Source organism: Cetorhinus maximus, chromosome 2 (assembly GCF_964194155.1).
Source record: "Cetorhinus maximus chromosome 2, sCetMax3.hap1.1, whole genome shotgun sequence".
Classification (NCBI taxonomy): Eukaryota; Metazoa; Chordata; class Chondrichthyes; order Lamniformes; family Cetorhinidae; genus Cetorhinus; species Cetorhinus maximus.
The window spans coordinates 17,795,795-17,867,883 of record NC_135880.1 but is presented as its reverse complement, the minus strand read 5'-3'; the positions used below and the strand labels follow the sequence as shown (position 1 = coordinate 17,867,883).

At 42.7% G+C, this 72,089-nt stretch overlaps 1 protein-coding gene and 2 long non-coding RNA genes across 3 annotated transcripts; all 3 read left to right on the top strand.

Moving 5' to 3' along the window:
- The first annotated feature begins 6,754 nt into the window (after nt 1–6,754).
- hand2 (heart and neural crest derivatives expressed 2) lies at nt 6,755–10,624 on the top strand. The gene is made up of 2 exons (XM_078561537.1): nt 6,755–8,259; nt 9,400–10,624. Exons 1-2 carry the CDS (start codon nt 7,720–7,722, stop codon nt 9,496–9,498), a joined length of 639 nt encoding a protein of 212 aa, XP_078417663.1. The 5' UTR covers nt 6,755–7,719; the 3' UTR covers nt 9,499–10,624.
- A 5,940-nt stretch (nt 10,625–16,564) lies between these two features.
- On the top strand, nt 16,565–57,288 carry LOC144692540 (uncharacterized). Its single transcript, XR_013579340.1, has 2 exons — nt 16,565–18,243; nt 55,107–57,288. It is a non-coding gene; the product is annotated as an uncharacterized LOC144692540 (long non-coding RNA).
- On the top strand, nt 18,359–24,342 carry LOC144692544 (uncharacterized). The gene is made up of 2 exons (XR_013579342.1): nt 18,359–23,164; nt 23,592–24,342. It is a non-coding gene; the product is annotated as an uncharacterized LOC144692544 (long non-coding RNA).
- Nucleotides 57,289–72,089: the final 14,801 nt, after the last annotated feature.

The window sequence follows — 72,089 nt, the reverse complement described above, 5'->3', positions numbered from 1 at the left end:
ACATTTGCCAAAAAGCTTTTTGATATGCACAAGGGCGCTGATCGTTTAAAGCATAAGTTACAAATTAATCATTTCCATTTAGCGTCTGCAATTCCTGATGACTTTCATCGGCTGAAGCAATACATTTCCACATGAACCGTCCCTCGGCCGTCTTCACATTGTGGCGGCTCTCCCCCCACTTTGAACCCAGTGATGTTTAATTTCAATCTCGTTATTAATTTGAATGCGTTAGGCCTATAATTCAACATGTTTTTCTTTCAAAAGTGCAACAGGAAATAGCTTTTGGGACTTAATATGTACATTTATCGTGGTACTTGTGATTTTTTTTAAAAGAGTCGCAGTCATTTTCTGCTTATTTAAACAATATTTAGATATTATTGCACTTGTTAAGGGCTGTAAGCACTTTATTGTTCATATCTATATATATATCATTGCAGCTTTGATAAAATCGTTGAAAACATTTTCAATGCTTATATATAGAAAGCATTAAAGAAATATATAGATACATAAATTACAATTATATAAAATTATAAAAATGTAAATTAGCTTCCAATGGCCTTTTCCGGAAATTTGTTTAGACCGCTCCCAGCACTAACCCCCTCCAGTCTCCAAACTTGAAGGCTTAATTGTTAACGTGCAATTTTGTCCTCGCATGCCACTGTTATGTTAATAGGGTTTTTTTTTTAACTTTAACCTATACAAGAAATTCTGCCGAGGCAAAATAAGAAGCTTGATCAAGTGGAAGTTGGGAGGGGGCATCGCATTAGACTAGTCTGTATCATGACTTACTGTCAATTTCACAGCATGGTAACACACACAACAGTTATAAAAGGAAATCTAAGGTATCAAAGGGTTGGGTGAAATTGCAAATCAGCGAAGGTGTAATATCGGTTTCAATTGGATATTTGGCTCCCCTTCCTATTTACGGCATCGTGCACATAAACAATACCGTGTTGCCCAATGCAAATTAATAAATACAAACATAGATAAAGTTAAGTGGTTGTTAGCAAAAAAAAACTTTCGTTTCTTCTTTCGGTGATTTATTCTTTGCTTGGCGCGTTTCGGTGCAAGGCTTTTTAATCAAGCTTCTAAATTAGCTAAGGATTGTGTTTCTCTGTCACATTTAAGCGTTAAGGTGGTTGTTTTTGTATTTGAGTTGAATAATAAAGTATACGGGGTTTTTTTTCTGCGTTTCGTTTAGAGATCGGTATTTGGACTTGATGTTAAAAATAGCAAATATTCACTTTTTTTTTTCTCCCAACTCGCTAGCCATATCTTGCCTTTCTCTATTTATTTGTGCAAAATAAAGTTTGAAAGCACATCAGAGAAAGCTAGAAGAGTATGTAATAAGAGAATGTCCAACTGACCCTTGGAGCTGATTACATGTAATTACCTGGAGCCTCAGCCTGTCCGGAGACTGCCAAGGGAGGGGGGGAGGGCGGGGGGCTGTGGGGTGGGGAGACCTCATTCATGGTAACTACAATGGCGGGAGGGGGTGGGGAGGGGTTAACAAGGAAGAACACTTAATACTGTAAAAGCAAAATGGTACAGAGTCTACAGTCCTGCATGAAAGTGAAAACAAGAGTTTGCAAAATCAGGGCCAGCGATCTATAGTTTGTTCACAGCTTAAAATGACTTTTTAGTTGCAAACTTCCTATTTCTTGAAGCCAGTCATTGCAAATTTAAACAGGAAAACTTCAAGCATTCGATGAGCAACAGTGAAGGTATAAGGTAGATTACATGTTATTGCATGCAAGCCTTGCAGCAATGTATTGGTGTAAAGGTGATCTTTTCCAACAACCTATTTCTCACTTGCAAAGCAAATTCGTCAGCTAAAATTATTTCACCGACGATCTTTTTGCTGGGTTGAGGAATGATGTGCGGGTGCAAAGAAACCTGAGTTCGATTAAACGAATGGCCAAAGTATATATAATTTTTAAAAGCTAACAATGCATTTGTTTTGTTCGCCGGCTGTAACTACCTATCCAATGGTCTAGGAGAGGTGGTATAATTTGGATGCTAGCTGGCATTTCGTCTTGTGTCGTTCTTGCATATTTTGTTAAAGACGTTGGTTTTGGTTCGGATGTGTGTTTGTGTATTTACCAATTTACTCGTTACGAACCACGATTTAGACAGAGATGCGGTTACACCGGCCATGTGTGTGTGTGCGTGTATGTATAAGTTGGCTTTGGTTCATGCAGTCCTCTAGAAAGCGCAAGGATTTCCATCTTGGCACAGAGAAATTATAGAAGTATAGCATTAACATTTTTTTTATGTATCCATTCACGTTTGACTCGCATTCAGCCGGGCTCCTTGTTCAGTTGTGTCGAATCGCCTGTAAAGCAACACACACGCCGTCAAAGTCAGATTGGCTACAAGTCAACCAAACTATATAAATATAGCTTCACTGAATAGCACCCATCTGCCAAGCAAAACAATTGAAGATACAAATATACTAAGATTTGCAATTCTCTCCGCCTTATGCACATGCATTTATAATGTTAACGGTGCTTTTTAAACAAGAGAAAAACCGAGGCGTCTGTAATGCATTTCAACAGACGGCGTGACACGGGATAACACAAATCCTAGAAGCTTGTTCCAAAAGCAACACTTGAGGATTGTGAATATGAATTTTGAACAAGCCGGCAACCTACAGTTCCTTCCTAACTGAAGAAGCAGGCACACTGGGTTCAGAATATGCATGCAAAGCGAAGCATCAGCGAGGGCAACCAGTGCTTGTGCAAGATTTACACTTCTCACTGCACAGCTTTCTGTATCCACGGTCGGACGGTTATCTCAGCAAAATAAAACTCCCGTTTATTTCTCGGGGATGTAACTGCAAACAACTCACGTCAGCAGCTGAACTACCTTGCACCAAAAGAGGAAGGTGGCTTATCCAGCAAATGAACATAAAACAGCCTCAAGTATAAATTAACCAAATTTCCACACGCGTTATTAAGCAGAGTTTAACTTTGAAATACTGTCGAGTTGTTAGGGACAAAGAGGAGGGGGAGGGAGGTGTGGGGTGGGGGTGCAAAATCTGACGGTAGGGCAGCCTGCAATTAAAATCGCCCCGTTTGCATTACGCTGCAAATCTCCTGGCATTGAACTGCGCCACCCCACGAGAAGAGGCGGCAGCGCATCTCAATAATTCATAGACTGGCACATACCTGTTATCTCTTAAAGGGACCGTTAATTTTATTGTGCGTGTTGGTGGGTTAAGAGAGACAGATCATCGCGTCTCATCTTTGCTCGTATTAAGTCAATGCTCGTGCTCCAGCCGTTCCTTTGTACGTTTGCTTCACAGATGCAAGGCAAACTCGTGCTCCCAACTATCACCTTTATAAGAAATACGTTTTCGCCAATAAGTAATGGGGTACAAAATAGAGTCAGAGCACAGAAGTAGGCCCGTGTTTCTCTCCCCCGCGCGAAGCTCACCCATTCGAGACAGATTTGGGGCATAGATCTCTCCGGGGCTGCATTCCACACCTAGATTTCTGGAAATGTGGGCCTGGAATCGACCCATCTCCGTATCCAAAACCTGTTCAGTATTGTTCAAAAAAAAACGTGAAGCAATCGGCCAAGTTTTTCAACTGAGCTGTAGTCAGAACACACTTTATCTCGCCCCGATTTTTTTTTTAACTTTGATTTTGAATGATACTGAAATCTATTTTATTTGCGACATTGACCCAATGAGTCCAGCTTTCCATTATCGCATTACCTAAATAACAATTAGAGAGGATGTATTTAACTGTGCTAAATAGCCTACATATGTGTGTGCGCAGACATACACTTATACATGTATATATATATACAAGATGGATACATTTTAATTGGATAGGCATATGTAGATCGAATTCTAGATGGAAAACAGTGCATGTAATCTCTAACGAGAAAGGGTGCCTGACATAATATTTATAATGGTGATATGTAAAATCTCACTGTATCCTACCAAATGTAGTGTTTCCTTTTTAAATGTCGTCTGGAGCTCTCTCCTGTATTTTTTTCTCACTGTCGAGGGCTTTATGTATTATTTCATACACATATGTATGTTATATATATATATATATATACACACACACATATATTGAATTGGGGATGGGGTTATCTTGGTAATAGAGCAAAGGCGGCACACGCAGAATTTCGCCAATGTATCTCTCTCATATTTGTAATGATTCCAATGTGGCCAATTCTGGGAAAATGTAACCTGAATTGGGAAATATTTTTCTTTTGACAGTTACATGTTTTCAATTTTTAAAAGTTGATCAATTGAAATTAAGTGACTGTGACTGTCGCCGTATATCCATTGTGTCATGGTTTAAAACAAACCTGCGCTTTTTCGTTGCATCTATTCACATGATCGAACCTGCAGCCGGCAAATACATACAGCCAGTAGGGATGTATCCACAGTCGTTCCGACCCTTTGACTTCTTTCTCAATTCACCATTTCTTTGTAGCCCAGTTTACTTTTGATTATTCTTTTGGTGAAATCTTTAGCTGACAAGTGCTGAGAGTTGCTTGTGAATTGTAGGTGCTGGGAAATAATATCACTTTTCTTCGCATATTGCTCACCGCAAGGACATGTTAACACACATGCAGAAACTGTGGGCACTGCAGTTCGTTCTTACACACGAAGATACTTGGAATGATTTTTCAACTGGGCTATGTTTGGAATATCAGCATTGCAACCGAAAGAAAATGTTCAGTTTTCAAAGCTTTGCCTCAGCTTGTTCAGTCCAGAGTATATTTTTGATTAAACATGAGATTTGCAGGAACGCCTGGCCCATTGCTTTGTGGCTGCAAAGAACCATAGCCCTGTGTGATTTGTAGACTGATGTTCTCGGCTCTATTTTCTGCACAGAACAATTGTTCTGTCGCATTCTGCACAGTCTACCACAGTCGTGCACAATGCAACAAAAATACTTAATTCAAAGCAGTGTACTTAACAGAAAACTAAACTTACCCATGCTTATTTCACATCCAAACATACCAGGTAATCTGTACAACGATCAGGGCTTGTGATCAGCAGATATTGCTTTTTTTTAAAAAATCCCTATTTAATCATACAATTGTTTTGCTTCTTTTTAAGTGTAATATTCCATTTCAATAGTCCCCTGCCACCCACACTGCGCAACACTGAAAGTAACCTTTTCACTTGTGTTCATTCTCGCTTCACTTAAATATATTTTATATCATTCACTCGTTTCCTGTTTGCTACTTTATATAGAAAAACAAAATGTAAAACAACAAGGAGGATTTGTACATGTCGTTACAGGTTGATGAAACTGCTTAATAAGTCTTCATATTTGGATAAATGCAGAAGCTACAGTGAAAAGCAAACTTCACTCTTTAGTAAGCGGTGGAATGGATTTTTTTTTTCTCCAAAGCTACTAAGAAAGCAATTTTCCAAGACAGGGCTTCAGGAGAGGGACACACTCAACTTGTTCAACTGGTCTTTTTTTGTGGGTTTGGACTGGTTTAGGAAAAGAAGCCAAGATAATAAAAGGAGACGGCAAGCAATCAGGGTTTTTGTGACAATTGAGTTAAAGGTTATAATAGAGGGACGATTAAAACAAGCAATTTACTTTGCTGCACGATACAATCCTTTGACATTCAGATATGAATATAATAGATCAGTGCGGGTCGGTAACACACACTGATGGTTCCTCGCAGCAGTCATGAGACATCTGCTAAAGGATAAGATTAAAATAGGCCCAGAGACATGGCAATATTCTGGAAAGCCAGGACCAATCTCACCGCAAGCTTCAGTATTCTATCAGTTATATTTTATTTCCAGAATGGTTACAGGAAATAACGACGAATACGAAATTAGCTTCTTCTCCCTCCTCGGAACCGAAACAAATTCAGACTTCTTTTGCCACCAGTGATGAGCGAATGGAGTGTCCACGTATATTCATACATCCAACCTGCATTATAGTAAATCGGCTATAAAACTAGGAACCACTAGTTCTCTCCCTAATCTATTGACCATCTTTCTGCCCACTTCTTTCTCCCTCGCCATGTCAATGAGCCTGTTCTTGTTTTGGACCGTTCGGGACTCTGCAAAAAAAAAGATATTATCAAAGATATTATCCTCTATTGGAGTTTTGTATTTATTCCACTGTATGGGTTTTCTATTCATAATCTAATCCATTTCAATGTCAAAATCTATTCATCCAATCAATATTCGCCTCTTGGCCCAACTCTGATTAGTTCTGGTTCTGTGAAAAGAAAGGATGGTTAGTTTCTGATTTGAAATCAACGAGTTCCACAGTAAAACGTTACTTCATTTCTTTTTTTTAAAAAAAAACGCATTTCTATCATGATATTTAGCGTTGACTTCCCACAGTGTAGGACATACGTTTTTGTCCTGAACGGTGATGAACTTTCGAGATGAAATGCTACCCGCTTTTTAACGATAGAGATCCCTTTCTATGCTCCCACTAGGTCACTCACTGGCCCAGCGTTGGATTTGATCGGGGCCCTAATCGTGCTAAATCAATTAGCAAAAATAAAAACCCCTCTCTATTTGCAACGCACAATGCACCAACCTCTTAAGGCACGAGTAAAGATGAAGGTCTTCAGGAACGCGTGGTCAACCGGTTGCATTTTATTTAAAAAAATTTTTAAAAAGAAATCTGGCGTGGAGGGAAGGAGAGAATGGGATGGAAAGTCAAACTGTTTACTCCACAGCTTACCACAACATGTTTTGCACTCATTACAGGTTTTGTCTGAATCGTCACATGTATTAGGTACACTGGTATCTTCAAGCTCTGATTTTTTTTTTTGCATAAAGAAATATAGTTTATCTTTTAACGACCGTTCCAGGAACAAATCTTTCAAGGCGTATGCGAGCGATACCTGTTTACGAGATTTTTTTTTTTACACATTGTTAATTTCATGATGCAAGAGAAATTGCAAGCCAATCCAAAAGTGAGCCTGGGCAATTAGAAAGGTAAACAGGCAAAAAGCAGTTTTCATGCTGGGACAGCGGACCCCTCCTCCACTGCAGCCCCATTGGCCGCCGGCCTCTCTGACGACATATATTAACCCAAGCTGCCTTAAAGATGTAGCTTTACATGGAGATTGGAAAATCTTGCTGCTGCTGAGCTTCGGCGTGACTGGATCAAGAAAATATTGGAGCACGATTACTAATCATTTTGTTGGGTTTTTTTTTTCCTTCCTCGCGTGTTTTGCATTTCTGTGTTTTGAGAGAAAAAGAGAGAGACAGACAGACAGAGACCGGTGCTGAACCCTTCCCAAATTCATCTGAAGAAGATTTTTTTTTTCTTTCTTTCTTGTGTGTGTGTGTGTGTGTGTGCGGCTGTGTATCTGGATGCTCCTTGGTACGGGAGCCCAACACACTTTTTTTTTCCAAAGAAGATTTCCCCCCCCCCACCCCCCACCCCCAAGTGACAGTTATTTAATGCAAGGGGAAACTATCCAGGGAGAAACTGCACAATGGAGGAAGTTGACTGTAAGTAAAGCACCGCGATATTTAAAAGCTTAAAATATCCTTCACTTTAGAGCTTGTTTGTTTTGGGGGCAACAACAAAGCCAAAAACAAAAAGGGGGGGAAAAAAGTGAAAAATCTAAAAGAGATACTTGCAAAAAAATATTGTACACTCCTTTTCGTTGCTTTCCCTTCATTCTTCAATAAATTGTGGAGAGGGAGAGAGAAGGAGAAAGGACTGGGGGAGATCGCCTTACAATCGGAAGATGAGTTTAGTTGGAGGATTCCCACATCACCCAGTGGTACACGATGGTTATCCTTTCGCCGCCGCGGCCGCCGCGGCCGCCGCCAGCCGCTGTCACGAAGAGAGCCCCTACTTCCACGGCTGGCTCATCAGCCACGCCGAGATGTCTCCCCCCGACTACACAATGGCGCCGTCCTACAGCCCCGAGTACGCCAACGGCGGCGCCGGGCTCGACCACTCGTCGTACGGGGGCGTTTCGGCGGCGGCGGCGGCGGCGGTGGTGGTGGGAGGCCGGCCGACCAAGCGCAGGGGCACGGCCAACCGCAAGGAGAGGCGCAGGACTCAGAGCATCAACAGCGCCTTTGCGGAGCTCCGCGAGTGCATCCCCAACGTGCCGGCCGACACCAAACTGTCCAAGATCAAGACCCTGCGCTTGGCCACCAGCTACATTGCCTACCTCATGGACCTCTTGGCCAAAGATGACCAGAATGGGGAGACGGAGGCCTTCAAAGCGGAAATCAAGAAGGTGGATGTAAAAGAGGAGAAAAGGAAACGGGAGCTGGTAAGCACGATTTCACATTGCGCTTCGGTTTTTAATAGAGAAACGCGTTTTCAAAAAGAAAAAGGCGCTTCCTCCCCCCCCCCAGATTACTTTTACTTTTAAGGACTTTTTTCTGCCCTGTTTAATTTTTTTTCCCTCTTAAGTCCAACGGAAGTTTTCAAGGGACATTATTTTGCCAGTTTCATTAAGTTAATTACAAAAAGGCGGGCTCGGGTTTAATTGTAAATAAAGTTAGCGGTGAGTAGGATTTTTTTTTGTGTAAACGACATTTTTTTTTGCCGAGAAGTAGACCGAGAGGAAACAATTACAGGTACTTCGACCCTGTTTGATTTTGTTCAAGGATTTCTGGAAAGGCTGGAGGGACAATCCTTTAACTTCCGTTTTCTCTTTTTTTAAAAAAAAAACAAAACTGGCAGCAAGCTACTTCTCCCTATTCCGAAGTAATTTCCAGAATTCCAATCGTATTTTGTGGAGTATTTTTTTTTCAAATCTCTCCCTCGCATGGAAAAGTGCAAAAAAAAAACATCATGAAAAGTAACGCTCTGTGTTTCGAACGTTAGCCCAGAGTTCTGCGTGTCCCAGTTTAACCCAAGCCCTCGACTGACAGAAGTTTTGAAGCTTTAACTAACTAACCCCCTTTTTCACTCACGGTAAACCCACCCATGCCAGAGGGTTTTTTTTTTCCTTCTCTGGGTTGGGCAAAGCTTATTATAAATGTGGTAAAATTACTAAGGTCATAGGCTAAATGTGGAAGTGTTTACTCAAAAAAACCACATATTATCTGAAAAATGGATATACGGCCCAATCGAGGCACCAGATCCCAGGCTAGGTTTTCTGCCAGAGGGTTATGAGCTGAGCCCGGAGATCCTGTTGCAAAAACCAAGACATGAATGTTAAATGTTAAAAATGTGCGAGTGTGTGTTTTGCGAGCGAGTAATGTTGGCAAGAGGGTCACTGCAATATGTGGGTGCGCTTGTTTATATATATATATATATAAAAATAGATATATATACACACATATATATATATACATAAATATATGTATATATACATGTATGTATATACATATATAATCTGCAATGGGATGATAATCGCATCATAAATAATCGTCTCCCGTTTCACTTTGCTGGGATTTAACAGAATGAGGTTCTGAAGAATACAGTCAGCAGTAGCGACAAGAAAACAAAAGGCAGGACAGGCTGGCCGCAGCACGTCTGGGCTTTGGAACTCAAACAGTGAAAGTTTGAACCTGAACTTAGAAGATGGGGGTGGAAAAGACTTCCACACTTGTTTCCACCCCCCACCCACCCCAACCCCCAAGTACTGTCACACCAACCTTCGCACGTCGACAGAAGCTCCAGATTGTTCAGAATCAACTTTATTTATGTGCAATTTACCCCAGCCCAGAGAGAGGGAGAGGATTGTTCGAAGAAAAAAAAGCATTTCACATTTGGAAGAGAAAAGCCAAGTGGGTAAGGGGTTGTATTGTTTCATAGTAGATGTGAATGTTTGTTTCTTTCTTTTTAAGTGTTAAAAATTAGAGTACGCACATGCACACACACATACACACATACACACACAAAGACAAATGTTGATAAAGAATTATGTATGTGAAGTGTATCTTTGGAAGTACCTTGTACATCTTTTTTTGGATATAAATATTCAAGGTTTTTTTTCCCCTAACGTTATATTGGAACGAAACGTAGGTGTGCCAAAGTGCAGTTTGGTCATGTTAGTGTGCAGTATATAGTATTATGTTGTTGTGTTGTGGTCATGCAGTATTTCATTCGATAACTTCCCAATAATTGTTTGACTTGTGCACTTCCGTCCAGCAAGTGGAGATTAATATTCGAGCTGTAAACGTTGTAATTATTGTCAATAAAAAAAAACACTTTTTTAACAAAAATACATAGATATACACATTTGCATCATTTCGACTCGATCTGCTAACTTGAATAGATTAAATTCAGATTGCGTTCAGTGCAATCTAATGAACAATTAAAGAAAAATGAAGAGGCAAATGGCTGTGGTATTAGCCCTCGACGAGAGCACGGCTTGCCCTGTTAGTAAAGAAAATTAAGCCCAAACATTTGCTTTTCGCCAGCGAGTGTCGCGTGGCTTCGAGCTGCAAGGTTTAAAGTTTTTTTTTGTAACTTCTCTAGAATTACAATTTCTTTCGGGTTACTTTAAATCGCAAATGGCAGGCGTCCAACACATTAATTACAACAGATTTGTAAAGGTTTCCAAACATTCCCCGGCGCTGAGTAAGCGTTCTTGTCTGAGCAACGTGAATTGATCCCAGTTGCATTTTTTAAACTACCTCCAAAAAAGTAATAATTTGTTTTCTAATTAATGGGCTTAATCCCTGTAGGATTTTAGTCCCATTTTTTTTTATTTCAAAATAAATTAATGTCGATAAAGCTTATGGCACTGGGATGAATAGAAAATTGGATAATTGAAATTGATCGAATGAGGACAAAGTATCGACAAATCAGCCAAGTCAGATTGGATTTAAAGATTGAGACCTTTCTGTGGGCCCGACAAAGACATGTAGAAAGTATTTTTACTTGAACTTTTATGGGGGAGCGGGGGATGCGGAATGCTTAACATTGCTCAGTCAAGTACACTTATTTTGTTACACAGCCTTCCATCTGCATTCAAAAGCCTGAGAAGGATTTTTCTCTCTCTCTCCACTCTTGCTGTTAAAATGGCACTGATTGTTTTTAAAAAGGAGAAAATTGTCTTCAAGTTACGTGCAGTCACCTTTGACTCCTGACAGGCCTCGCTGAAATGCAGCCGATGGGAGTGCGATAGTCAGGAATAGTAAAGAAACTTGCAGTTTTTTTTGACTCTGCATGCAATGATCTTTCTGGGGGAAAAGGATCGGTTATACTTGTTTGTGTTTGTGTGTGTTCAGTAATTAACAGGTTAGATACCACCAGTTGTGAGAAGCCAGTTTGAGCGTTACATGGTTGGCAATTGCTGGTCTTAACACTATTAAAAGAGAGAGAGAGAGAGAGAGGGAAAATGAATCGTGCAATTGACAATTTCAGAGATTTTTTTTTCATCTGTTCAGTGAGCTTCAGTGTACTCAGTCACTATGTAGTGAGGCGGAATGTCTCGGTACTTGCCCGTCGTGAGTGTATGGCTATCCGCCTCTCTATTTTTATGACACTCAACGCCAGTTCGGGTAGGTATATCTGCAATTGCCCATAAAAGATAAGAGAAGCTTTACACCCTGGTGCAAATAGGTTACAAAGGCAAAGGTTGCGGGGTTAACAAAACTAGTTGTGGGTGGGGAAAAGTGAGGTGCCCTAAAGGGTCATATTTTATGTTTGCTGTGTTTACATAAAAGTGCATTTGTTGCCAATGCGGCCGATGGTTGCAGCCTGTCTCGCACTTGCAAAGGGAAATTTAATGCACTTTTCCACTCTCTGCCTGGCTTTAAGTCATCCCTTTATTCGCTCACTGTGCCTACTTCACAAACCCCGCCTGAAATATTCGACCACCTCGGCTGTAAATAGATCTTCACCCATGGCCAGCAGGCCCCCACCATGGGCTATGGTCGTGATCTAATCCTTGATGGTTGGTTGTTAATTGCAGCTAACGGCGGCCCGCTGTCTCTTTCTGTAACCAGGTAGTTGACTCGGCGGTGCATCATTCTCGCTATCAACGCACATTTCACAGGCTGGGAATTTAAAATGCCCCCCCCCCCCCTCCCCACCCCGGTTCTGGGGGAGTAAATTACAGCGAGCACAAGGCGATTGCAATTGTAGTCGATGGTCAGCTTCGTCCCTGCCATTTTGTAAAACCTATACAATACGGTTAAAAATAAATCCCACCCCCATCTACTCTCCCAAGAAACCATGGTACCCGTGAGGAAATCTCCAATCGCGCTGTGCAATTCATGAAACAAAGGTGCCCATTTCCCCCATTTTCTTGGGGATTTGCAGCAGGAACAAAATGTCATGCTGTTTGGCTTCAAAACTAGATACTGTACGAAGCAGTGGAGGTGAGGGGTTGCACTGTACACCGCATGTTTATTTGATGAATCCCTCTTTAAACAGGATCCGGTGTTCCTGGGTGCCACTAGGGCCGACACATTATGATTAAACCTCAGAACAAATAAACAATAGTCATCCCCCTGATGGCCCGCGTAGCTACTATATTTTGGAAAAGGTACAAATATATATTCTTCAGGAGAGAGGGAGTAGGCTCCTGGGTCGAAAGCTAGGTAGAGGTTCATAGAGATTCATAAGGTCACACATCCAGCGAGGGCGGGAATATCTGTACTAATAATTACCAGCTCCTTGTTTAAAGGGGAGGCTGCCTTCTTTAGACCAGCGCCGGGCAGGGATTAAAGCATTTAGGGCCGAGACAAGCCGGAGCCGAAGCGAATGCCCGGTCTGACGTTAGGAGTGCAGGGCTGGGCTAACGGAAATGTCAGTGGCAAAGGACCCCGGGTTTGGCGTTGTCGATAACAACTCCTCGAGTGGATGTGGCTCTCTGCATTCTCCACCCCCTTCCCCATTTCACCCTGGGATTTCCCACCCCCCCCACCACCCGAAGAGTTAGTCGGCCGAACGACTTGCGGGGCTGTCAAGTTCACATCCAGATTGTTTTTATTATTATTATTATTGCAACTATTAATACAGCATCTCTGCCCCTCAACCAACTCGGCCATCTCCGCATCTCCCATCATCAGCTTAAACCCTCAACCCGCACAACTGGATGCAGTTGACAAGCCGCATGCCAAATCATTCCACGCAACCAGCATTAGCGGAGAGAATTGGTTGTTTGATTTGACCGAGAAAAGTGGAGATGGTTCAAAATAGTCCCGCTAGATCGCCCTTATCAAACATCAACAGCTTTGCTTTCCCAAGGCGTTATGGTTGAAGAATTTGATGTTGACTCTTGTTGTTGAATACTGCGTCTTAATGTTAAGCAGGAATTGTTCCCCTTCGAATTATTGTGAATGACTGAGTTGTCAGTTTAAAATATATTTAAAGTTTTTAAATATATATATATTTGGGGATCCGCGTCCTGCTTCTGGGAGTTTTTCGCCTTCCTCAAACCGCCCCTTTGCTGCTTCCCAGTTTCTGTAAATGTGTCCTCAAAGGTCGCTGTGATTGAAATGGGTTCATTCAGTCAATGCCTTATGAACTGCCGCATTTTAAGAAAGCTCGACTTGAAGTTTGCAATCGTTTTGTGCGGATTAACATATCAATCACAGGCCCACAAAATTGACGCAATGGCCCTGCCAAACCGATATATCGACGGCACATCGGGGCAGAGAGGAGGTGCGAGAACGAGACCTGCATGTTATAAAGAGAAAGAGGCGCACAATTGTGCATCTGAGGCGATTCACGCCTCAATTTGCGCCTGCCTGTTCGGCCAAAATCAGGTTGGGCGGAACATGCACCGCGGTAAATGAATGGTCTTTTGTGTAGAGAAGTTAATTGTTGTTTTAAATCATAATTGCGACAATCGGTGAGGCCATAATACGCGTTTTAAAAACACGGCCTAATATTTTAAAAAAGGTTCTTGTCACGCGGAGGAAGTCTGGATTAGCCAAACCTGTAAACAGTAACTGCTCCCCCCTGTATCAAAGAAAGCTGGATCTCGCCCGGGTACCGCAGTGTTTGACAATGTGCAAAATAGACATTACAAAAAAAAGAACCGCCCGAGTTGGTGTATATAAACAACCGTACTTGCTGCACGCTAAAATATCTTGCTGTTTAAAAAGATAAAAGGCAGATTCCACCTTCCAAATGGCTAGGGCTTTGAAAAGTAATTATAATTGACATTTATGCACGGAATGTTTGCATAGATAACCTACGTGATTGACTATATGGTAATGTATTCACAATTAATCACACGCGCCACGTTCAGCAGTGAATATTAACCCACCCCTCGGTAATAAATAAACCACTTTAATAATGAAATGCTCGGTTCCCTTTCCTGAATTGGCCCCAGTCCGCTGAAGTAGTTGGCGAGTTTAAAAATATAAAAGCCACTTGCAGCTTCCACCTGATAAAGATGCATCATCTTGAAGTCAATTCCAGTATCAATAGCCTCCTATCTCTGCCTCCTGTCTCTTGTTTTTTTCCTCTCTCTCTCTCTCCCGGACGTCCACAGACTCCCCCCCACCCCCTCCACCCCCGACACGCACATCCCTGAAGGCAAAGCGACTGATTAGCTTTTACATGATATTAGCAGATCCCAATGTCTCCAATAACCAGATAATTGCTGATAATTTGTTATCAGTGTCAAGATGGCGTCAAAGATAGACTCCTGGGCCATTCCCCTCCGATTGAAGGGGCAGATAATCCTTGACCTTGAGACGACCTTTGGGTTGATGCCAGTCGAAGAAGCAAAGAAATAAAGTTGACCTGACAAAACAGGTGGCTCTTTCTCCTGGTCTCCACGCAAAAACATTGCAAAATGCAAAAGCACGAATGTGATTTAAGAGGGTCGCGTTGCCTCTAAGCTTCTCAATGTGAAACGGAGCAGCAACCAAGCCTCTGCTTAACCCCGAATCGGTTCAACCCGATCTCTTGTGTGTTCGGAATGCGTTTACCTCCAATTATGCTTCAGCCTCGCTTCATAAACTAAGATTACAAAAATGTCAAAGTTCGACTCATGACAACGGTCAAGCAAGATTACCAGATATGACAGTCCTGCAACCTTTCTCTCTATACAGCCTCACTGAAAGCAATATGATTTGTTCCTCTCGGCATTTTTTTTTTTTTTTTGCGGCTTTGTTCGTCGTATTTTATATCCTTGGCTTAAAGTTTGATCTTGCGACACCATACAAGTCCTTATTTCTGGTATTACAGACATCTGGGAGTGATTACTGGGCTCAGGCCTCCCCCTCGGTTGCATTCTCTATCTTTCCAAACTCGCCTATAGACAGGTTGACGTCAGATCAGACGGTCAGGAGCCATCCTGTTCTCGAATTGGGTGTAATCATCCCAACTCCTTCCAGTTGGAGGCATTAGATTTCAAAATACGGAATGCGGATGCCAGTGAAAATGTGTGTGTGTATGTGTGTGTGTGTGTTTCCGAGATGTACGAATGCGCCATTCTGAGGGGGCTACATTTGTTTCCATGCCGTAACTAGGAGTGCAGAGGCTGCTAATGCCCTTTCTAAGCATCTTTAAATGCAACTGCGGAGAGTTTGTATGCGAGAAAGAATACGTGCATGAGTGAGAAAGCGAGTGTATGTGTGGGTGTGTACCCAGTGTGTACAAGGGCTACTGTATATATTTAGGCATATAGTTGAGTGTAACTTTGTGAGTGTAGTGTGAGTGCTTGTGAGGGGTATTGCCTGATTTAACAAACATGCGTGCATATTCATAATTTGGGGACTATATATATATGCAAAAAATGCATGTTTACGTATATTCTATATAGACTAGGCGCTACCAATTATTTTTTAAGCAACATTTTTCTGTGAAGCAGTTCTTGGGTGAGCTAAACAGCCTGGAATCCAGGGTAGCTGACACATAAAGTGTCCTGGAACATTCTGTTCTCCAGGGTAGGCCTGGGAAACACCGACGGTTTTTATAGGAGGCATTAATGAAAGGTGGACGGCCCGGTGTGCACGATCTGGTTCTTGTTGACCAAATTTCATTCGGTGCCTTGGTAAGGTGACCTCAGCTTCAGAAATAGTCCGTTCGAGCAACATACGCCCAGAGCTACCACTTTATATTAAAACAACAAGAACGAGTCGATCAGTGTCGGAGGAGTGACTATTGTGATATATTGTCACAGTGCGATAACAGGCGAACACTAGCTACACTGTATCTCGAAATTAAAAGTGTGTTTTTAACTTCACACAAAAGCAAAACAAAATGACACAATGAAGGGAGGTAGAAAACCCCTCTCCCCAGTCTCCACAGAAGAAGCAGCGTTCTGCATTTGGAGGTCCCTTTGTTAAGGTACCCAACTTCCAGTGCTGGTGGCCTCTTGGCCTTCCTTGCTTTTTGAATGACTTCCTAAAATTATGAGCAATAGGGACTGGTTAATTGTGACGAATGAGGTACTCTCCCTAAAATAGATTTCGCGAGCCTCCAGCAATTTGCATTCTAATTATAAAAGGGACTGCAATCCGGTTCTTATAGTAAATATTCATTTTTTTTTAAAAAATGAATGGATTTTTGCCGCTTTGCAGTTAGAATGGTTTTTATTATGACTCTTAGTCCGACAGATTATTCAAAATAACTTTCTTAAAGGTTTAAAAAAATCGAGGTAATGTTTATGGACGCTGATTTGTCTAACGACCTCCATAACGACTCTATAATAGGTTAAGAAAGCAACTAGATAACAATAGTATTCTGTGTTGAGACAGGATTCATTAATAATCTCATAGTAAAGGAGCCTTTGCGGAAGAGTATAATCATGATATAATAATAATACTGACCACCTAGTCTTCGTCTCATAGGTAAAACATTGAATGGTGGTAATGGTGATAATTTCAGATCATCCAAAAAATACAAAAGTCAGCGTTAATCACACTTCTCTCGACATTCACGTTGTTAATTACATCCTTGGATAATCTTCTCTAAACTCTGTGTAATTCGGTCAAAGCAGTTAGGGAAATGATGTGTAACAGGGAAAATGAAATTCTAACTGTACATTATCCAAAATTGCAGTTGGATTTCTTGTTTGTCTACACTGAGGTGGAGGCCTGCTGAAACAATTGCTCATCATAACCAGGCTCAGATATAAACAAAATTGACTGTGCCGGCACTAAGTATGCGAGGAGCAAACCTGGGGTCAGATAACGACTTCCATATATCAGGACATTGCCAGGAATGTGCCCACAGTGGGTCTGCACAATATATGGAGTGGAGTGTACATGTGAACAAAATGCCTGTGAGGGTGTTCTTATGAAGTGATTTGAAGTAATTTCTATTCTTAACTCATGCAATGTCTACACATCTACATTGTGCCTATATTTTTATTTTCTTTCTTTAACCACCTACACACATTTGAGACTCCATTTCCGTAGACATTTAATGAGTTAAAAATTGAAATTTAAGTGTTTTATATATAGAGCTATTTCTAAGAGAAAACTAGTGAGTCTGAAAAATCTATATACTATATATACTGTATATATATATATTATATATTGTGTATATATACACTATATACACTCAGTGCATATATACTGAGGCACCAGGTCAATACACACTTGATGAGTTAACAATGGGACTTTTTATATCTGGGGAGAGAGTAATTCGTAGGAACAAGGCCATTAGGAGTTAGAAAACACAAATTTGGCACTGCACAATCCACAATAACATTTGGGTGCCATTTAGATTAGTGTTGTATTGCCGAAGTTTGGTTACATTTTAACATTTAAAAAATACGCCCAATGCTTGTTTTCCATCAAGGTGTGTTCGATTTATGATAATTAAAACTGCTGTCAATGGCGTGGGCGAATGAAAAGCTAATCTGTGTCAGTATGGGGAGAGCCGAATGTTCGTCTCCTTGTTAACTTCTGATGGGCCGTTGAAGGTGAAGCTACAGGAGAGTGAGTGGTGTTGGGCGCTGCCAAAGTGGGTGCATGGTCTGATATTTCGGGAGATGCTGTGGTGTGTTTTTGCAGAGTCTCTCTCTCTCTCTCTCACTCTGACCTATGGCGCTGTCAGTGTGACAGATCCCAGATGGAGCTGAAGCCTTGGCGCTACTGTATGTGAGATTGGGTTTCCGCACTGTCCACAGGGCCCTCTCCCATCCGTTCCCATCTCGGCAGGACAGGCCAGTCTGAAACCACCAGAGATGGAACGTTATATCCAAACCCTGCGTGTGACCATACCAAGCTCTACGTTTATCCCGGGAGCGGTGAACGGCCCCTTCCTGGTATTTTGTTCCCAAGTGGTCAGTAAAAAACAATTCGATTCTTCCTTTCATGTTTCTGAAATGAGACTCTGATTAATCTGACCTAAAGATCATTCGTTAGTTGTTATTTCAGAGGTAAGTCGGCAGTTGGCAAAATTGCACAGTTGTGTTTCTGCGTGTCTATATGTACACGTGTGTGAGTATGCGTTGGTTGGGAAGGGGGGGTGGGGAGAGAGGGTGGTTAGTATTCTTTGCACTTTGAGATTCTGGCACCCTTTGTTGCCCTTGACGTTTTCTGATTTGTAAAGAGTCACCGGCTTGACCGGGAACCAGTTTGGGACGGATCTGACATTTTTGGGGTCGTATTTCCGTGTGTGCATATGAATCGTGAAACCTCCTCATATCAGAGCCAATATCAAACAATGGGATTCCTTGAAATCAACCTCTTTCCTATTGCACAGAACTTTTCAGGAATTTTAGCTAATATTTGTATAATTGCATTTGTGTACAATATACTGTATATAAATATGCAGTGTATGTGCCATATGTGTGTGTGTGTGTGTGTGTGTGCAAAATTAATACATGCATTTGCAAAACGGCAGCGATTAATTTAGGAAAACGTAATTTCATCTATATTGTTAAAAATCGTCTTTGGATGAATCGAAAACAATGGCCCGTTGAGACTGAAAGTAAAATGATTGCAACTGGAGCAATCGAAAAAGGAAGAGTCTCAGAGGGCGAGTTGTTCAAGATTCATCCGACACTCTTCACTTGCCTAAAATAGGGCACCTACACTTGGCAATGTCTCCCTTTTTTCTCTCTCTGTAACCCCCCGCCGCACCCTCCCCCTCCCCAAGCAAGGACTGCGAGTCGGTGTTGTGGGAAGCTGACACAAGGCAGGACTCAACTGCAGTTGGACCAGGTCACCCTTAACGAATCTCGATTAAAAAAATAACTTCCCAATTTGGCCAGTAACTTGCCTGGAACTTGAAACATTTTGCAGGGAGGTTTTTTTTTTTAAAAACTTGAAAATAATGATTTGTATCACTTTGTGGAGGAATTGGTAACATGCAGAGAGAGAAGAGTTTCCTTTCTCTTGGTGGGTCGAAATTTCGTTCGATTTTTCGTAGAGTCGAACGATCCGCGCGCCGATTTTTCATTGTATGGAGACGGGTGTGATGGTGAACATTGGAAAACAGAGTTCACGAAACCGCAAAACAAGGCACGAATTTTCCGAATGCGCCCCAAGAAACTGAACTGGAGGAAAAGAGCCCTCTTTTTTAAAAAAAAATCGAAATTTCAACTTCTTCCTACAGATAGTATTTTCAACATACACTGTAAAACAGATAGATTCGTTGTCGACTCCAGCACCAAATATAATCTTTTAGGACATCTTTTTCTCCCCTTTGTGTCCTCAGAGAGCACGATAAGGAACCAAGCCTGTGATATATATATATATAAGTATAAAGACCCTTTCAGTAGTGCGGTACCGCGAGGACCTCCCAAGTGGTCGAAGCCTGGGTGTCACTGCCAGTGATTCTGCAGTTTGTCTGTTTTTAGCTCACGGAGCCAGATTCAGTGTTTGTGGAATTTTTTTTGGCAATAATTAAATAGTAAACATTTTGACAAGAAAAGTGGAGCAGCGCATCGAACGCCACTTGAAACCCCTTGAAAAGAAGGAAGCACAGAAACATATTTCATGGCGAGAGAAAATATATAGGAGATTTGTTTTAAAACTGTGTCACCAACCTTTTCGACAGCAAACCACAGAATTCATTCAGTTAATATTTTCGATAGCAAGTGCAGCTTGAAGCACTCGGACGTGGGGCATGCACCGATTCTCCGTGCGGCAAAAAAAAAATCGAACGGAATTTCTTTCGGTCGTGTAAGGAGCGATAATTAGATTTTGACCATTCTATTCCGGGCTAGCACCGTCACAGGATCGTGATAGGAAGTGCGTTATTATTGCTTCTTCATAATAGGTCATAAATAGTTAAAGATGGGCGTTATGGAAGTGTAATATTGGAAGTAGCGTTTGAAATTGTCTAAATGCAGAAAAAGACAATCATATAAATAGCCTACAGACGTCAATTTCGTCTAAATGTAAAGGCTTTAAAACCCCTTCATATTTTGCCTGCGCGTTTTGTTCGATTGCATTGTTCCTCACGGTTTCTAATTTGCACTTGGCATTGGCCGGATTTTATTTTGTATAATCCACAAACCCGCTCTAAATGAACCGCCTTTTTCTCCCTTCAGTCCGGAATTTCCATGGCTGTTTTTCCCCAGATATCCCAACGGGTGTGCGCCGCGTCCCTAATTTGCGCCTCTTGTTAAATCCAATGGAATCGGAGCGAAGAGCGTTAAAAGAAATGGAGACACGGCTATTTCTAATTGAAATAATTGCGTCGGATTTGTTCACCCGGCGGGGTGGGTGGATGGGTGGGTGGGTGGTTTGGCCGAAGGGCTGGCGATTCTATTTCTCCCAATGTATTTATTTATCAATGATGTTTTTTTTTCCTTGTCTTCCTGCTGGGAAGTTACAGGGGCTTGGCTGCAGGTTCTATCCGTTGCAGACCTCGGAGTTAGTTTGAACAGTGAAAATGCCATTGCATTTTCTGTACAATGGTTCAGGGGGTGTGGGCTGTGGCGATTGGCACTCCGATTTAGGGACTTGTTTGTGGCTTTGACGGGACAGGCACGTACAGAAAATGGCTTATGGGGCTCATTTCAAACCTGGGCCTCCATGGGTTTTCAATACATTTTAAAGGGGTTAATATTTGGGCCTCATTTGCTGGGCAGGATGGTCAATTCTATTAGTTCCCTAATAGTTCTGTTGGTTTTACTAAACGTTCAGGACTGACACTCAATGACCCCTCGGTCGTTTAAGTCCATTTTCTATCATTCCATTCGGAAAAACTCTAGACACCAATAATTGTTAGCATGCCTAATGATATATTGAATACTTTATCTTTATTTGTTCGACATAGGGACGTGAGATCGCGGTGGTTTCAATCGACTACGATGATTATCAAACATCAGACAGCTTATTCCTCATGGAAGTTAGACAGATGGCGAAATCAGTCAGGATTAAAGCCAGAGTCTTTGTGGAAAATCGTGGCGGCTACCCGAGCAAGTGCAGTTTAACACACTTGAAACCGCCCCTTTATTTTGCAATTCCGTTAACGAGAAGCTTCCACCCCACTACCCCCATCCGCCCCCGTTTTCTCCGGTGGGCTGAGAGGTTATTTTGGGGGGGTGGGGGGGGAGGCGGAATGGTTTTTTTTAACATTAATCAGTTGTTCGTTGTGGGGTTAACATTACTGATGCCCTCAAAGGGTGAATGGGTGGGGGGGGAAATCGAAGCAATTTCAAGAATGCAGAGTTGAAACTAGAACCAAAAAAAAGTGATAAGATAAAAAAAAATGACAGAAAAAAAACAAAAACACTCTTACCTCTCCGACTAATCACATAGTGTCCGAAGTCCCGCCTGTCTGTTGTATTCTGCAATTTGGTCGCTTCAACTGTCATCTTGGCAGTAAAAACAGGATCGTGTCTTTTTGAGATTGGACCTTGAAAATATTAAACATAATACATATATTTTTGACTGTGCTGTAACGGTCACTAATTTAGCAGTACAGCAGAACTCTTGCACCAAGCAATGTTTTCTTTTAAATCACTAGTTATGTAAGATTTCATCTTTAATAAAACGACAACAAAAATGGTTTCCTTCCCTAACAGAAACGCTTTATTATTACTTAAGGCAGTATGGGCTTTGGAGGATTTCAATTACAGACACCAATAGTCTATTCACGAAAAAGGCAATATTGGAGCGAAGCAGCTCCATTGGCATCAGCTATTAGGGAAAGTTTACACTTCGTGCTATCTGCAACAGGAACTAGGGGCATCTAGTGGTAAATGCAGGTTATGTGTTGCTGTGAGTGTGTTCATTTCACAACTTGTTTATTAAATGGACAACCGGGTCAAACCCTACTTGAAAATAAAATAAAGAGCAATGCTGGGATGCCAAGTTAAAAGTGGAGTGCAGAAAGCAGTCCAAATGCTAACGACTTCAATAGTTAAAACAATAACAACTGCTAACCGAAACAAATTTCCTATTCCAGTGCGGAGTCTCTCAGCACACGCAAATATCGCCGGTATATCCGCTTTGTTTTGTCATTATTGTAAGATTCTTTTGCTCGGCTGTACGAATTCACTTGCTAATCACTTTCAGCATTAAAAAGTCTGAGTGATATATTTGATAACTAAGCCATGCTAGTAACTGACATCAACCTCTAATGCTATTAATGGGTGTCCAGTAAACATCGTTATCATGTGGGATTGTGATTTGACACGGCACAGTATCTCTGTATATACGTTTACATATCAATGCGCATGTAAGCAGAGAGTCAGGCGATGGTGTTTGTGCACGTAAATAGATAGATACACACGCCCCGAAAGGCAGACACATGCACACCGCAGTATACTCACACACAGCTGAATATACACATGTATAAACGCAGTGCAGCGCTAAAATACTTATGAAAATCAACCTCGTCCAATAGAATTCATAATCCAAGCATGGCGTTTATACCAACTTTTGATCCAAGAAATAGTAATCCCAATTATCACATGCTTGCAATGTATAGCACTTAAGAGGCAGAAACTGGTATCGAAAAATCACGACACTCCGTATAGCTTTTTTCTTATTGTACTTGTATTTTGTTTGGATTAATTAAATGAATGCACAATGAACAATGCCTATGGTTAAATATAGAACTACATAGATTCAGACCTTGGTGCATACAGATTGCCAGACGTAAATAAATGCGTCTGTACAGAGTTAGGGACGTAAACACACACATACATCAGTAAATGTAATTTTAGTTACCAAGAGCACGTTCACATCTGAATTAATGTAGCTGGCCTGAATAATAAAGTATATTTTCCACCTGCAGACAGAGGGTTTGTTCTGATATAAAGAACGGCTACGAAATATTTGAAAGGAAAGTGACATTTGCAGAATGACGTTTGAAACACTTGAGAAATATCTCTTGAGGTAATTATAATTTCGCAGACTGACACACTGCAGCGTGGAGGCTGGACTGAGCCCGCCCACGGTGTCGCTTCGGGTTAGTGAGGTGAATGTTAAAGAGATTGTGCGAGGATTAAGATTTAGGAGTAAACGGTGTGAAGTCTAAAGGCGACATTGAAGGGTTAAGCAAGGTTAAGGTTGTAGAGCGATAACATTTAGTAGGGTAACCTGTGCTCATATCACCTAAGTCAGTGTCCTCCGCGCCTCAAGTGTGCACTCGGCTGCGGACATGTGCAACATAGAGAACCAAAAAAAAAACATGATTAAAATCAGTTTGGCGCTGTTCAACCACACAGCAATCACTTGTTTGTGATACATTTGGAGACAGATATGATGAGGGTGATATGTAAATGCCACTTTCTCCCAATTTGTAACGATGGTTTTTTTTCAGCAATTCGTTAAATAAGGTCCCGAATTCAAAATGCGTGAACCTTCAGATCTTCAACACGGGACTTTGGCTGCGTGTTCATCGTCCTTTGAAACAATCGGATTATGTTGAAAACTCCATCCGCAGCAGGGAACGGCGCACGGTCGGTTATATTCCGAGCATCCTCCAGGTCGTGAAAATTATATTCAAGTTCCCGGAAAATTGTTTGTACATTGAAGTCTCCCACTGAAGTCAAAAATGTGCAATACATTTAAGACTGAATTTTCAAGTCAAAACTAGGTCATATTGAATAGATTGAGACTGAGTGGGTGACGGCAGAGTGAGAGTCACAGAGTTGGGTCCAGTTGTACGGATTATTGGCCCAGCCATACGATGCTTTCATTCAGATTATACTGAAATCAAAATGACTATAAACTACAGATAAAAACCGCTCAGTTCAGAGCTTGGCGCGGCCAGCTCCTGCCTTTATTCATTCAGTAATTCAATCTAGAAGCAAGAAAAAAAATGCGAAAAATCGTAATTTCTTACAAAGGCGAGTGAACTCCTCCGCCACTGTAGAAAGGGGCCGGGGTGGAGGGGTGGGGGTGGGGGGGAGGTGATACCCCGTTTTGTCAGTGACCCATACGAGAAGCGGGGCACAGTTATTCTGAGATCACAGGCCTTGCCTCTTAAGTAATGTGTTTGGAGCATTCGCCCTGTGAGACAAGAGTGAAAGTGAAGAGTGTTTTAGCAGCTTGGGATTGTGCAGCTGTATCAAAAACAGGCTTTTGATGAGATCCGTCTTTTGCTGTGTATATAGAAAGCGGAAAGTGGCTGATCAACAGAGAACGTGTACAAAGAGATCTATATACAACCAACTTCTATAAAGTAAATAGATGTGGTCATATTGTAAATCTCACTGCGCTGTTTACACATTAGTTCACGTGGTTGTTACAGTAAGCATCAGAAACGGCCGAACCCCGTTCAAATTCCTAACCTACTGATATAATCATACACCTTTGACGCAATATTCGTTCAGAACATCAAATAAGCACTGCGGCTCTCGCGATTGCAAATACGCCTGCCATTATTGCAAAATAAAAACCAGAATACCAGCGCGACCCTTATAAATCCCAGCCTCTCTACTGAGGCAATTAACCTAAAACCCGCGATTTTCACCCATCGACCATACGTGAGGCTAGGCAGTTTGTTCTTTTCAGACCAGGATCAGGGAGGGGTGCTCAGTTGAAGTGATTGTTCTTTTGGGCCCCGCTCTCAGATGAACGCGACTCCACTGCGTCTGATCCCACATTCAAGTGCAAGAATTTCTGCCATATCCCCCACCCGCATTTTGGAAAGCAGCGATCAAACAAGGTAGTCAGTTTCTATAAAATAAACACTGACAGGCGACCGTTTGAAAGTGAGACTCGTAACCGTGTGGAGAACACATTCCAGAATAAAAGGGAGATTTGGGGGTTTGTGTTATACATTTTGCATATAGAAGATCGTTGTCATTAAACAATAGCTGTCTAATGAGATTACATGTAGCCCAATAACACAACGACTTGCATCTTTAAATATCATTAATATATTTTTCGGTTTTCGATTCCCCCAAGCTCATCAATTCTTTAATAAAGTAGTTCCACTGTTATGCCCGAGATAACAGTTTGTAACTCCTTATTTAAGAAGTCTAGGGTATGATGGGCTGCGTGATCGAAACACGTTTGCGCATATGGAGCGAGGACTAGCTAATTCCCAAGTAATTCCCAAAGAATCATGTTCCGGAGCTATGTGCTATCGCTTCTTGCGGGTTAAGCTAAAACATTTTTTTTTTAAAGAAAGGAAATAGAACCTTAGAACAAGTTACAAATATGCCACATGCCAGGGTCTCTCAGACCTAGGACTGTCCCTATCAAAAGCGAGGACGTGCGATGGTGACCATCAGTCAACCTCCAGCATCCCATCCGGCTCAAAACTGCGGGCTAACCCTGACATGCAAGATCTAGCAGATTTATACGCCCACAAAAAAGGTATGCGGGAAAAGGACGGCTGGAAACAGATTCAATCGCAACTTTCAAAGGGGGGATTGGATAAACACTGCTAAAGACGGCGTTTGCTGGACTATGGGGAAAGAGTGACAAATTGGATACTTCTTTCAAAGAGCCGGCACAGATCCGATGGGCCGAACGACCTTCTTCTGTGCTGTAAGACCCTACGATAATGGCAGTTCAAAGTTAATTTCGAAGAGGAACTAGGCGTGTCCCTTCTTAATCATACAAACCCTCAAAACCCACGCATATTGTTATCAGTGTCTGTGCTAAACCTACTTCTTAAAAATTGTCAAGCGTGCCTCGTTGGCAAAACAGCGGGCCTGTTGGTTTCCACACAGGTGGAGTGTCTATTCAGATGCGGGGTCCGTGTCTGTTGAAGCATTGATCAGTGCACAAGGTAGTGCCCAGTTTACCTTTTAGGCATTTATTGAAATGAGTGTTTTACAGTAAACACAGAATCTCGTAAACATCGCCGGAACACCAGTAAATCCAAAGAAATGCAATCTGCAATGAATGAGCAAATTCCAATTTGCTCCTATCAGTCGCACTCGCATTGCTCTCTCCCCATAGTTTGTTTTCCCTTCGGGTCAACGTGTGTGAGACCTCTAGAGCGGTAAGGCAATCTCTTTGTCTTATATCCGTCTTGCCATAATGCAAAGGGAATTAAAATATTGATTACCGAAGTTTATTTGACTTGCCCCCACCCCCACAGCATTTCGATGAAAAGCGAAAAAGGGGGGGACGAGAGGGGGGTGGGGGGTTGGTGGGCAGGATTTCCGAGCTCTGGCGTGGTCTGGAATTCCAAGCGTTAATTAACAGAACACGGGCGCCGTCCACTGTCTCTGCTCAGAGACCGTAAATTCCTGTCAAATGTAAACAGTTTTCCTTTCACACACAGACACATCAGACAGCATCTCTACAGCGATACATCTGCTGCTGGTAAATTGCACCTTCTTACCATGGAGCAGATCCATTAATAAAAAAAAAAGCGAAGCAAGAGGGAAACAATGATAGATGTAAGTTCATCCAACTTAGAAAGGTGCTTTCTTGTATTACCAGGTTAGTATTGTCTTTTCCACCTTCAAAACGTTAAGGGGAAAAATACACGTGCTTGTAGATATGAGACCTTATCCCCAGCCTCTCAGAAATATGTTCACATGTTCGAAACCCATTAACTGTTTTGCAGGCAATATGATTGGAATATAGTTCAGGTAGCATGGCATGGCCGGTTATTAAAGTGTCTTTGTGCTCGGTCTGGACACTGGTTTCTGAGCGTTTCGGTTTACCTAGAAACTTAGATTTACGGCAGAGAGGGAGGCCATTCGGCCCATTGTGTCCGTGGCTGGCAGGCCTGCTAACAGCAACCGGAGTTCATTCAGACAGTTATTGAGTTGGAGAATAAGTCCAGCTGTGTACAGTAACGTTATGGTGCGCCACCCAGACCGCTTTTCGTGAAAACTTACTAAATGTTGGACTCCAAGCCTGAAAAGTTCAATGCGCTTTGTGCAGGGAATGCACTTAAACAGGGGTTCACGCAGCTTGCTGTGTTTAATTTGTCCATTCGATTCTACAAAATGCACGAGGATACCGGTGTAAGATACCGTAAGGGCAGTTGCCGTGGTGGGGTTGGAACCCGACGTCCCCAAAGCTGGGTATCTGGATCCCCAGTCTAACGAAACTACCGCAACTGCCACCGCCTCCCCGCTAACGTCGGCATTCGTGCTCCTGATCTGAGTTTATTTAAGTGTCCCTGAAGTGTCCGCCGTGACTCAGTCAGTGGTACTCTCCCTCTTGGTTTGGAAGGTTATGCTAAGGTGACACTCCACTACCGTGCTGAGGGAGTGCTGTACTGTTGGAGGTCCTATCATTGGAATAAGGCCTAATGTCAATGCCCCTGTGGAGTGGGCATAAGAAATCCGGTGGCACTGTGTGAAGAAGAGCAGGAGAGTCCCTTCCCCCGCCAAACCCCTCGCCCCACCCCCCACCCCCCACCTCCACACCCCACGGTGTCCTGGCCAATATTCATCCCTCAATCGACATCACAAATATCTGGTCATTATCACATTCTTGTGTGTGGGAACTTGCTGTGCGCAAACTGGCTACTGTGTTTCCTACATTACAACAGAGACTACACTTCAAAAATACTTTATTGGCTGCAAAACGCCTTGGGACGGCCGGTAAATTGTGGAAAACGCTATAGAAACAAAAGCTTTCTTCTTTCTTTTTCAATATCCCGATGCGGCCAATTGAATTAAATGACACAGGGAGTGTTTCTCAATAACAACAACAAAAAAAACTGCACGGTGGGCTTTTAAAAATCTACCGGTACATGACAAGCAAATACTGCGAGATATGTGGTGGGCTTAAACATTGAGACGAGTGGAAGTTTGTTGGAATATGTGAGAGTAAAGATAAACATGTTACGGGTTGGACTTGACCAAAAATAAGAAATGGACAGAAGACAATTTTTAAAAAAAATTTTCTTTAAAAATTGTCAATGAATCAGGTGGATAAGGCATGAAAGCTGAGCAAAGACCCGATTTGAGATTGAGGAAAAGGTTTGTCACATTCAGTAGTGATGGTGGCCTGTCATTACACCGCCACCTATCGGACAGCTGGCGCCTTCATTACCCAAGGCTGTAATAAATACAACTAGCAGCATAAGTGGGGTCAACTGCCTGGGATTCTGAGTGATATAAAGTTAAAAAGAAAATTAACTACGCGGGTATTTAATGTTTATTAAGGGGCCGTTCTGCTTATCACTGACCTAACCGGCCCCATTACTGAACATGACGAATTGAGTGGTTGGCTAATGGAGTCATCGTACAGTATCAGTCTTCAACTCAGTCCCAAACTTAAATTAATCTACATGGGTCAAAGCAATGGGGGAGTTTTCCGACGGGGCCTGCTAGAATTACGGTCCAGTTTTCAACACAATCCTTGATTGTCAGACTGGGAAACTCTTGTAATAAATAAAAAACGAGGTCTGGAGCCTTGCTATAGCAACATTAATTAACTCGCAAGAAGAAGTGCCCCGTTTAAAATTTCATCATAAGGGAATGTATTAACGTCGAAGCATTAACCAGGTTCCCTTTGCTCTCTCATTGAATACGTGACTTATTTCCTATTTACACACCGGTCCAGTGAATTTATATTAACATATCTAATGTTTGCAGGGAAATGAAATGAGCGAAAAGTGTAATAAGTATGTAATTTACACTGTATCTGGAATACAATAGTGGATACCTGACATTTATTCCGCATCTTCATCTTGGTTTCATCGCTTCTCTATGTTCTTTCCCTTAGTGTTCTGAACGAAATGTATTACAGTTACAGCTCTATCTTAAGTTTTCAGTACAATGACATATGTGTTGGATAAATGCAATGTGTTCTATAAATATTGCGTCTGTCTTCTACAACCCCCCCACCCCTCCCACCCCTCGGTTCGCACCGTACGTTAAATCTCCCAGCCCGGATGCAAAAATGGGCAAATATCGAAATCACTTCGGTTGAAATCCTGTCTGAAATAGGCTCGATAAGGTGCCCTTCCATCCGCGAGCCCCGACTGGATCATGGTGTTTGCATGTTGCCTTGTTCAAAAAAATAAAGAATGAAAAGAATAATTTGACAGTAGCCCTGACGAATGTGAAACGCAAACCGGAAAACTTTCAGAAGCGTCGTGGACCACTAAAACTTAACAAGGGCTGTTTTTCTCCCTCTAAACGCGTTGTAGCGCGTCTATGAGTTGAGTGAGCAAGGACCATTGAATAAATAACCCTCCCCCCCCACCCCCCCCCACCAACCCCCAAACTTCCTGGCAAATGTGTAATGAAGGGGATGCATGAATTGAATGAGTGGGCAGCTTAGAGCAGAGTTGGGTTCTTGAGCTGGTAGCATTGGCTGCCTCTCCTCTTGTTGCAGCGAGCTCTTAGCGGAATTAAACCCGTCGTATCTTTCAAGCTTGAAGCTTAACCCATGTTGTGGGAGCGATTCTGGCCCTGGGGTTGCAAAAATTCAAAGCGCCGAGCGCCTTTTGGCAAGGGTTTCGGCTTGTTGCTGTAATATGTGCAGTGGAAGAAAATGGAACAAATTCGTGTTTTGTTAAGTCCTTATGTCTCATCGGAGATGCATTTCCCTTCGGCTTATATGTGGGCAGTTTCTTGGATTCGCCGCCGAGAGGAATAGCCCGGCCGCACTTTGATGATGATTTTTGTTTTAAATGTACAATTTAAAGAGAGAATAACTTGTATTTATTTCGCGATTCCAGTACGTTCCAAAACTCTTTGCAGCCAGTGAAGTGTTTTGGAAGTGCAATCCCTGTTGAAATGTAGGAAATGTTAGCTGTTGTTTATTGATTTGGAAAGCCCACTCCCTGTGCCTATCAAATACATGATACATTGAAACATTTCAAAGGAATCATTGCAATCCTTGAATTTCCGATCAGACATTGTTCATTTTTACATGGAGTTATGCAGAATTGCCCATTGGTGTTTTTTTTTATATATAACGGAAGACAATCCGGAATATCTCCGGTGGTTGATTAAACCTTCATGTTATGAGGAGGGTTATGATTCACTGATCGTTCTGTCCATTTGGCGGAAGGCTTCACATTCACAGCTGAGCATTGGGCCTCCTCTAACCGACGTATGCGGCTCTGGTCTGGGTGGAAAAAGCATCCCCACCCCACATAAAACAGGTTTTTAGAAAGAAATAGTAGCAATGAACGCGTGTAACTCCTCTTCCTAAAGTAAACTAGTTTATAAACAAAAACTGTCCTCTACCACACTGCAGCCAGCCAGGAACTTACATCGCGCTCTGGTCAATATGCACAGCACAGTGAAAGGCCATTCGACTCAGCCGGTCGATGCTCCTACACCTCAAGTTATTTCTGCACAGTCATGAAGCCTGCTTTCTCTCACATTTCTTGGGAGATGGGTGCCGTGGCCAAATACCCAATCTCCTGCTGTAAGTTTTGCATCATTTGCCTCTTCTCCAGAGGTTCCACGATATCCCACTGGCGAACGCCTGCAGGAACCCTGGGCGTTGAGCACTAACTAAACTCCTCCAGCTTTTCTCTCTCTCTCTCTTTCTCTCTCTCTCTCATGGGATCGGTAACGGTTCGGTGGTCACATTCTGCTCCCAGCGCTCTCGGTTTAGCAGCCGTTCTGCCCAAACTCAGAATAAACCCCCGCAGCCAAAGTTAAGAACATCACAAGTGGGTCGGCGGCTCGTTTTTATACTTTGCACTTTTGCAAAGTGAAATCAATATTTCCATTCCTCCTCTAGCTCCGGATATGGATCTATATAAATTGTTAAACAAGGTTCAAAGCTCATTGGACCGTGAAGAATTGATGAAGAGTCACGATTGATCTCAAGAAGGGCTAATCTGCAAGGCTCTGAATCCCAAACTAAACTGGTTCTGAATCTGGGTTTTATTTCCCTTCATTTGCCGATTGGTCCGTGAAGCCTCACACAAATTAAAATGCATCACACAGGCTGAGAAACGGTTCCATTTCTCAATGTCTTCCCCCCCATCCGACCCACCCTCCAACAGCAATACACCAGGAAAACGCATCGAGCGGGGACAATAATGGCACAAGCCCAACTTTAAAAAAATGGTCGAGTTTCCGCCAGTTTTGCGTCGAGACCCCAGCGCAATCGGCGGAACCAAGGCAAAAAGGGTGAGGAAATTTTGAATCTAAGTGAGTTACGCTGGTGTTTGTCATGATCCTTTAGTCTGGTTCAGGCTGGTGGTTCCTGTGCACCATTGCTTGGGATATTTAGAATCTTGTAGAGTTAAAACAATTAACTAAATTAACAATAACAAGGGAGAAATCAAGCACAGCCCCTAAGTCAGGTCAGCTGTAAAATCAAGGAAAAAACTCTAAAGGAACCTTACAAACATTAAACCAAAATGTGATTAAAGGGGTCAGACAAACCACCCCAGTCCCTGCGGCGCCCACCGGGCACGGAAGGCATTGCTTGGGATATTTAGGTTGCACAGTTTCCATGCTATTAGAATTATCAACTGTGATTCCATGTATTCCTGCAAGTTTCATCACATGACCCCCCCTCTCCAGTTGGCCAACACATTCATCTGAGTGACTCACTGCCTTCCTAAGCCAATTGGAAAGGAAGAAAAAACTCATTACCCAATTGGATGATGCTAGACTGTCAGCCAAACAGCTTTTCGTTGCCATTTTCAGTATTTCTACCTCTGGTAAAGAGAAATGTTCAAAGAGAATGACAAAAAAAAAAGCAATCTTTTTTCATGTCCCAATGATTTTTCACCAGGATTGCACACAGCAGTGTCCTGGAGATTGATCTTCAATTCCTGGAGACTCCAGGCCAATCCTGGAGGGTTGGCAGCCCTAGTTAGTGTTTCGCTGGACAAGCAGGGACCCAAAAGATAACAATGAGAGAAACTAAAACCCACAATTAGTTTGAGTCTGAGTTTAGTTGTTAGGTATGTGAAGCAGTGGTCTCAGGTCACTGGGATCTTCACCTGGTTGGAGTAGGCACAATCTGACTGTAAAGCTAAGTTTATTTTTCTGGATATTTTTTGCCAGCTAACCTCTACCCCCCCACCCCCCCCCCCCCCCCACCCTCTCTCCTCCTCCTGAAAGCACTGACTTCCTGCCTGGACTATAGTCACTTGGGTACTGGACACCCTGAGCTAGCTCGCACAATGGGCCACTGTTCATGGTAGCCTGAAATACTTGGATATTGGTGGACTGTACAGCAGCAGCAAGAGTATCATAGATAAGGATCATTCTGACCTACATAGACAGGCACTCATGTATATACACACAAATACTTACAGACACACACACACACACACATACACACACACATATATATGCAGAAATACCTACCGGCCAACAAGAAATGGGCAAAGGATGTGAAAGAGCTCAGAACTTGAACAATTCTGTTCAAAAAATTATTAGACCATCTCAATGAAAGAAAAGTTCATCTCTCTTTGGCTGGATGGAGAAAAGATGCAAATAAAAACAGTGCAGTGCAGAAAGGTAGTTAAACGTTTGGGGTAACCCTTCATTGAAGGCTTTAATTGGTCTATTTTTTCCTTGCAGGTGTTGGCCCTTTCTGGTGCACACCCAGTATTTTGTGTTTTTGTTCAAGATGAAACCATTGTTGATGTTGTAAAAACCCATCTGTTTCACTAATGTCCTTTAGGGATGGAAATCTGCCGTCCTTACCTGGACTGGCCTACATGTGACTCCAGACCCACAGCAATGTGGTTGACTCTTAAATGTCCTCTGAACAAGGGCAATTAGGGATGGGCAATAATGCTGGCCTAGCCAGTGACACCCATATCCCAGGGACGAATTTTTAAAAATGATGCTATGGATGAGAGGTTTTATTTGTGAAGGTGAGACTTGAGAAAATAAGGCTTATTTCACTAGAATAGAAAAGAAATAATAGAGTTAAGTGTTCTAATTGAGGAGTTTAACATTCTGAATAGTCTAGCAAGGAAAATGTTGGTTTGGTGGGGGGAGGGGGGATGTGGGGGGAATATATTCCATTGGTACATGCGTCCATAACTAGAGGTCATGCATGTAGAATCATCACCAAAGGGAAAAATTAAGGATTTAAAAAAAACATTAGATGCCCTGTCAGAAAAGTTGGTGAAAAGAGAACCTGCAATAGCTTTTAAAAGAGAGGTGGAAAAGAAATACAATTAGAAGGATATAGGCAAAGGATATAACAACGGAATTAAGTGAACAGCCCTTTCAGAGAGCTGGTAAAGGCACAATGCCTTCCATGCTGTAAAGTTCAGTCATTCTAGCATTTGTAGGTTTTTTTTTAGGTTATTTGTACAATTAGAAATATAGTTTTCAAAATAGTTATAATAGATTTAATTGGTCTGCATGTGTTACCTTGTCCACTACAAATACACACACACACACACATACACACGTACATTCATACATATTAAATAAAAACAGAAAATGCTGGAAAATCTCAGCAGGTCTGGTAGCATTGGAATAACAAGGAATGTTCCACTTACCCCACAAAAAGACAGGCATAACTGGGGCCCATGAGGGTACCCATAGCCGCACCATTTATTTGACCTGCTGAGTTTTCCAGCATTTTCTGTTTTTATTTCAGATTTCCAGCATCCGCAGTATTTTGCTTTTATCATTCATACATATTGCTACTTTGAAATAATTGCAGTCCCAAAGCAGCAAATGAGTACAATATCACAATAAAAAAGTGCCACTTATCTGTGTCAGTCAGTTAATGTCAGAAGTATTGGTGTATTATCATTTCACCTCTTTGTGGTTTTATGACTATTTCAAATACTTTATAAATCCAAGTAATTCCACATCACTTTCAGCAGAAAATCTCATAGAACTTATCTCACCTCCACTTTCAGTCGCCTATTAAAGCAAACCTGACAAATTAGGAGCATAAGAGCAGGAATGGACCACTCAGCCCCTGCAGCCTTTTGCACTATTCAAATGAGTCATAGACATGCTGTCTCTGATGGATGTAGCTACTACTGAGGAAAAATGCAACATAATACAAGAAGACTTGAGAAAACTTGTACACAGTGCAGTTAAGTGGCCAGTTAATTGTAATGTAGATACATGTGTGGTAATGCATTTTTTGGGAAAAATATAATATCACCTACACATCAGGGGAGAAAAAACTGAATGGGGTAGAAGAGCAAAGGGACTCAGGGATACAAGTGAACAAATTATTAAAAGCAGCTCTGAAGGTCAGCAAAGCAATTACAAATGCTAAGGAAGAAATAGGACTCTGATTAGCTTGTCCTTGGAGTGCTGTGTGTAGCTCTGGTCACCTTGCCACCCTTTAAAACAAATAAAGAAGTACCCAAGAAAGCCCAAAAAGGCTGCTACAGGAACTGATTACAAATATAAGGAAAGACTGAATTGATGAGTTTTTTACTTCGGAAAATAGAAAACTTAATGCAGGCCTAGAAGTCTTTATTATTATTATTGGGTTGGATGGAGTAGGTATGAAGAGAATGTGTCCATTTGTGGGAGATTCCAAAGCATAAATTCAAGATGGTGACTAATAAATCCGATAGGGAAATAAGGAGCATTTCCTTTCCTCACTGCCGCAGGGAGTGGTTGAGGGAAATAGTTTAGACGCTTTCAAAAGGAAACTAGATGAGTACATGAGAGAAAAGGGAATAGAAAGATTTGTCTAAAGGCTGTGATGAAGTAGATGGAATGGTAGGGGATTCATGTGGAGCATAAACACCAGACCATTTGCTCTGAGTGCCCTGTTTCTGTGCGGTATATTCAATGCAATTGCACCTACCTGCCTCGATTCCCTATCCTTAATATCATCACCTAACAAAAGACTATCAATTTCAGTTTTGAAATTTTCACTTGACCGGCCAATCTCAACTTCTGTTTGGGAAGGACTTCCAGATTTCTACTCCCTTTTATGTGAATGAGTTTTTAAAAAAATTTCACTCTTGAAAGCCAAGTGGTTAGACCTCATTTTAAAGTTACGGTCTTGTGTCCTGGGCTCCTCCATTAGAGGAAATAGTTCCTCTCTTTCTAACCTAGCAAACACTTGAATAAAAGCAAAATACTGTGGATGCTGGAAATCTGAAGCTAAAACGGAAAATGCTGGAAAAACTCAGCAGGTCTAACAGCATCTGTGGAGAAAAAAAAACAGAGTTAGCGTTTCGAGTCCGAATGACTTCTTCAGAGCTAAAGGGAACACACTTGAATAAACTTTGATCACCTCAATTAGATAAGCCTTTACTCTTCTATACTCAAGGGTACAGATTATCCATGTATCAATTGGGAGTCGATAAGCCAAAATCTATTGCTATTATTGAACCGTGTGTGAATCTTTCTGATATTTAAAAAAAAAATCGACACTCGGCATGAAGGTTGCTGAATTAAACATATTCAGATTTGTATTGTTTAATGCTGAGGTGTGAAATTTCATGACACTGAATCGTAAACTATATAATTATACACGTTTTGTGTATATTAAAATAGTGAACAATATAATTGCTGTAAATAGGAATACTGCGCTATATATACAGAACTGTGTTTCTAATTAGGGATAAATCATTGCTAGAGATTATCATCATTATTCTCGGTTTGCAGCACATCTCTCAGAAATCAAGGGACTCGCGTCCGTTTGTTTTGGAATGAACCGCGAACCTTTAACGTTCAAGAATAATTCCTCGCCCCAAAATGTAGGACTTCAACGCGTGACTATTTGCCTCGGGGTTAAATCACACCGAGCATGGCCTGGGTGGTAACGCAATTTACTCTACCCCAGTCCCTGCAATCTGTCAGTAAAAAAAAACACGAATACACGGTTGCCCTTAGGCATGTCACCGTGCCGGTGGTTAGGATGGTGACCCATACTGTTCTGCCATTCACTAAAGTCCGTCCTGAACTATGATGCGAAGGAGAACGACCTGCGATTTCGTACGTGCATCAGAGACAGAGAAACCAGGGCATAAACTAAAATAGGGGTGAACGTTCGAGATACGAGATTCAATTAATATAACTCCTAGGACTTCAAAGTTCTCCATTTTTCATGATCCCCATTTCACTATTACCGATGGTGTATCCTAACAAAATCCTAATAATCATTAAATATAATCCTAACGAAAGACCACAATGCATCGGATAGGAATTCATCATTTAATAATGAGTGAGTATTTTAAAAATAAATCCGTGAGTGGTGTAAATGTCCCCGTGAGTGATGGTTGGGAAACCACTGCACATTAAGTGTAATAACCGAGGGACCGTCTACATTCTTACATATTGCACTAATTTGACTGAGGTTGATGACTTTTCAAAATTAATTCTCGGGATGTGAGCGTTGCTGGCAAGGCCGACATTTGTTGTCCAACTCGAGTTACCCTGAGAAATTGCTGGGGAAACATTTTCCAGAACCGCTGCAGTCTCCCTGGTGACCCATGTATCACTATTTCCTTATCCTTGTTTAGCTGTTGGATGGGGTACATGATAGTCCAGTTCAAAGGGCAGTCAAGAGTCAGCCATGAGGATTGGCAAACTGCCAATGTAACACCCTTATTTAAAAAGGGAGGAAAAAAAACAGGTAACTATAGGCCTATTAGCTTAACATCTGTCATTGGGAAAATGTTAGAGTCTATTATAAAGGGTGTTAATAGCAGGGCATTTAGAAATGCATAATATAATCAAGCAGAATCAGCATGGCTTCATGAAGGGGAAATCATGCCTGACAAATTTATTAGAATTCTTTGAGGAGGTAACAAGAAGGATAAATAAAGGGGAACCAGTAGATGTAATATATTTGGATTGCCAAAGGGTGTTCAATAAGGTACCACACATAAGGCTACATAATAAGATAAGAGCCCATGGTGTTGGGGGAAGTATATTAGCATGGATAGAGGATTGTCTAACTAATAGAAGACAGAGAATTGGGATAAGGGGGGCATTTTCAGGATGGCAACCTGTAACTAGCAGAGTGCCACAGGGATCAGTGCTGGGACCACAATTATTCGCAATATGCATTAATGATTTGGATGAGGGAAGTGAATGTACTATCACCAATTTTGCGGATGACACAAAAATAGATGGCAAGTGGTGAGGATGACACAAAGAATCTACAGAGGGACATAGACAGGTTAAGTGAGTGGGCAAACATGTGGCAGATGGAATATAAGGTGGGAAAATGTGAGGTTATGCACTTTGGCAGGAAGAAAAGAAAAGCTGAATATTATTTAAATGGAGAAAGACTGCAGAAAGCTGCAACACAGAGGGATTTGGGACTCCTCATGCATGAATCCCACAAAGCTAGCATGCACATTCAAAAGGTAATGGGGAAGGCAAATGGAATGTTGGCCTTTATTTCAAAGGGTATGGAGTATAAAAATAGGGATGTCTTGCTAAAACTATACAAGGCAGTAATTAGACCACACCTAGAATACTGTGAACAGTTTTGGTCCCCTTATCTAAGGAAATATGTACTAGCATTGAAGGAATTCCAGAGAAGATTCATTAGGTTGATCCTGGGTATGGAGGAGTTTTCTTATGAGGAGAGGTTGAATAGGTTGGGCCTGTACTCCTTGGAGTTTAGAAGAATGAGAGGCAACCTTATTGAAACATATAAGGGGCTTGACAGGGTAGGTGCTGAGAGGTTGTTTCCTCTTGTGGGAGAGCTAGGGAGGGCATAATCTCAGAGTAAGGGGTTGCCATTTAAGACAGAGATAAGAAGGAATTTCTTCTCTCAGAGGGTAGTGAATCTGTGGAATTCTTTACTGCAGAGGGCTGTAGAGGCTGGGTTGTTAAGTATATTAAGGCTGAGATAGATAGATTTTTAATCAGTAAGGGAATCAAGGGTTATGGGGAAAAGGCAGGATAGTGGAGTTGAGGATTATCAGATCAGCAATGATGGAGCAGACTCGATGGGCCGAATGGCCTACTTCTTATGGTCTGCTCATAAGGTGACTAGAAATAGAAATTGGAACAGGGGTAGAGCCTGCTGCACCATTCAACAGGATCATGGCTGATTTTTTTTTTGATTCATTGATGGGATGTGGGTGTCGCTGGCTGGTTAGGCCAGCATTTATTGCCCACTTGTTCAGTTGAGATTTTTTAAGAGTCAACCACATTGCAGAGTCACATGTAGGCCAGACCAGGTAAGGCAGATTTCCTTCCCCTAAAGGACATTAGTGAACCAGATGGGTTCTTATAACAATCAACAATGGTTCCATGGTCATGATCAGACTTTTTGTTCCAGATTTTTTTATTGAATTCAAATTCCACCAACTGCCATGGTGGGATTTGAACCCAGGCCTCTAGATTACCAGTCCAGTGACAATACCACTATGCAACTGCCTCACCGCCACCCCCCATCTTTATAGTCACATTTACTGATACCAGTCTGTTCCTGATTTTTAAAAGAGGTTTCAAATTCTCCAAACTGCCCCTTGAAGTTAGATCTCCTGGATTATTAGTCCAATAACATATCTACTGCATTACACCATCTGTGTGTCTTTTTCGTGATAATTGTGAATGAGGTCCTTGTCAATTTTGTGTTCAGTGTTACTGGGCCTCTTGTCCTTGTTGACAGGGGACCTGAATGTTAACAGATTTGTTTTCCTGCAGTGTACACAGGCAATGTATTCAGGAATCAAGGCTACCTGATGTCCCTCCCAAAATTCAGCGGTGAATTGGGTAAGCTGGACTGTTCTCCTCAAAGATTAAAAGGAGATCTGATAGAGGTGTTCAAAATGATGAGGGGTCTAGATAGAGTTGATGGGGAGAAACTGTTCCCATTGCTGGGAGGATCAAGAACCAGAGGAGTTCCAATTTAAGGGGCTGAATTTTACCATCGGTGAGCAGGGGGAGGGGCCCACTCGCCGACACGTAAAATGGTGCGGGATGATGTCGGGCAGAACCCCTGATGTCATCCCGCCCCATTTAAACTTTCAGGAAGACGGGGGCACAGCAAAATCAGCTGCGGGCCCGCCGACCTGTCAATGGCCAATTGAGGCCATTGACAGAGTCATTTAAACAATTAAAGGACCTGCCCGTCCAACCTTAAGGTTGGCGGGCAGGCCAGGAGCCCCGGCGGGCAATAGAAAAAACATGAAATCTCATCCACCGGCGGGATGAGGTTTCATGTAGAGTTTTAAACAGTGTAATAAAGTTTTAGTGTAAATTATGAACATGTCCCCTCCCATGTGACATTTGAGGTGGACATGTTAAGGATTTCTTTTTTTCTATTTTTAATGTTTTTACAACTGTCAGCGATCTCCCTGAAGCAGCACTTAGCCTCAGGGAGATGTGCACTCGATCGTGCGCATACGCGAAAGAGCGCACTCTTGCTTTTGGGGAATCCCCCCCGCCTGCACAGGAAGAGCATAGCGCTTCCCACCGGACGTCACGCTGGGTGGGCCTTAATTGGCCCGCTCACGTAAAATGGCGGCAGGGCCTGCTTCTCCCACGGGGATCGGCTTCCCACCCACCGGAGATTGGGTCGGGCCTGTCGGGTGGGCGGGCCCGACCCACCCACCCGACAGGCAGAAAATTCTGCCCAAGGATTGTACTGCCTGAGAGTGTGATGGAAAATTCAATGGCGAGGAGAAAAAAAACCTGCAGGGCTACAGGGAAAGGGCGGGGTCAGTGGGACTAGTTCCACTGGACCGAATGGCCGCCTCCTGTGCTGCAACCATTCTATGGTCTCAGCTGACTGCAAGTTGCCCTTCCTTGAAAACAGGCCTTTTTCAGTAATTAAGAAGCTGCCCAATGAGCAGATGCCATAGTTCACCACTGCTCCGATTGGCTAACAGTCAGTGCAAGGACGCAAGGTGACAACAGCATCCTAGCTACAGCCTTGGGTTCACTGCTGCCCGCTTGATCTGGTTGTCCTGTTTCAGTGGGTACTGGGTGGTCTGGTGAACACTAGCCAAAGGGAATTAGGACTGTCCCACTACTAACTAATCAGCCCTTTAATCCACAATCAAATGTTTTTATTTGGGGTATATATCCGTAAGACACTGAATAGTGGGGAGGCAGTAGGATAGTGGTATTGTCACTCCAGATACCCAGGGTAATGCTCTAGGGACCCAGGTTCAAATCCCACCATGGCACATAGTGAAATCTGAGTCCAATAAATAATTGGAATTGCTCACTATTGCTCTTTAGGGAAGGAAATCTGTCATGTGACTCCAGACCCACAGCAATATGGTTGACTCTTAAATGCCCTAACAAGACATTCAGTTCTCAAGGGCAATTAGGGATGAGCAATAAATATTGAAAGCATGTTCCAATTATCATTAAGGCAAAGTTAAGTCAAACTTTTGTAAATCCTTAGAATTTTATTCATTCATGTTATGTGGGCGTTGCTGTCTGGGCCAGCATTTGTTGCCCATCCCTAATTGCCCTTGAGAAGATAATGGTGAGCTGCCTTCTTGAACCACTGCAGTCCATGTGGTGTACGTACACCCACAGTGCTGTTAGGGAGGGAGTTCCAGGATTTTGACTCAGTGATAGTCAGAACAGCGATATATTTCCAAGTCAGGATGGTGAGTGACTTGGAGGGGAACTTCCAGCTGGTGGTGTTCCCATCTATCTGCTGCCCTTGTCCTTCTAGGTGGTAGTGGTCGTTGGTTTGGAAGGTGCTGTCGAAGGAGCCTTGGTACATTCCTGCAGTGCATCTTGTAGATGGTACATACTGCTGCTACTGTGCGTCAGTGGTGGTGGGAGTGAATGTTTGTGGATAGGGTGCCAATCAAACTGGGCTGCTTTGCCCTGGATGGTGTCCAGCTTCTTGACCCAGCGACAGTGAAAGACCTGCTCTTGTAGCCGCAGTATTTACTTGGCTGGTCCAGTTCAGTTTCTGGTCAATGGTAATCCCCAGGCTACCTATTTACAAACATTTGGCATATATTTTATTCCGAAAGTATTATTTTTATATCATTTGTTATTCATGGGAAAGAGTGCATTGTGAATATTCCATGTCTTTAAAAATAATGTTTTGGGATGTAAAGTCCATAATATCACTTGTAGAATTTAAACGAAATCGTTGCTTTCATGAATCAGAATTGTTAATAATTAATTTGTTCTATCATTTTAAGTTTCGGAATGGGTATAGCCACGTGGTGAGTTCCTAATTAGTGTCATTTCAACTAATTTTAATTGTGAACGCATGATGATGAATTGAAATGTTAGTTTTTCACGTGGTGATTTGAAGTGTTTTACTCGAGCCATATAATAACACAGACTGCTTTCAGCTGCCCAGGAGAACTCGCTCTCCGGGTGGGATTTAAATGTTTGGAGACAGGGATTGGAGTGCCTGCAACCTTTACCCCGTGATTGATTTATTTGAAAAAAAATACAGGCCGAATCGACTTTCGAAACGTGTTGGCTCCTGCACTGAAGACTGTGCTCCACACAAAATAAAGGGGTTTGATCCCTTCGGAGAGGTAACTCCGAACCTTGCGGCTTCGGGGCAGCTGAGACTCGCTCAGATCAGCAACCTGACCCTCAGATTGTCCTGTCTCTTCGCTTCTTCCCCCATCTGAAACCACTTCGCAGCACCGTCAGAGTTGAAGGACCCACTTGTCGACAGCGGGATAGTCGCTTCCTTGAAATCATAACGCTCCATCGCTGTGGGGTGGGCGGGATAAGATGATGCCGACGCTTATTCGAGACCCGGGTGCTGGTAAAATGAGGATTCAAACTGAGCGACACCCGCCCTCCTCACCGAAGTGTAAGGATTGAGTGTGGACGGAAGGAAATGCAACGGGATTTCCCCATTGAGACAGATATTCTATTTGCAGCACATACACACATTTATAAAGAAGCAGAAAAAAATAAGCCGGACTCTTGCTGGCTTCTGGTTCTGCGGGCTATTGGAATGTGCTCTGGCACCCTGTCCAATTCTTCCTGTAGGAACCCGAAGAGTTTCTGAAACAAAAACCAGAAAATGCTGGAAAAACTCAGCAGGTCTGACAGCATCTGCGGAGAGAAAGGCAGAGTTAACGTTTGGAGTCCGTATGACTCTCCTCTTCAGAGTCTGGTGAACTGGTTAGGGGGGTGGGGCAGTCCCAATTCCCTTTGGCTCCTAAACAAAAATAGAATTACCTGGAAAAACTCAGCAGGTTTGGCAGCATCGGTGGAGAAGAAAAGAGTCGACGTTTCGAGTCCTCACGACCCTTCAACTGGCTCCTGTTGTTCACCAGACTCTGAAGAACAGAGTCATAGAAGAGTCAAATGGACTCCAAACGTTAACTCTGTCTTTCTCTCCACAGACGCTGTCAGACCTGCTGAGTTTTTCCAGCATTTTCTGTTTTTTGTTTCAGATTTCCAGCATCCGCAGTATTTTGCTTTTACCGGAGAGTTTCTGTTTGGTCCTGTCCTTTGTGAAAGCAATTTTCCAGCATTAAAATGGGTTGAAGGGCAAATCAGCCTGAAGGACTTCATATAGGCAAACCCTGTCTGATGATTAAACTGTTCTTCAACATGAATGGCTTAAACATTCATGTATTTACCTGGGTGGAGACACCTCCTCCCCATGTAGGTCAAAACACATGTAAATATTATTGAGGAGCCTTTACAATGTGAAACCAAAACTTCAAGCATGTGATGAGACAGGGTTCAGTCGCTAGATAGGAGAACAGGCTTCAAACACTTCCCAATTGTATTTCTTTTGGCCTATTGTGATTAAAATCACTTGGAATAAAAACATTATTAAAAATCTATAAAGGCCACAAATCCACACAAAGACAATGAAAGAGGAAGGGTAGGTCAATGTTTCTGAAGAAGGGTCATATAGACTTGAAACGTTAACTCTGTCTTTCTCTCCACAGACGCTGTCAGACCTGCTGAGTTTTTCCAGCATTTTCTGTTTTTTTGTTTCAGATTTCCAGCATCCGCAGTATTTTGCTTTTATCTTAATGTTTCAGGCAGCATGACCTCTCACCAAAATGGACCAGAGAAGTTGGGGCTGTAGCTTCCAAGCTCCAGCTGAGTGTATCTGGGGGGAGGGGTACCTTCTCCACCAAGTTCCCAGGTAAAGATTACACAGCAATTGCCCAGGAAGTGTAAACCCCAGATGGGCAGCTGACCTGCACTGGGAACCACCCAAAAATGCCATTTAAATCGTAAACTTCGGATAGTTCTGACTGCCTTACATCAATAGTTACCCAGAAAAAGTTAAAAGAATTAAAACCATTTGTAGCTTCTAGGTAACTATTGTACGGACCCAGACCCCCTCGGGACTCCCCTCAAAACCCCCAGGGGACTCGGCCCACCACAACCCCCACCCCGACTACCCCCCACACAGAACCCCAACTACCCCCCAAAGAGACTCTCCCACAACCCCAAGTGCCCCCAAAGGGACTCTCCCACATCCCCAACTGCCCCCCCACCAAAGGGCCTCTCCCACAACCCCAACTACTCCCCAAAGGGTCTCTCCCACAACCCCAACTACTCCCCAAACGGTCTCTCCCACAACCCCAACTACTCCCCAAAGGGTCTCTCCCACAACCCCAACTATTCCCCAAAGGGACTCTCCCACAACCCCAAGTTCCCCCAAAGGGACTCTCCCACAACCCCAAGTGCCCCCAAAGGGACTCTCCAACAATCCCAACTACCCCCCACCAAAGGGCCTCCCCCACAGCCCCAACTACCCCCCAACAAAGGGACTCCCCCACAACCCCAAATACCCCCACACCAAACTACCACCCCCACATCCAAGGGAGTTCCCCCCCATCATGAAATTCCTCCCCGCCCCACAACCATGTGGACTGCCACCAACCGGACTCTCCCATCCCCTGACTACCTCCCCTACGGCGATTCCCCCTGAAATCCTGACTACACCTCAGGCCTTACCCAATCCAACCTCCCACCCCATCCAAACACACCCCACCTGCCGACTGTCAAAAACCCCACCACCCCACCAACTGTCCAGCCATCCCTCCGACTGGTACACCGCACCCCCCCCACCCCCCCCAACCCACCGAGTGCCCAAACACAAATTCTAACCACTTACCTAACAAACCTACCTTCTCCCTGGCTTGAAAGTGGCTGGACCTTTAAACCTGCCTGATTTACGGGGCTGAATGCCGCTTAAAAAAAAAAGTGGTGGGGTGGGTGGGGATGGCCACCTTGCAACCAACTCTGAAGCCCTCGACAGAAGGCCTCAGGAGTGCACTGCCCCGCACAGTTCTCACCTGGCTTGAGTTGGAAGGTCAGACAAGGATTGAGAAGATATTCAGGTAAGAAAGTAGGAGCAGGGGGGCAATCCAACTCTGATTTGTCACTCCGAGGAAGTTCAGGCCCCACATTTTTTGGAATGTCCTGCTTCTCAAGAATACCGTCTTCTATTCCACACTATCAGCATTTTAAGCTTATCCTTATAGCAACACTGAAAATTAATGGTTTTAAGAGAAGGAAAATAGAATAAAGTTAATGTAAAAAGAGAGAGCAATTTATTACATCCAAGAACAGTTAACATCAGTTAGGATGGTTTGAATTATTCATTCATGGGATGTGAGCATCATGGGTTAGGCCAACATTTATTGCCCACCCCTCATTGCCATTGAGAAGGTGGTGGTGAGCTGCCTTCTTGAACCTCTGCAGGTCCGTGTGGTGTAGGTACACCCACAGTGCTGTTAGGGAGGGAGTTCCAGGATTTTAACTCAGTGGCAGCCAAGGAACAGCGATATATCTCCAAGTCAGGATGGTGTGTGGCTTGGGGGGAACTTGCAGGTGTTGGTGTTCCCATGCATCTGCTGCCCTTGTTCTTCTAGGTGGTAGATGTTGCAGGTGTTGAAGGAGCCTTGGTGAGTTGCTGCAGTGCATCTTGTAGATGGTACACACCGCTGATACTGTGGGCTGGTGATGGAGGGAGTGAATGTTTAAGGTGGAGGAGAGGGTACCAATTAAGTGCGTGGCTTTGTCTTAAGTGCTGAGTTTCTTGAGTGTTGTGGGAGCTGCAATCATCCAGGCAAATGGGGAGTATTCCATCACATTCCTGATTTGCGCCTTGTAGATAGTGGACAGGCTTTGGGGAGTCAAGAGGTGAGTTACCCAAAATTACCAGACTCTGACCTGTTCTTGTGGCCACAATATTTATGGCTGGCCCAATTCAGTTTCTGGTCACATGATAACACCCCCAGGATATTGATAGTGAGGGAATCAGCAATGGTAATGCCATTGAATGTCAAGAGGAGATGGTTAGATTCTCTTTCATTGGAGATGGTCATTGCCTGGTACTTGTGTAGTGTGAATGTTTTGGCCCACTTATCAGCCCAAGCTGAATGTTGTCCAGGTCTTGCTGTATGTAGGTATAGACTGCTTCAGTATCTGAGGAGTTGCGAATGATACTGAATACTATGCAATCAGCAGTGAATAACACCCTCCACTGACCCTATGATTGAGGAAAGGTCATTGATGAAGCAGCTGCAGATGGTTGGGCCTAGGACACTACTCCAAGGAACTCCTGTAGCGATGCCCTGGAACTGAGATGATTGTCCTCCAGCAATCACAACCATCTTCCTTTGTCCTAGTTATGACACCAATCAGTGGAGAATTTTCTCCCTGATTCCCATGGACTACAATTTTGCTAGCGCTACTTGATGCCACACACAGTCAGATGCTGCCTAGATGTACCGTGCCTGTATCTGAGCTTGATAAATTTCTGTCATCCGAACATATTAAAGAAATTTGTGCAAAGGTGATAGAAGTTTGGAACTCACATCTGCAAACAGCAATTAACGCTAAATCAGTTGTTATTTTTAAAATTGAGATTGATAGATTTTTGTTATCTAAAGGAAGTAAGGTATATGGGGGAAAGGTGGCCATATGGAGTTAGGTCACAGATCAACCATGAACTCATTGAATGGCAGAACAGACTCAAGGGGCTAAATGGTGTACTCCTGTTCCTAATGTTCCTATATCAGTCTGAGCAACTCTTCAAAGCCAGTACTAATGGTCTCATCAAAATTCTCTTTTAAAACAACAGCAATAAACACAGTTAAAATGTCCACACAAATAGACAAAAGACAGTTAGTTAGAATTCATCCCAATCTTCTATAATTTACTTTAAGAAGGTGGCACCTTGTAGTTAATAATGACCCATCTGCAATATTGCTTTTATTATTAGTTACTTAGTACATAATATCTGTTTTGCTTAAAGTGCTTTAAACATATATTACATATTAACAACTTTAGATTAAGTTGAATCCAAAACCGACATATAAGTCACAGTACCTTTCAAGAACTTAAAATTAGCTAGCCCAGCATTACTGGGTGGGTTACTTTGCAGGTGCCTCTATTTTCACCTCCTAAATTCAAGTCTCACACTAGAAACTTCAACACAAAATCTAGGCTGACACCTTAGTACAGTACTGAGGGAGAGCTGGACTGTCAGAGGGTGCTGACTTTGGATGAGATACTAAACCGAGTTTGCCTTCTCAGGTGGAAGCAAAGGATGGCACTATTTCAAAGAAGAGCTGGGGAGCTGTCCCTGGTGGCCTGGTCAATATTTGTCCTTCAGCCAACGTCACTGAATCAGATCATCTGATCATTATTACATTGCTGTTTGCAAATTGTCTGCCATGTTTCCTACATTACAACAGTGGCTACACTTCAAAAGAACTTCATTTTCTGCAAAATGCTTTGGGAATTTATTAAGTCATAAAAGGCACTATAAAAATGCAAGTTTTTTTTTCATATCCAGCTCTGTTACTTAATTTGTTGGGGATTAATATTTTTAAAGAGCTGAAAATGCTAAAAAAAAATTGAAATAAAAATGGAAAATGTGGGAAAATCACTAATTCATCAATCCAAACCCTTGTTACATTCACACAATTCAGAACTCATCAGAAGGAAATGAGGACTTGCATATCTATAGCACCTTCACAACCTTATGAAGTCCCAAAGTGCTTTCAGACAAATAAGTAGCTTGCAGTCAGTGTTGTAAACAAAGAATTAACAAACATTCTCCCAGGATTCTGTTGTGCATCTCCAACATTCCTTGGCTTTCTTTCTGACCTTTGTTTTTCTTTAATTCATTCATGGGATGTGGGTATCACTAGCAAGGCCAGCATTCATTGCCCATCCCTAACTGCACTTGTTCCGATGGCATTGCTGTGGGTCTGGGGTCACATGTAGGTCAAAGCAGGTAAGAACAGCAGATTTCCTCCCCTAAACGGCATTACAACAATCAACAGAAGTTCCATGGTTATCATTAGGCTTTTAATTCCAGATTTTTATTGAATTCAAATTCCACCATCTGGCAGGATTTGAACTCTGGTCCCCAGAGCATTACCCTAGATCTCTGCATTACTAGTCCAGCGACAATGCCACTACGCCATCATCTTCCCTTTGTTGCTTAGTCCACGTAAAATAATTTCCAAGATACTGATATAATCAGAGTTGACTTGCCAGCCAATCAGCAACCATTTTTACTGTAGTATAAATTGTCGTGTCATTTGAAATTTGACATTCTTGTGTTTGTCCTGATGCGTGTAAGATGAAGAGCTTCAGCAACATGTCTCTTAGCAATATTCAAGGTACATATTTATTGATAATTTTGCTGTTTGTTTTGATCATTTAAAATCAATATTCTCAGAAATATGACTCTTTATTTTTGGGTGCACATTGTGGATTTAATTTTAAAAGTTATTACAGTATCTTAAAGTAGCCATGTGACAGCAGTATCTTTTTAAGACAACAGGCAGAATTTTTCGCTTGGCGTGCAGGCACGCGCCTGACCCACTCAAGTGTGAAATAGCACATGATGATGTCGGGCGAGTGTCCCGACGTCATCACGTACTCGCGTGATATTTCGGTCGGCGGGCGCGCACAAGAGCCTGAAGCGCACCCACCGACAATTAAGAAGCCTATTAAGGCCATTAAAGTTGTAATTAATGGAGATTTTTCATTGCCCGTCCAACATTACGGTTGGCAGGCAGACGAAGAGGCCAGGTGGCCTTTGCATTTTTCAGGAAACCTCATCCACGGCGGGATGAAGTTTCCATCATCAAATTTTTAAAAATAAAATCGTATGGACAGAACTTTCATCATGTATATGTTCGGGTGACTGATTCTGATGTGTGGACATTTTTTCCGGATTTTAAAATCTGTTTTTATTGCAATTAAATTCTTCAGCTCCCTGAAGCAGCTCTCTGCCATCAGAGCTTTCATTCAGCACTCCCCCCGCGCCCACGCTGACCAGCGCTTGCACTCCTCCCGCCCCCCACCCCAGCAGCGCTGAGCCTTTTAGCGTGCATTTCTTGCTGGCTGGCCGTTAATTGGCCAGCCAGGTCAGGGGCCGAGTGTATTTAGGGGTCCGTTCCCCGGCTGCTCCCGGGCCCGCCAATCACGGGCACCCGTGAACTAAAAATCCTGCCCAATGTCTTTCTCTCATCTCCTTCACTTTCCAAGTTTGTTTTTACTATTCCGTTTCCTCCTTGAGAATTGTCTGCCAAAACTCATTGGAATTCTGCTTGATCACAACAGGCAGGTGGCACCAAAACCTCCTCAACCCTCTGGTTAATTATGTTAAAACTTCTGGTATTGACACATTGCTCCCCTTTCAATGCGGAATGGCAAAGGAACATAGGTGGAAGTTAAATTCAATTAATAAATCTGGAATATAAAGCTGGTCTCAGTAATGGTGATTATGAAACTATGATCAATTGTTGTAAAAATCCATCGTGTTCATTAACGCCCTTTAGGGAAGGAAATCTGCTGTGTGGTTGACTCTTAACTACCCTCTGAAATGGCCTAGCAAGCCACTCAGCTCAAGAGCAATTAGGGATGGGCAACAAATGCTGGCCTTGCCAGCAATGCCCACATCCCATTAAAGAATAAAGAAACAAAATAGGAACATAGAAAATAGGAGGAGTAGGCCATTCGGCCCCTCGATCTCGCTCCGCCATTCAGCTAGATCATGGCTGATTTTCTACCTCTGCACCATTTTCCCACACGATCCCCATATCCCTTGATAACTTTAATATCTAAAAATCTATCTCTCTGTCTTGAACATACTCAGTGACTGAGCCTCCACAGCCCTCTGGGGTAGAGAATTCCAAAGATTCACCACCCTCTGAGTGAAGAAATTCCGCCTTAAATGGCCTACCCCTTATTCTGAGACTGTGTCCTCTGGATCTAAACTCCACCTCCCTACCCGGCAAGCCAGGGGAAACATCCTTCCTGCATCTACCCTGCTGAGCCATGTAAGAATTTTGTATGTCTCAATGAGATCACCTCTCATTCTTCTGAATTCTAGAGAACCTAGGCCTCTTCTCCTCAATCTTTCCTCATAGGACACTCCCACCATCCCAGTGATTAGTCTAGTTAACCTTCATTGCATTCCCTCTATGGTAAGTATATCCTTCCTTAGATAAGGAAACCAAAACTGCACAAAGTACTCCAGGTGCGGTCTCACCAAGGCTCCATACAATTGCAGCAAGGCATCATCACTCCTGTGCTCAAATTCTCTTGCATATAAGGTCAACATACCATTGGCCTTCCTAATTATTTGCTGCACTTCCATATTAGCTTTCAGTGACTCATGAACAAGGACATCCAAGCCCCTTTGGACATCAACACTTCCCAATCCCTCACCATTTAAGAAATACTCTGCTTTTATGTTTCTCCTACAAAATTGGACAACTTCACATTTTTCCACATTATACTCTATCTGCCATGTTCTTGGCCGCTCACTTCCCCTGTCTAAAACCCCTTGAAGCCTCTTTGCATTCTCCTCACAACTCACATTCCCAGCTAGTTTTATGTCATCGGCAAACTTGGAAATATTACATTTGGTCCCCACATCCAAATCATTGATATAGGTTGTGAACAGCTGGGGCCCAAGCACTGATTGCTTGAGGTACCCCACTGATCACAGCCTGCCAAACTGAGAATGACAACCAACAAACAATCTGTTTCCCTATAACTCAGCACAACATATCCAATAACTGAATAGCAAGTATGGAAAGAGATTTTTTTGGATCAGGATTATACTTGGACGAGGTTTCTGTTCAACTTCAGCTAAACAAAGCCAATTTGCATTTTTCATAGCACAGTACTGCAGATTGAAAACAAAGAAGTAACACTGACATCAAATTTGAGGGAATACTTAATGTACTGGTAGGAAATTCTGGATAGCTGTACAACTTGAGGATTTTAATTAAGATTAATTTCAGCTCTGGTTTGGTTGATTAAACCCATATCTAAAGTGGTAGGTTCAAGTACCACTCCAGAGGCCTAAGCTTGGATGACCCTCCAGTGTGGTGCTGAGGGAGCACTGCAGTGTCAAACGTCTCGCCTTGTGGGTAAGACATTAAACTGAGGTCCCATTTGCCCTCTCAGTTGGATATAAAAGATCCTGTGGCATCCCATGGAAAAAGTCCCAGGGCTGAATTTTCCCCCCATCTGGGGGAAGCTGACGAGTGGGCGTGTACGGTTGCACTTCTGATCGGCGCCTCCAATCAGAGGCGTGGCACCATTTTACGCGGGGGGGGGACCAATTAAGGCCCGCCCAGCATGCGCACGAAAGAGTGCACTCATCTCCCTGAGGCTAAGTGAAGCCTCAGGGAGGTCGCCTCTACTTTCAAAAATATTAAAAATAGAAAAATAAAACTTCCCTTACATGTCCCCTCATGTTACACTGTCACATGAGTTGGGACATGTCCAAAATTTTTACAAAATCTTTATTAAAACTTTTTAAAGCCTACATGAAACCTCATCCTGCTGGTGGATGAGGTTTCATGTTTTTTCTACTTCCCACAGGGGCTCCTGGCCTGCCCGCCAACCTTAAGGTTGGACGGGCATGTCCTTTAATTACTTAATTGACCCTGTCAATGGCCTCAATTTGTAATATTTGTAAGATATAAGAGACAATCTGAAGATTTAAAAATTCTCACCCTTATTTTCAAAGCCCCCATGGCCTCACCCCACTCTAAGGGGAGACAGAGGTGTAGTAGTAATGCCACTGGACTAGTAATTCAGAGACCCAGGCTAATGCCCAGGGGAACATGGGTTCAAATCTCACAGCAGCTGGTGGAATTTGAATTCAATTAACAAAATCTGGAATTGAAAACTAGCCTCAGTAATGGTGACCATGACAACTATCATCAATTGTTGTAAAAACCCATCTGGTGAAGGGAATCTGCCATCCTTACCTGGTCTGACCTACATGTGACTCCAGACCCACAGCAATGTGGTTGACTCTTAACTGCCCTCTGAAATAGTGTGGTATACAACTCATTTTAAGGGCAATTAGGAATGGGAAACAAATGCTGGCCTTGTCAGTGATGCCCACATCCCATTAAAGACTAAAAAAAACCCCTGTAACTTCCTTCATCTTGCACATCCCTGATTTCAGGTACTTCACAATTGGCGGCCATGCCTTCAGCTGCTTAAACTCCAAAATTCTCTTTCTACGTCATCCCATGTCTCTAATTCTCTCTCCCACTCTAAGTTGTTCCTTAATGAAGAAAAAAGTGCTTACACAGTGCTTTCCAGGATAACCGAATGTCTCAAACAGTCACTTGGTAGTACAGATCTTGAAATGAATATTGCTGAAAAGGGATACATGTTGCTGAAGCTTTTCATCTTGCACTCATCCAAACGAATGCAAGAATACCAAATTTTAAACTGTCACAACAATTTATACTGCATGAGCAGAGTGGTGCTGTTTGGTTGGCAAGTTGATGTGATTTTTTTCATCCATTAATGGGAAGTGTCCATAGATCTCTGAAGGCGGAGGGGCACGTTAGTGGGGTGGTGAAAAAGGCATGTGGGACACTTGCCTTTATCAATCGAGGCATAGATTATAAAAGTAGGGATGTCATGTTGGAGTTGTATAGAACCTTGGTGAGGCCACAGCTGGAGCACTGTGTGCAGTTCTGGTCGCCACATTATAGGAGGGATGTGATTGCACTGGAGGGGATGCAGAGGAGATTCACCAGGATGTTGCCTGGGATGAAACATTTAAGTTATGAAGAGAGGTTGGATAGACTTGGGTTGTTTTCGTTGGAGCAGAGAAGACTGAGGGGCAACCTGATCGAGGTGTACAAGATTATGAGGGGCATGGACAGGGTGGATAGGGAGCAGCTGTTCCCCTTAGTTGAAGGGTCAGTCATGAGGGGACATAAGTTCAAGGTGAGGGGCAGGAGGTTTAGGGGGGATGTGAGGAAAAACCTTTCTACCCAGAGGGTGGTGACGGTCTGGAATACGCTGCCTGGGAGGGTGGTGGAGACGGGTTGCCTCACATCCTTTAAAAAGTACCTGGATGAGCACTTGGCACATCATAACATTCAAGGCTATGGGCCAAGTGCTGGTAAATAGGATTAGGTAGGTAGGTCAGGTGTTTCTCACGTGTCGGTGCAGACTCGATGGGCCGAAGGGCTTCTTCTGCACTATGTGATTCTGTGATTCTGTGATGTGGGCTTCGCTGGCTGGGCCAGCATTTATTGCCCATCCCTAGTTGCCCTTGAGAAGGTGGTGGTGAGTTGTCTTCTTGAACCGCTGCAGTCCATGTGGTGTACCCACAGTGCTGTTATGAAGGGAGTTCCAGGATTTTGACCCAGCGACAGTGAAGGAACGGCGATATATTTCCAAGTCAGGGCGGTGAGTGACTTGGAAGGGAACTTCCAGGAGGTGGTGTTTCCTTCTAACTGTTGCCCTTGTCCTTCTAAATGGTCGTGAGTTTGGAAGGTGTTGTCGAAGGAGCCTTGGTGTGTTTCAACAGTGCATCTTGTAGATGGTACACACTGCTGCGCTGTGTGTCAGTGGGGGAGGGAGTGAATGTTTGTGGATGGGCTGCCAATCAAGCAGGTTGCTTTGTCCTTGACAGTGTCGAGCTTCTTGAGTGTTATTGGAACTGCACTCATCCAGGCAAGTGGAGAGTATTCCATCACACTCCTGACTTGTGCCTTATAGATGGTGGACAGGTTTTGGGGAGTCAGAAGGTGAGTTACTTGTCACAGGATTCCTAGCCTCTGACCTGCCCTTATAGCTACAGTATTTATATGGCTAATCCAGTTCAGTTTCTGGCTAATGGTAACCCCCCAGGATGTTGATGGTGGGGGATTCAGTGATGGTAATGCAATTGAACATCAGGGGATATGGTTGGATTCTCTCTTGTTGGAGATCATCATTGCCTGGCACTTGTGTGGCGCTAATGTTACTTTGCCACTTGTCAGTCCAAGTCTGGATATTGTCCAGGTCTTGCTGCATTTGGACATGGACTGTTTCAGTATCGCAAATAGTGCTGAACATAGTACAATCATCAGCGAACATCCCCTCTTCTGACCTTAAGATGGAAGGAAGGTCATTGATGAAGCAGCTGAAGATGGTTGGGCTGAGGACACTACCATGAGGAACTCCTGCAGTGATGTCCTGGAGCTGAGATGACTGACCTCAAACAACCATAATCATCTTCCTTTGTGTTAGGTATGACCCTTAACAGTGGAGAGTTGTCCCCGATTCCCATTGACTCCAGTTTTGCTGGGGCTCCTTGATGCCACACTCAATCAAATGCGGCCTTGATGTCGAGGGCGGTCACTCTCACCTCATCTCGGGAGTTCAGCTCTTTTGTCCATATTTGAACCGATGCATTGCTATGGACAAAGCAACAGGGAACAAAAGGCTCCCTATGCTTCCAGGTTATTCAAAAAAGGCACGGCTTGAACATATTCCTTTTGTTTGCAGAGAACAGGTTTCTGAATATGAACACATGTCACTTCTAGCAAGCGTAAATGAGCTCATGTGTCCCAAAAATTAGCTGATCAAATCAAGTAACGCGTTCCTCTGGCAGTTCATAACAGGCAGTGTACAGGCATTACGCAAACAGCCCGTGCTTAGAAACCCCAAAACAAACCATCTACAGTTAGATATGATTCCGCGATTGGGCAGCACTTGCTGAACAATCCTGAGGGTGCTAATACCTACGCTGACAGCAAATTTAAGACGATCAGTCGAGCTTATAATGTGGCTCATGTACACTTCCTTGAAGTGACATATGTTCATATACAGGGACCTGTTCTCTGCAAAGAAAAGAAATATGTTCCAGCCTTGCACCTTTTTTGAATTATCCAGAAGCAGTAGGGAGCCTATAATTCCCTGTTGCTTTCTCTGAAACAGGGCTGCAGATGGATTTGAACTCCACCACCCACGTGTTCACCTCCAAGCCACATTCCATCCTGACTTGGAACTCTATCGCTGTTCCTTTACTGTTGCTGGATCAACATCGTGTGGTGTACCTACATCACAGGATCAGAGACAGGCAACAAATGCTGGCATTGCTGGCAATACGCATACCCCATGAATGAATAAATAAAAGTGTTAATGAACCTGAACCACCCAATTAAAACATGTCAACCAAATCCAAACTACAATTACACTTTTAACCGAAGCAGTGCCAAGTAAAATACTTCAGCCATTTGCCAGAAATAGTCCTCCAAAATCATTATACAGAGCTGTACGCGTTTCTTTTTCTCATACAGATGTAATGAAAAAAACAGAGAAAATGCCTGGGTCACTGGCAAACTCCACTTCCGAAACATGGGCAGAATTTTACATTCCGCAGGCAGACGGGTGTGCGCCTGACCCGATCGGGTATAAAAACGCGCGAGATGACATCAGGCGAGCGTTCCAACGTCATTGCACACTCGCGCGATAGTTCACTCAGTGGCCGCACGCAAAAGTCGGAAGCGTGCCTGCCAACAATTAAAGCAGACAATTAAGCCCATTAACGGCGCAATTGTCTGTGATTTTACGTAGCCTGTCCAACCTTACGGTTGGCGGACGGGCGAATCGGCCAGGCGGACTTTACATTTTTCATGAAGCTTCATCCAAGGGCGGGATGAAATCTCCATTGGGAAATAAAATAAAAAGGAATACCTGGGGACAACATTTTTATGAGGTATTCTTTCAGGTGCTTGTCTGTGATGCATGGGCCTTTTTTTTTTTTGCAGCTTTTTAGTGCTTTATTTCATTATTTACAGGTCTGCAGCTCCCGGAGGCAGCTGTCTGCCTTCAGGGATCCCTCTCGCAGCGCCCACCCGTGCCCGTGGTGATGTTGTCGCCCACCCGCTTCCCGCCTCCAGCTGGGCAGCGCTGAGCTTTTCAGCGTGCATTCCACACTGGCTGGCCAATTGGTGAAATCGTGGTTGGGGGGCTGATTGCAGCCGGTGGCCCATTTCCTGACCACTCCCGGGCCCGCCGATTGCCTGCACCTGACAAGGGAAAAATTCGGGCCATGAGGTTGCAGCTATATCTGCTGCTGATGCGTTATGTTGTGAAAATACTGTAATAGGTTTTCTCCTGGAGGCATCAGAAAGACTAATCCGCTACTATTTGAATTCCATTCATCCTCACCCAGTCACTCCTTATTCAAGGTGTTGAACTGACATTTTGATTGACATAGCTAAGCATCGGACTTGCCAGAAGAGTTGTCATCCCATTAGTTTAATAGTCTGAAGATTTCAACTGATTAAGCATTGTAAAGTTTCACGGTTTGCAGATATGACTGAGGAAAGCGTTCCAAATTCACAGAATCACAGAATTGTTACAGCACAGAAGGTGGCCATTCAGCCCATTGTGTCTGCACCAGCTCTCTCCAAATCCCTTAATGTCATTCTCCCATCTTCTCTCCATAACCCTGCACATTCTTCCTTTTCAGAAAACAGTCTAATTCCCTTTTGAAAGATTCAATTGTCCCTGCCTCTGCCACACTCTCAGGCAGTGCATTCCAGACCTTAACCACTGGCTGTGTGAAAAGGTTTTCTCTCATGTCGCTTTTGCTTTTTTTTTTTGCCAATTACTTTTAAATCTGTCCCCTCTCGTTCTTGATCCTTTCACAAGTGACAACAGTTTCTCCCTATCTGCTCTGTCCAGACCACTCATGATTTTGAAAGCCTCTAGCAAATCTCCTCTCAGCCTTCTTTTCTCCAAGGAAAACAGTCCTAACTTCTCCAATCTATCTTCATATCTGAAGCTGCTCACCCCTGGAACCATTCTCAGTGAAATTTTTCTGCACTCTCTCCAATGCTCTCACATCATTCCTAAAGTGCAGTGCCCAGACCTGGACCCAATACTCTAGCTGACATTGAATGAGTGACTTATACAAGTTCTACATAAGCTCCTTGCTCTCGTACTCTATGCCCCTATTAATAAAGCCTAGGATACTGTATGCTTCATTAACCATGCTCTCAACCTGTCCTGCCACCTTCAATGGCTTATGCACATACACACCCAGGTCTCTCTGCTCCGGCGCCCTGTTTAGAATTGTACCCTTTATTGTATAATGTCTCTCCATATTTTTCCTAGCAAAATGATTCACTTCACATTTCTCCACATTGAACTTCATCTGCCGCCTTTTTGCCCACTCACTTAACCTCTCTATATCTCTTTGCAGCCACCTGTGTCCTCCTCACAGCTTGCATCTGCCCTTATACTTCCTTTTGTAGCCTGGTGTCGAAGCTTTGTTTTATAGTACTCCTGTGAAACAACTTGGGATGTTTTATCATATGAAAGGTGCTATATAAATGCAACTTGTTAAAGTTGAAATGAGAGGTTGAGGAACCCCACCCCCGCAGAAATTCTACCGCTTAATTTATATTGTTCCATGATGAGTAAGCCAGCATGAGAAATTTCATTCATCAGGTGGTGTAGTGGTATTGTTACTGGGCTAGTAGACCCAGGGTAATGCTCTGGGGACCTGGGTTTGATTCCCACCAAAGCAGAAGGTGAAATTTGATTTCAATAAAAATCTGGAATTAAAAAATCTGATGATGACCACAAAGCCATGGCTGAAACAACTGCCATAAAAACCCAGCTGGTTCATTTAATACCCTTTAGTGAAGGAAAACTGCTGTCCTTACTTGGTCTGGCCTACCTGTGACTCCAGACCCCCACAACAATGTGGTTAACTCTTAAATGTCCTCTGAACAAGGGGCGATTAGGAATGGATGACAAATGCCGGCCTAGCGAGCGACACCCACATCCCACGAACAAATAAAAAAAAGTTGATTGCCAACATGGTCAAATTTAAGACTCAGCTCAAACAGCTCGACAAGAGCAGATTAATACATTTTCCAAGATTATAGGGAAGCATCATCTGAATGCAGAATGTAATGTTTTACCATACAGGAAAAAATTATTCTATAAAGAAAGACTTGCATGTTTGTATAGTTTTTTTTCAAGTCTTGGTGATGTTCCAAAAGAACGAAGGAAAATCTTGCATAGCACCTTTTGCTGCCTTAAGGAGTACTTTACAACTAATTACATATTTTTGAGGTGTAGTCACTGTCATAATGTAGAAAACACAACAGCCTATTTGTGCACGGTAAGGTCCTACAAATAGCAACGTAATAATGGCCAGATAATCTGTTTAATGTGATGCTTGTTGAGGGATAAATATTGGGAGAACTCACCTGTTCTTTAAAATAGTGCCAAGGGGTCATTTACATCAACCTGAAAGGTCAGATGGGAACATGGATTAACGTCTCAGCTGAAAGATGACAGCTAAGCACATCGCAGCCAATGAATTAGTATTTGAAGTTTGGAAATTACTGTTTTTGTAGGCAAACATTGGCAGTCAAACTATCGAAAACCATAACTGTTACCAGATGCGGCGTAATCGTACATTTCTACTACAGTATTTACATTTCCCAGCATTTAGCTTTCAGATGGATCTGATATTTATTCGTCACAATAATTAACCCTTAACAATAACACATGGAACGCTACTGTGTATTCAAATTATTTTCCGGAGAATGAAAGGTAGTTTCAAAGACAATTCACAAAGTTGCTTTCTCTGTGACTTTGTCTAATCTTGATGTTTCCCTTTGCAGTTAACTTGACCACTGATTAAAATAGAAAAAAAAAACCATATCCAATCAAAACACTTAGTTATATTACAAATACCAGTTTCCGAATGGAATCCATAGAATGCAATGCTCAATGAGGAAAACCATGTTACATAAGAAGACTTGCAGTTAAACCGCACCTTTCACAACCTTATATGTCCAAACTGTTTTACAATTTTTTTTTGAAAAATATACTTTATTCATAAAATATCTGGAAGAACATTACAAAACATTTCTAAATTGCCATCACAGAAAGTGCAATCAGATTCAACTTTTACACATGGATCATGAGGTGCTTCAATACCATCAATGAATATTACAGTCATTTCAACATGGTCATTACAGAGTCAGACAGTGCAATGGTATTGGAGTTATCAACATACATCATATTGCACTCTGAGGTGCTTCAATACAATTATAATACAATTAGTATTCAATGCATACATTCATTGTGAGCCGTACAGCCTGAGGGGTCTATACAATTCCCAGCCCCTCGGTGCACTATGGCAGAAAGGTCTTAGACTGCGACCTTTCCCCATTGCACCTTTGCGGCGGCTGCCCCAAGCTTTAGTGCGTCCCTCAGCACGTAGTCCTGGACCTCAATTAATGAATACTTTTGCAGCGTAATCATTTTTGCAATGGAGAAAACACAGCAGCCATTTTGCACACAAGGTTCCACCAACAACAATGTGATAATGACCAGATTTTGGTTGGTGGATAAATATGGTCCAGGACACAGGGCTAACTCCCCTTCAAAATAACGCCATGCGATCTTTAACATCCACCTGACAGGGCAGACAGGACTTCGATTTCATGTTTCATCTGAAATGGCAGCACCTTTTACAGTGCACAATTGGACCTTCATTACTGCGCTGGGAGTGTCAGCTATAATTTTGCACTCAAGTTCTTGGAGTGGGGCTCGAACGCACAATCTTCAGGGACAGAAGTGTTACCAACCGAGCCATTCCTCACACAGAGTTCAGCAACAAAACAACTATGCACACGAATGCAGTCCAAATACTTTAGAGTTCTACTTGCCAGGCAACTAATTTTCAACAAATAGCAAAATACTGCAGGTGCTGGAAATCTGAAAATGAAAACGAAATGCTGGAAGCCCTCAGCGAGCACAGGAGAATCTGGAGAAAAACAGACAAGTTAAGGTTTAGCCATGGACTCGTTGTCAAATATCTGGAAAGCAAGCCTGAGAGAGAACAGTGTTGGAGACCCACAGTTAAAAGTAACAGGAGCAGGAGTAGGCCATTCAGAACATCGAGCCTGCTTCGCCATTCAATATGATCATGGCTGATCATTCACTTCAATGTCTTTTTCCCATTCTATTGCCATATCCTTTTATGTCATTGGCATTTATAAATCTGTCAATCTCTACTTTGAACACAATCAATGACTGAGCTTCCACAGCCCCTTGGGAGCAGAGAATTCCAAAGATTCACAATGCTCGGAGTAAAAATGTTTCTCCTCATCTCAGTCCTGAGTGGCTTTCTCCTTATTTTGAAATTGTGTCCCTTGATTCTAGGCTCCCCAGCCAGGGGAATCATCTTCTCTGTATCTACCCTGTCTATTCCTTTAAGTATTTTGTAGGTTTCAATCAGATCCTCTCTCATTCTTCGAAACTCTAGAGAATACAGGCCCTGTTTCCCCAATCTCTCTTCATAGGACAGTCCTTCCATCCCGGGAACAAGTCTGGTGAACCTTCGTTGCACCCCCTCTATGGCAATAATATTCTTCCTAAGGTAAGAGGACCAAAACTGCACACAGTATTCCAGGTGCGGTCTATCCAAGGTTCTATACGATTGAAGCAAGACTTTGCTACTCCTGTACTCAAAACCTCTTGCGATAAAAGCTAACATACCATTAGCCTTCCTAATTGCCTGCTGCACCTGCATGTTAGCTTTCACTGACTTATTGACGAGGACACCCAGGTACTTTTGTGCATCTACACTTTCTAATCTCTTACCATTTAAGAAATACTGTGCACATCTGTCCCTCCTACCAGAGTGGATAACCTCACATTTTTCCACATTATATTCCATCTGCCATGTTCTTGCCCACTCACTAAGTCTGTCCAAATCCTCTTGAAGTTACTTTGCATCTTCCTCACAACACACAATCCCACCTAGCTTTGTGTCATCTGTAAGCTTGAAAATATTACATTTTTCCCCCACATCCAAATCATTGATATATATTGTGAACAGCTGGGGCCCGAGTACTGATCTCTGTGGTACCCCACTAGTCACTGCCTGCCAACACGAGAATGACCCGTTTATTCCTACTCACTGCTTTCTGCCTGTTAACCAATCCTTAATCCATGCCAAAGTGCTTAAACCTCCTATCCGACGTGGTTTAGTCAAGTTGCTAATCAACCTCCTGTGGGGGACTTTATCAAATGATAGAGTCAGAGGGAGACAAAATGAGTAATTTTGAAAAAGGAAAAAAAGTCAAAGTGTGAGGTGGAGGAAGAGGCAATGGCGTAGTGGTAATGTCGCTGGACTAGTAAACCAGAAACGCAAAGTAATGCTCTGGGGACCGGCCACGGTAGATGGTGGAATTCAAATTCAATAAAAATCTGGAATCAAAAGTCTAATGATGACCATGGAACCATTGTCGATTGTTGTAAAAACCCATCTGGTTCACTAATGTCCTTACCTCGTCTGGCCTAATGTGACTCCAGACCCACAAATGCCTAGCAAGCCACTCAGTTGTAACAAACCGCTACAAAGTCACAGAAAAGGAATGAAACTGGATGGACAACCCAGCAAAGACCAAGGCACTGGAAATGACAACAGCAATCTCAGCCCTGTCGACTCTGCAAAGTCCTCCTTACTAACATCTGGCGGCTAGTGCCAAAATTGGGAGAGCTGTCTCACAGACTAATCAAGCAACAGCCTGACAGAGTCATCTTCACGGAATTATACTTGACAGATAATGTCCCAGCCACCACCACCACCACCATCACCATCTCTGGGTATGTCCTGTCCCACTGGCAGGACAGGCCCAGCAGAGGTGTCGGTACAGTGTTATACAGTTGGGAAGGAGCTGCCCAGGGAGCCTTTAACATTGACTTCGGGTCTCATGAAGTCTCATGGCATCAGGTCAAACATGGGCAAGGAAACCTCCTGCTGATTACCACATATCACCCTCCCTCAGTTGATGAATCGGTGCTCCTCCATGTTCAGCGCCACTTGGGGGAAGGGTACAAAATGTACTCAGGTTGGGGGACCTCAATGTCCAAGAGTAGCTCGGTAGCACCACTCCTAACCAAGCTGGCCAAGTCCTAAAGGACGTGGATGCTAGACTAGGTCTGCGGCAGGTGGTTAGGGAACCAACAAGAGGGAAAAACATACTTGACCTCATCCTCACCAACCTGCCTGCTGCAGGTGCATCTGTCCATGACAGTATCAATAGAAGTGACCACCGCACAGTTATTATGGAGGCCAAGTTCCGCCTTCACATTGAGGATACCCTCCTTCATGTTGTGTGGCACTACCACCGTGCTAAGTGGGATAGATTTCAAACAGATCTAAAGCTGAAAACTGGGCATCCATGTGGGCCATCAGCAGCAGCAGAATTGTACTCGAACACAATCTGTAACCTTATGGCCCAGCATATCCCCCACTCTATCATTACCATCAACCCTGGTTCAATGAAGAGTGCAGGATGACATGTGAGGAGCAGTACCAGACATAATTAAAAATGAGGTGTCAACCTGGTGAAGCTATAACACAGGACTACATGTGTGCCAAACAGCAGAAGCAGCATGTGATAGCCAGGGCTAAGCAATCGCACAACCAACAGATCAGATCTAAGCTCTGCAGTCCTGCCACATCCAGTCCTGAATGGACAATTAAGCAACTCACTAGAGGAGTAGGCTCCACAAATATCCCCATCCTCAATGATGGAGGAGCCCAGCACATCAGTGCAAGTGCAAAAGTTAAGACAACAATCTTCAGCCAGAAGTGCTGAGTAGATGATCCATCTCGGTCTCCTCTGGAGGTCCCCAGCATCGCAGATGCCAGTATTCAGTCAATTCGATTCATCCCATGTGATATCAAGAAACAGCTGAAGGCACTGGATACTGCAAAGGCTGTAGGCCCTGACAATATTCCAGCAATAGTACTGAAGACTTGTGCTCCAGAACTTGCCGCAACCCTAGCCAAGTTGTTCCATTAGTTATTGTAAGCCATTTCAGGGTGTGTGTGAGAAGTGGAATATCGATTACACTACTTCTTCTCCTCATTATCTTAGATCTCACAGCTTAGCTGAATGAATGATTCGCACAGTAAAATCCCTAATTCTCAAATGTAAACAGACCAAGTAAGATCTACACATTGCAATGTTACATCTGAGAGCAACACCTTTAAGTGCAATTATTCCCTCAACAGCAGAGCTCATGTTTGGAAGACCAGTACATACTAATGTACCTACTCTTACCCATGTTACTCTCTCAGAAACTAGAGAGCATATTTTAAAACTGCAGTAGAAGATGACTAACGTGCACAATAAAAGCATGAGTACAGAATTGCAAAGTTTACAGTAGGGATAACAAGTTTGCATCCAGAATCCCACAGTGAGTATGTGGCAACCAGCCAAGGTGACAAGGATTTGTTCGGAACCAAGGTCCTATGAAGTCATTGCACACAAAGCCGCAATGGTGAGGCATAAACCAGGACAAATCGGGTCCATTTCTCTGAAAAAGGGTCATATGGTCTCGAAACGTTAACTCTGTTTCTCCCTCCACAGGTGCTGCCAGACCCGCTGAGTTTCTCCAGCATTTTCTGTTTTTGTTTCAGATCCGATTAGCTCCTCAACCACCGTGCAGTCGTATTGCGTCGAGGACTAGATCCCAAATGCAACCAGGAACAACATCCAAGAATGACAACCCCACAGATCACTGTGAGCAATTAGAGAAACCTCCAGACAAGGGAAGGCAGTAGCAGTCACTGGACTAATATTCCAGAGACCCAGGGTAATGCTCTGGGGACCCAGGTTCAAATCCCACAGTGGCAAATGGTGAAAATTAAATTCAATAAAAATCTGGAATTAAAAGTCTTATGATGACCACAAAATCCATCTTGTTCACTAATGTCCTTTAGGGAAAGAAATCTGCTGTCTTCAGCTGGTCTGGCCTGCATGTGACTTCAGACTCACAGCAATGTGGTTGAGTCTTTAAAAAAAATGTCCTCTGAACATGGGCAATTAGGGATTGGAAATAAATGCTGGCCTAGCCAGCGATGCCCATGTTCCATGAACGAATAAATAAAAAAGTTATTATTACAATATCTGGGAAAACCAACAGATTGCCTTTATGCTTTAGAGACTCATAGATTCATCAGTTCTATACACTTATGTAATGGTAACTAAACATGAATATTTATTGTAAATAGTTTTACTTCTTTGGAAGGTGGGGGGAAAGTATCTTTAAAAAGGTGGATGTTGTAATATGCCTTTAAGGGATAGCAGCATGACATCAGTAGAAAGGAAGTGTGTCATGCGATCCAGTCTTAATTTCACTTCTGCCTTTGAGCAGGACACAGCACAGCTCTGATGTCTTCGTGCTTTCCACTCATGTATATCTGTTCTCATGTGCCTAATCTAAATAAATGAACCCACAACATCTTTACCCAATCCTTTATGAGTGATTGGTGTCTTTACATCATTATAACAACATGACCGAGAGGAAAGTGGGTAAGTGATTGGCTGGACAGTATTTCTTTTTTATCTCTAAACCAGGACACTAAGTTAAATTAGGAGCTGGAAAATTAAAAATCTGAATCAGAATTTTGAACAAAGTTAGAGCTGAGAGCGGAGGTTTAAAAAGAGCAGGAGCAGAGAGCCAGAGCTGTGTGGGAGAGGGCTGCCCTAGAAGCAAAGTGATGTCACAGGTCAGAGAGTCATGCAGAGACAGTTTTCTGGTAAGTTTTTAATTTAATCTAAACTAGTCAAATATGAAGCAAGGCTAAATTGATGAATTAGTGCAGATATTAAAAACTGAAGTCAATGTTATACTTCAATCAATAATTTCAGTGCTCCAACAATTAATCAAATCTAGAGGATAAAGTTATAATTAAATAAAAAGGGTCAATAGAACTAGAGTTCTGAGTTTTTCAGTAAATTAAAATCTAAGGTTTTACGATTAGAAGAGTTAAGTAAAACTTTTCAGTTAACCTCCCTTTAAATGTTAGCAGAAGAGAAGCAGCTCATTGGTGAGTAGCTATTTAGTAGCTAAATATTATTTATTTAATAAGTTTTATTGTCTAATAAGTAGACCCACGGCAGGTTGGACCCATGGAGTGGACATCAAATTCCATGTGGGAACTCCAGGATGTGTCTTGTATCCTGGATAACCATACATGCAGAAAGTATTGTTAACTGCAGCAGCTCGAGCTCCAGGTTTCAGAGCTTCAGCAGGAGCTGGTGTCACTGTGGCATATCAGCTAGGTTGGGAACTTCATGGATAGCACATTTACAGATGTGGTTACTTCGCAGCTTAAGGATATGCAGGGAGATGGGGAATGTGTGTCCGCCAGACAGTCAAGAAAGACCAGGCAGTTTGACGGAAGAAGCAAGAGCCAGGGGACACCAATTTAAGGTAAGGTTGACTTGCAGACAAGGTTTTTTAAGCAGTAAATGGTTAGAATCTGAAATGCATTGCCTGAGAGTATAGTGGAGGCAAATTCAATCACAGCTTTCAAAGGGGTAATTATCTGAAGAGAAAAATATTGTAGGGGTACGAGGAAAAGGCTGGGGAGTGGAAGGCTTCATTGCATTTACAGAAAACTGGCATAGACGCGATGGGCCAAATAGTCTCCTTCTGTAAGAACACAGGAAATAGGGGCTGGAGTAGGCCATTCAGCCCCTCAAGCATGTCCCTCCATTCAATAAGATCATGGCTGATGTGATTGTGGCCTTTACTTTCCTGTCTGCCCCCCACAGCCTTTGACTCCCTTGCAGATCAAAAATCTGTCTAGATCAGCCTTGAATATATTCAATGACCCAGCCTCCACTGCTCTCTATAGAAGAAGGAATTCCAAAAACTATTTTTTATTCATTTTACGGGATTATGGGCTTCGCTGGCTAGGGCAGTATTTATTGACCATCCCTGGTTGACCTTGAGAAGGTGGTGATGAGCTGACTTCTTGCACCGCTGCAGTGCATATGGTATAGGTACACTCAGCACTGTAGGTAGTGCTGTTAGGAAAGCAGTTTCAGAATTTTGACCCAGCCAAAGTGAAGAAACAGCGATATATTGCCAAGTCAGGACGGTGAGTGACTTGGAGGGGAACTTCCAGGCGGTGGTGTTTCCAAGTCTCTGCTGCCCTTGTCCTTCTAGATGGTAGTGGTCGTGGGTGGAAGGTGCTGCCTAGGAACCTTGTTGAGTTTCTGCAATGCATCTAGTAGACGGTACACACTGCTGCCATTGTTCAGCAGTGCTGGAGGGAGTGAATGTTTGGGATGGGGTGCCAATCAAGCGGGCTGCTTTGTCCTGGATGGTGTCAAGTTTCTTAAGTTTTGCTGGAGCTGCACCCATCCAGGCAAGTGGAGAGTATTCCATCACACTCCTGACTTGTGCCTTGTAGATGGTGGACAGGCTTTGAGGAGTCAGGAGGTGAGTTACCCGCCACAGGATTCCTAGCCTCTGACCCGCTCTTGTATTTATATGGCTAGTCTAGTTCAGTTTCTGGTCAATGATAACTCCCAGGACATTGATAGTGGGGGATTCAGCGATGGTAGTGCCATTGAATGTCAAGGGTCAATGGTTAGATTCTCTTTTGTTGGAGATGGTCATTGCCTGGCACTTGTGTGGTGTGAATGTTGCTTGCCACTTGTCAGCCCAAGCTTGGATTTTGTCCAGGTCTTGCTGCATTTGAACATGGGCTGCTCTGAAAGAAGAAATTCCTCCTCATCTCAATCTTAAATCAGACACCCCTAATTTTGAAACTGTGCCCTCTAGTTCTAGATTCCCCCAAGAGGGGAAACATCTACTTGGCACCTACCCTGTCAAGCCACATGAGAATCTTATGTTTCAATAAGATCACCACTCATTCTCCTAAACGCCAATGTGTACAGACCCTACCTAACTAACTTTTCTCATAAGACAACACTTCATCCCAGGTACCAGCGTAGTGAACCTTCTCTGAACTGCTTCCAATGTAAGTATATCCCTCCCTAAGCAAGGAGACTGAACAGAATACTCCAGGTGTGGTCTCGCCAATGCCCTCTACAGTTGTAGCAAGATTTCCCTACATTTGTATTAAATTCCCCTTGCAATAAAGGTCAACATTCCATTTTCCTTCATAATCACTTGCTGTACCTATGTGCAAACATTTTGTGATTCATGTACCAGTTCACCCAGATCCCACTATACCACAGCATTCTGCAGTCTCACTCCATTTAAATAATATTCTTTTTTATTCTTACTGAAAAAGAGGGGTCGAATGGCTTCCATCTTTGCCCTCTCCTCGTTTGACTGCTACAGGTTTCTATGTTTGAAAAGGATACACTTACCAATTCTGTTCATATTATACTGTTTACTTGCTGTGATCATAAAAAAAAAACCAATCGGGCAGGTTTTCTTGAGTTTAAAAAAGAGGTTAGCTTTATTTTCCTTAAAGTGATCTATGTAAAATAATAAGATACATACCAACTTATGCACGTGCGCGCACACACACACACACACACACACACACACAAATACAAGCTGGCCAAATTAGAGTCCATAGAAGAGTAAAGCAGTATACAGTCTATACTTAGTGACTCAGCTGGTTTCATGCTGAACTCAATGGTTTCAATGCTTCTGATTTACAGATGTGGACAATTGAGTTGGTTGTTCTTCTGCAGGCGGTAGTGCTGGGTTTGAATTCTTTTAAGAAATCTCTGTCTGCAGCAGGGCATCCCTGAACAATCACAGTCATCGCACAGGGTTCGAAGCTTAACAGGCAGGTTGGAGAAAAAAGGAGGTAGAAGGGACCCCACTTAGGTGTTCTCCCTCAGCTGCTTGCCCTCAGTCCTACTAAGAAACATGTGCTTTAAACATGCAAAGGGTTGGCTTGTCATGTAACATTCCTTCTCCAAGTGACAGTCGAATTTTTAAAAATACATTGTCCATGTATTCAAAAGGTGACATGACTAGCTCATGTCTGGAAGCTAACTTAGCTAGGATCCCATTTTCCAAGCAATTAGTCTCACTGGCCCATCTCCTATTTTATGAATAAAGTATATTCTTGCAAAAAAAAACAGTTAAATACATCAGGTGATTGCCATAGATGCCTTGCTAATGAGATAGGAGATGTGAATCCTTCAAACTCTCCTGAAGTCATTGTTTCTGATGGGTTTTGCAGATAGATTGACTCCAGTCCCATGAATTGGAATGTGGAACATATAGTAATGCAAATTGTGGTTAGCCATCTTGGGCTGTGAGTTCACTTTCGTCTCTGTGTCTTTAAAAAATCTGTTTTTAAAAATCCAATTCAGGTTTCCAACCTGTGGATAAAAAATTATTATTTGGCACCAAGTACATCTTCATGACATACTCGATCTGCCAAATTTTGTCTACCCACTTAACCTATCTATATTCCTTCACAGACTGTTTGTATCTTCCTCAGAACTTGACACTTATCTATGTTTGTATCATCAGGAAATTTGGCTGCAATACAGTTGATCACTTCATCCAAGTCATTAATATAGATCGTAAGTAATTGAGGCCCCAGCACTGATCCCTGTGCCATTCCACTTGTTACAGTTTGCCAACCTGAAAAAGAACAATTTATTCCAACTGATTCCTGTTAGTTAGGCAATCTTCTATCCATGCTAATATATCACCCCCAACACGATGAGCTCTGTTCTTGTGCAGTAACTATTTATGTAGCAACTTATTGAATGCCTTTTGGAAATCCAAAATACCCTACATCTACTGGCAGCCATTTGTCCACCCTGCTTGTTACATCATCAAAGAACTCTAATAAATTTGTCAAACATGATCTCCCTTTCACAAAACCATGTTGGCTCTGCCTGATTGTATTATGATTTTCTAAACGTCCTGTGACTACCTCCTTAATAATGGATTCTAGCATTGTCTCAATGCCAGGCATTAGGCTAACTGGCCTATAATTTCCTGCTCTCTGTCTCCTTCTTTTTCTTGAATAGAGGTGTTACATTTGGAGTTTTCCAATTCGCTGGCACCTTTCCAGAATCTCAGGAAGTTTGGAAGTTTACAGCCAATGCATCCACCCTAGAATGTAGGCCATTAGGTCCAGGTGACTTGGCCCCTGTAGTTTCCCTAGTACTTTTTCCTCTAATAATCATGACTAATTAAGGTCCCCACTTCCCATTTGCCCCCTGCTTTTCTATTATTCCTTGCGATGCTTTTTAGTTCCTCTACTGTGAAGACAGGTACAAAATATTTATTCAAAGTCTCTGCCATTTCCTCGTTTCCTATTATTAATTCCACAGGCTCATCGTTAAGGCATCAATGCTCACTTCAGCTAATTTCTTTCTCTTTATATACTTGTAGAAACATTTATTGTCTGTTTTAATACTTTTTGCTAGCTTTCACTCACCTTACAATTTTTCCCTCTATTTTTTAGTTATCCTTTGCTGTTTCTAAAGTTTTCCCAATCCTCTGGGCTATCATTAATCTTTCCAGCTTTGTACATCTTTTCTTTCAATTTGACACCATCCTCAACTTACTGAGTTAGCCATGGATGGTGTATCCCTCTTGTAGAATCTTTCTTTCCCACTGGAATATATCTTTGCTGAAAGTTTAAAAATATCTCCTTAAATGTCTGCCACTATTTCTCTACTATCTTAACTTTTAACCTGTTTTCCCATTCCACTCTAACCAACTCTGTCTTCATACCCTTGTAATTGCCTTTACTTATGTTTAAGAATCTAGTTTCAGACCAACATTTCTCACCCTCAAACTGAATGTGAAATTCTATCAAGTTATGATCACTTTTACCAAGAGGATCCTTCATGATAAAGTAATTAATTAATCCTGCATCATTACACATTAACAGACCTAAAATAGTCTGTTCCCTGGTTGCTTCTGAATGCATTGTTCTAAAAAACTAACCTGAATACACTCCAGGAATTCATTCTCCAGGCCACCTTTGCCAATTTCATTCATCCAATCTGTATGTGGATTAAATCTCCCCCCGATTATTGCAGTACTTTTCTTAGAAGCTGCTGTTATTTCTTGATTTATACTCTGTCCTACAGTGTAGCTACTGTCAGTGGGCCTATAAACCATACCACCATTGACTTCTTTCCTTTGCTATTTCTTATCTCCACCCAAACTGATTCCACATTTTGATCCTCCAAACCAAGATCATTTCTCACTACTGTCGTGAGCTCATTGTTTATTAACAGAGCCAACCACCACCTCCTCCTTTCTTCCTGTCCCCCCAAAACGTCAAATACCTGCAAATATTCAGGTCCCAGCCGTGGTCACTTTGCAACTGTGACAGACAATTTTAAGGTTTATTGCCCAGCGTCAAATATATTTGTATGTGGATATATGTATTTTCTTACCCTTAGTATGATTGAACCAATTTAAATAACTCAACAGCAAGCTTTTGTATTTTAAAAAATGAAGGAGGTTAGTTTATTTATCACACACTTGCCATGGAAGTTAGCAAAAATGTGACCATAGAACCATAGAAATGTTACGATGCAGAAAGAGGTCATTCAGCCCATCACATCTGCATCAGCCTAAAAGAGAAAACAGAAACCACCGCTCATTTTAATCCCACTTTCCAGCACCTGGTCTGTAGCCTGGCAGGTTACAGCACTTCAGATGCAGATCCAGGTACCTTTTAAATGAGTTGAGCGTTTCAGCCTCAACCACCAACTTAAGCAGTGAATTCCAGATGTTTACCACCCTCTGGGTGAAAATGTTTTTCCTCATGAACCCTCTAATCCTTCTACCAATCTCCTTAAATCTATGCCCCCTGGTAATTGACCCCTCAGCTAGGGGAAACAAGTCTTTCTTGTCTACCCTATCTAGGCCCATCACAATTTTGTACACCTCAATTAGGTCACTCCTTAGCCTCCTCTGTTCCAAGGAAAACAACCCCAGACTATCCAATCTCTACTCATAGCTGCAAATTCCAAGCCCTGGCAACATTCTTGTAAATCACACACACAACTCATGCATATTATTTCTCTCACACACACACACAAGTTAGATGCAGTTGAAGGTAAACAGTAATTATAAAAATGTAATTTAATTCAGTCTCCATTTCAGCGCAGGCCTGATGTTTCATAGTTGTATTATTACTTTAGCCGAAGTGAAGGACTCAAAAATGCAGGGGTTTCTCAGCACGTGTGATGATTCCAAGAATTAATTGGCCTGGAGGTTGCTTTTCATTGATAGACTTGAAAATGGAGCAGGTAAGAAGAGAAGAGACATTGTAGGTAGTTACTTTGCTGTTTAACTGGCTGCAGCAGTCGATGGTTTTGCCTGTTGGACCCTCTCCCATGCACTCTGATTGAATTCTCTCTGCATCTCCGAAGATGTCTTTGAAGAGCAGTTTGAATTTTCTGCTATAGCTTTAGAAGGTAGCCAGGATGGCTATTGTATCATGTGACCTCACATTGGTGTCGATTCATGGTCCCAAATAAGGGATTGTGGTAATTCATCTAACAATCTGAAATCTTCTCCCACCTGTGATTTTTTTGTGTGTGTACGTGAGACCAAAGCCTTTAGATTTGACAGGACATACTTGCATTTTTACAATGAAGGTGTCGATGGAGTTTTGTTTTTCTCTTGGCTGAAACCACAGTAAATCAATATCTGAAAAGGTGTCTTTGTCCTCTTGAGAGTCAAGATGGTTTAATCCACAGAACTGTCTGGCAACTCTGCGAAGCCATCGTAAGTTCGAATTTTATAGTCTGTAAAACTGTTCATAAAGATTTATAATACCATCATGCAGGTCTCCATAATAGCTATCACATCATACTCATTTATTTCTATTTGTGCTAACAATTCATCCATTTTGTTATGGATGCTGCGTACATTCAGATAAAGAGCCTTTAATTTTGTCTTTTCGCCATTTTTCCCTGTCCTGACCTAATTTTTTGGTGTAGTTAAATTCAATGCAAAATGCAAACCTGGCCAGGTTTTAGAAAGAGATCAACCCTGAAAATTCCCTCGCTAACAAAATTAAGTTAAACGCTCGACTTCGTAGCACAGACCATGTTACATTTTTGTGCTCCCAGTTCCTGACGTACTAGTTGAGAAATCTGCCTGGGGGTTCTCTGCCAGGGTCTACTGCAAGCCTACCTTCACTGGCCAATACTACAAGATTGACCTTATCGTCAACCTCGTAAATAGGGCCCCAGCCATTTGCTCACCCTGCAAGCTTGATGCTGAAATAGGGCGCATCAAAGACATCCTGTGGGATAATGGCTACCCTGATCAGATCATTTCGCGCTGTTTATCATGCAGACTCATGAACGGGCCCAAAGCCATCACTTTCGGCCCAGAAAAGCAGATTACCCTGGAAGGGCAAGGTATCTCAAAAATTTGAGAAACGGGTGAAGCTAGCTACTATGCAGTAACAACATCAGTGGTATTTGCCACTAACAGGATGCTGCTGTCAAGTCAAAAAGATGTTTTGCCTGTCGCACAAATGAATTAAATGGTGTTTGAATTTCAGTGCCAGTGTGATGCTAGGCCATGCCTCCCAAAGGCTGGCGGATCATATCAAACAGTGTGGTCCCAGCTGCTATTCGCAATGGGCAAGGTACAGACTGTACCCAACCAGCCCTTGCTTGCAAAACTCAAGACAATGTTCAAGGTTAGATGTGATTCTGCGATGGGACAGCATTTGCTAAACAATCCTCAGTGTGCTAAGAATTATGCTGACAACCAATTTAAGACTGTCAGTCAGGCTCACAATGTGGCACATTTGCATGTACTGGAAGCTACATATATTAATACATAGGGCCCTGTTTGCAGACAGAAAGAAAATGTACACACATTGCGCCTGTTTCAGTTAAACAAAATAAGTGACAGCTATTCGCCGGTTTATTCCCCAGGGCAATATCTAGACCAATCACAGTCAAGCTGCCTGGTTTAAATTTCAAACAATGCTTGGC

Excerpts from the sequence above, each read along its gene's own strand:
- hand2 (XM_078561537.1), top strand. The coding sequence starts at position 7,720 with ATGAGTTTAGTTGGAGGATTCCCACATCACCCAGTGGTACACGATGGT. Across the intron at positions 8,260-9,399 it reads AGAAAAGGAAACGGGAGCTG|AATGAGGTTCTGAAGAATAC; the intron begins GTAAGCACGATT and ends GGGATTTAACAG.